This window comes from Gopherus evgoodei, chromosome 1 (assembly GCF_007399415.2).
Source record: "Gopherus evgoodei ecotype Sinaloan lineage chromosome 1, rGopEvg1_v1.p, whole genome shotgun sequence".
Classification (NCBI taxonomy): domain Eukaryota; kingdom Metazoa; phylum Chordata; order Testudines; family Testudinidae; genus Gopherus; species Gopherus evgoodei.
Window position 1 is genome coordinate 244358038 of NC_044322.1, and position 72089 is coordinate 244430126.

General features: G+C 42.8%; 1 protein-coding gene across 4 annotated transcripts; it reads right to left on the reverse strand.

Moving 5' to 3' along the window:
• Positions 1-4410: 4410 nt before the first annotated feature.
• PYROXD1 (pyridine nucleotide-disulphide oxidoreductase domain 1) lies at positions 4411-38764 on the reverse strand. 4 transcript variants are annotated; one of them, XM_030541627.1, is made up of 13 exons: positions 38667-38743; positions 32933-36054; positions 30677-30757; positions 28888-29007; positions 26171-26299; positions 24279-24352; positions 22375-22535; positions 21190-21290; positions 17318-17456; positions 12893-13005; positions 8021-8143; positions 7615-7752; positions 4411-6630 (listed from the first exon to the last, which is right to left on the reverse strand). In XM_030541627.1, the coding sequence occupies exons 4-13, from the start codon at positions 28957-28959 to the stop codon at positions 6382-6384; spliced, it is 1299 nt and encodes a 432-aa protein (XP_030397487.1). In that variant the 5' UTR covers positions 28960-29007; positions 30677-30757; positions 32933-36054; positions 38667-38743; the 3' UTR covers positions 4411-6381. The 4 variants fall into 4 exon arrangements, with proteins under 4 accessions (XP_030397487.1, XP_030397476.1, XP_030397467.1 ...); XM_030541616.1 differs by lacking the exon at positions 32933-36054 and having other exon boundaries at positions 17318-17399; positions 38667-38764; XM_030541607.1 differs by lacking the exon at positions 32933-36054 and having other exon boundaries at positions 38667-38764.
• Between the last annotated feature and the right edge of the window lie 33325 nt (positions 38765-72089).

Sequence of the window (72089 nt, forward strand, 5' to 3'; positions counted from 1 at the left end):
CTGTTTGTTTCCCCTTCATGAACCTCCCCCTCTTTATTGACTCCTTCCCTGTAAGCCACCCACCCTCCCCCTTCGATTACAGCTTGCCTATTGAAATAGTCACTATTGTTTAAAAAGCATTTAATTATAAAAAGAGGAAGAGAATTAACAAGGTATCCCGGGTGTGGTTTGGGAGGAGGATAGGAGGGAAGGAAAAGGCCATTAAGCACATATCAGTATAATGACAGCCTTTTGGTTGGACCATCCATGGGGGTGGAGTGGGCAGCTGCACAAAGCCTTCCCCCATGCGTTCTTACACATCTGGGTGAGGAAGATATGGAACAGGGTGAGTACTGAGGGTGGTTAAACATGGGCTGCAGCGGCACTGTGTGACCCCGCTGCTCTTCCTGAAGATCCACCAGACGTTGGAGGATGTCAGTTTGATCACACAGCAGCTCCAGCGTTGCACCCGCCACCGCTGATCTTCCTGCCTACACCTCTCATCTCGAGTGTGTCTCCTATCCTCACATTTACTGGCATCTTTCCTGTACTTGGCTACCACGTCCTTCCACTCCCTCAGATGAGCTCTTTCATTGCGGGTTACTTCCATGATTTCAGAGAACATTTCATCTCGCGTCCTCTTCTTCCTCCGCCTTATCTGAGCTAGCCTTTGGGATGGAGTAGGGAGGCTTGAAAAATGTGCAGCTGCATGAGGGAGGGAAAAGAGGGAGAGAAGTATTTAAAAAGATACATTTTACAGAACAATGGTTATACTCTTTCACAGTGAACAACACTATTCACCTTACATAGCACATGTGATTTCACTACAAGGTCGCGTTTGGAAACTTTTAATATTGAGTGCCTGCGGGCTCTGGTGTTACAGATCTCACAGACGCAGGTCCGGGCATCGCAATTCAGCTTGCATGCGGTCATGGTAAGCCACAGCTTCTCCAGCCTTCATATACACAGTGCCCTCTGATGCTTCTTTCCTGTTAACAAGCAGCAGCAGACCCCAACCCCTCCCCTCCCCACTCCCATTCTCTAGGATTGCTTTACCCCTCCCCCCACCACATGGCTGGTATCATGGAAGATCACTGCTAATCACCCCCCTTCCCCCCCCCCCCCACTGCGTGGCTGCTAGCTGGGAAGATTCCTGCTGGCCAAATGCTAAAAAGCTCAGTGCTATCCTTCCTCCTCTCCACCCGCTTTGCTACGTGCAAGGAAGGATTTATTTTAAGCAACAGCCCAGTAGGAAAATGGCCATCTCTGTCCCCTTAATTAAATTCCTTAATCTCAACCAAGTTACCATGAACGATATCACTCTGCTGAGGATAACAGAGTGAGATAAAGAACGGATGTTTCTTGAATGCCAGCAATCACCAGGACCATACGCAGCTATGCTTTGTCATGCAATGATACCCGATTACTTGCTACATGCATGGCGTGGTAAAGTGTCCTACCATGGTGGATGGAACAAGGCTGCCTTCCCCAGAAACCTTCTGCAAAGGCTTTTGGAGTATCTCCAGGAGCGCTTCATGGAGATGTCCCTGGAGGATTTCCGCTCCATCCTCAGACATGTTAACAAACTTTTGCAGTAACTTTACTGGCTGTGAATGCATCCCAAGCCCTCATGGCAAATCAATCATTAAAAAAGGCTTGCTTTTAAACCATGTTTTATATTTACAAAGGTACACTCACCAGAGGTCGCTTCCATGGCTTCACTGTCTGGGCTAGTGGCGGGAGGGTAATTCCGTCTGGGTCACAAAAAGCTCCTGGCTGTTGGGGCTAACGGAGTGCTGTGTGCTTGCTGCAAGGTTGTCCTCCTCTTCCTCATCCTCCTCATCTTCCCCCTCCGTTGAATCCTCAGCCATGGTTGAGATTATAACCCCCACCTCGGAATCCACAGACAAGGAGGGGGTAGTGGTGGCGCAGCCCCCTAAAATTGCATGCAGCTCAGCGTAGAAGCGGCATGTTTTCGGCCCTGACCCGGATCTTCCGTTTACTGCTTTGGTTTTCTGGTATGCGTGTCTGAGCTCCTTAACTTTCACTCTGCACTGCACTGAGTCCCTGGTGTGGCCTTTTCCCATCATAGCCTTAGAAATTTTTTCAAATATTTTTTCATCTTTTGGAACGGAGTTCTGTTAGCACTGAATCCTCTCCCCATATAGCGATAAGATCCAGTACCTCTCGTGCGGTCCATGCTGGTGCTCTTTTTCTATTCTCAGGAGACTGCATTGTTACCTGTGCTGATGAGCTCTGCGTGGTCACCTGTGCTGCTGAGAGCTCCACGCTGGCCAAACAGGAAATGAAATTCAAAAGTTCACAGGGCTTTTCCTGTATACCTGGCCAGTGCAGTAGAGTTCAGATTCCTGTCCAGAGCGGTCAGTGGTACACTGTGGGATACTGCCCAGAAGCCAATAACTTCGATTTGCGGCCACACTAACCCTAAACCGATGTTAATATCGATTTTAGCGTTACTCCTCTCGTTGGGGAGGAGTACAGAAATCGATTTAAAGAGCCCTTTAAATCGATATAAAGTGCATTGTAGTGTGGACGGGTACAGTGTTAAATCGATTTAACGCTGTTAAAATCAGTTTAACTGCGTAGTGTGGACCAGGCCTCAATAATACACTCTAACAACAGATCCTGACCTTAGAACCTGAAAGCTCCTATTTACCTCTAGCAGAGATTGGACTGGAGAGGCACCCAGATACTAGACCCAAGGAACCCTAGCACTCACAGCCCTCCCCTCACCAAGCCCAATTAGGAACCACTGTTGTTCCACCTTAAATTGCAAATATCTAAGCCATTGTAGCTAGAGTATTTGCAACCTTCCCCTTTTGGACAACCTTAGTTAAATGCCCCTGCCTTTAGCCATGTGTATGAGGAGTTGTTGGGTCCCATTTGGACTAAGTGCCTAGAATTTGAAGTGCCTTCAGTGCTTGTCACAGGTGTACACATGGTGTGCTACTTGGTACCTTAGAAGTTTGGTGTACCACAGCAGGAGCAGCTCTGGTACACCAAATAGATGTGCTATTTCTTATGTCAGATATCCCAACTTCCAGCTACTTTTTAAACATAGGAACTGTTAATTAGGAAATCTTTGGCATGGAGGGCTTTAAAAAAAAGCAGCAAAAAAATGGATATTTAGCTGTTAATGAGAAATTTTGCTGCATTTTTTATAAATTTATAAAATTAACATTTAGCAAAATCTTTTGGCCAACTTTATGGAAATCATGAAAGCTAGAAATGTGTGCAGGCTCCTCAGCAAAATCTCAAATGTTAAGCTCTCTTTTATTCTATGAAAGAAAACAGCTAATATTTTACATTTGGCTAGAGTTTTCTATGAGTGAGGTCAAACACGCACAATTCTACCAGTACCGTTTGGCTAAATTTTGCAAGTTTTACTATGGGACAATTCTTGATATCACTGCATTTTTCCAGGATAAGGTTGGCAGGACTGGGCCTGATCAGGGCTGTGATTGGACTGTGCTGGTATATCAGTCCCTCTTTCATGCTACAGCACTGTTCTCCACAAGCTTCCATTTGTAAGATTCTGTGGTGTGGTTGCTGAGTACGTTTGGGTCACTTTTTCAAAGCTAACTGTTGCACTGACGTTTGTTTGTAGAACGTGAAACAGTAGCTCAGAGGTGGGACCTGCCTCATTCATTTTAATGAATGCTAATCACATGCTTAATACTCAAAATGTTTACACTTCACTGATCATTCAGTGATAAGAGGAAAAATCATATTCTAAAGATCTGCACAATCTATTGGGAACAACGGCTTTTTTAGCCATACTACATGAGGGGGTGGAAGAGAGTACCACCACTTTCCTCCCCAAACGTGAAGAGCTCTAGCAGGTCTGAACTCCCAAAGAACCAAGCTCAAGAGACCTAGCAGGTCACACAAACCACAACCCGAGGAAGCTAACCCCGTGAAGCCCAGTAGAACCGATGGGCTTGGTATAGTCAACCCCCACAAAGGGTAACTATGTTCTGAACATCTGCAGTCTCCTGTTAATGGTACTTGTGTCGGTGGAGGTTAGAATATCACTACCTTCTCCTGCCACACATACTTTTACCCCTAGTCCTCATCCTTCAAACACAGAAGTCAGTGTTTTTTGTCAGACTTCTTAAAATAGTTTTTTTTTATTTTTAAAACAATTGCTGCACAGAAACAGTAGGCAGGTAACAGATCATACCAGAATGCTGGAGCATGTTTTGGGGCATTATATGATCGCTATGAAAAAAAAAAAAAGCTACTTTTCAATGTGTGGCTTTGATCACCTTAACTATCCTTTGCTCCCTTTACTGTACCTTCATATGGGTCTATATTAACAGTCCATACCACCGAAGAAAATCTTCAAATTATTTTTTTAAAAATTAAACTCACTTTTCTCTTCTCTTGTCTTCAATGGTACACCTCCCCTCCCCCAAAAGAAATTTTTTTTATAGCTGAATTTAATAAGCGAGTGACTTCACATGCTTAGATGTAAATTTAATAGGAGCAGACGTGATGCAAGATTCCACCTGCAGCTCTGGCAAATCACCTACATAAATATGCATTTGTCAAGTTTAAAAAAAAATAAGGTACCTACAATAAAGCTATATTTAGGCACCTATACGGTTGAAAACTTGAGCGAACTAACTCTTACATGCTGTATTTATCTAACGGCTTTTCCAGTTGGTTAAAATTACATTTATCTTCTGCTGATTTGGCTGGGGCTGGGGACACAGAGGGTGGTCACACCTGATGTTTGTAGGTTAGTGCTTCATGATAAATAACCTCTTCTATGAGGAGCTTGGATTAAGTTTCATCTCTCTCATACAGTCATGCTTCCCCTCCACACCCCTTTCTCTGAACAGCAGGTGTCAGTGATGGAGCATCTGTAATAATGCTGAACTTCCTTGTTTCAGTATTTCTGGCTCTGAGCCCTAGTATAGTTTTGGGAATAAATGTAAGTCTAATTTTCCCTTTAAGACCACTTTTTCCCCCAGAGATATCCACAGATAAAATAGTTTTGTACTGCATTAAAAACTACTTGTTTTGATTCATCTTTATTGTTTCTTGTAGTAATTTGTCTGTTAAGATTAAAGCTTAAAATTTCACACAGGATTAAGCACCCCTTAAATGAAAGCTTCCCTTTCAGTGAAATTAATTCACTCCATCTTATTTATGAACAGCAATGAATACTACATAATTAGGCTAAAAGGATTTTCTAGAAGAAGTTTTCATTGAAAATGGCCATCCTGATTCAGTGATGTGCACCATGCTGTTAATTTAAAAACAAATAGTGCTTTGGAAATTAATACTTTATATTAAAATCTCATTGCTGTAGCTTGTTATTTAGGAATTGCTTTAAAGTTCTTCGCTCCTTTGAGCACTTATTTTCCAGGATTAGCAGATACTGAAAGCTAGCTGTGCTTGTGTTTGAGTTGGTTTGCACCCTTATATCACCATTTATAACATGCCACTTGTATAACTTTCAAGATACTATGTGCTAGATTGTTAAATTTATTTTAGTGGCAGAAATAAAAACAATTTTGCAGCTCAAAATTAAATATTCCATTGGCAATTGCTACAGTACAAGTTTTAGGCTTTAATTCCTCCACAACCTCTCTCTGGAAACAAAGTGCAAATAAATCTGAGGAAAAAAAACAGTCTTAGCAAAAACAAACCCACTTTAAAAGTGTCTTTCTTAAATGACCATGTCAGTTACCTGGGAAGAAGCTGCACACACATTTGGACACAAGGGGCCACGATGAACTTAATTCCCTTTGGGAATGGGCCAATGAAAATCTGTATGATGCCCAAACTGACATGATGTGCCAGTTACCAAGCGTAAGGCTCCTCCAGGAGATTCTGTTAATGCAAGTCTTCCTGCAGGTGATACTGAAAATGCAGTGACCACTACTTCTTTCTTTAAATGCCTTTGTGCTCTACCTGCCCAAAGCTGCAATCAGGCACTTCTGGGACAAGCCAGCGCAGTACTCCCACCACACTGGATTTGCTAGGTTAAGAACGACAAGGAAGGAAAAGCCAGTTGTCAAACACTATATAATTCCAATTAGGTTGAAACAGTTGAATGTTTTCAAGTACTATATTACTAAAATGTGAAAAATTCCTGTTTTAAAAAAAACCTCTCAATCTGATTTACAGTAGACGTATATACACTTTGCCCTGATATGCTGAAGAATTTTTTTTTTTGTGCTGCTCCATTTCAGCACGTATCTCCCAACTGCCTCTTAGTGCCTGGCAGTACCAGCACAGTATCTTCACTCCAGAATTGTAATTACACCTGGTTACTTGATTTCTGTAAATTCTGAGTAAATTGTTATATAAACCACAGCACGGAAAGTCCAAACTCTAAATCAAATCATGGAGAGCAATGTTTTTGTTTCAGTCAAAATAATCCTCTATGTCAACATTTGGATTTAGGAGATCTTCCCCATATGCTGAAAGATCCATTTGATTTAAAATCAAGTTTTCAAAGGTTTCTTCTAAGTCTGTTTCACCGATCAATACAGCTCCCATCATTCGTCCGTTCTGCATCACCACTTTGACATATTCTTGCCCTTTGGTACACCTCAACATTAGTTCATGGTCTAAATCCAAACCCTGAGCATTGTACTTTCCCAAAAGCACCACCTAGAGACAGGGAGAAAAAGTAAGATATTACAAGAGGAACATAATGATTCAGAATCTTCTCTTTACTGCAAATGCTGTAAACTTCAAAAGGACTGATGTTAATGGAAAATTCTACTTTCAGATGTGTGCAGACAATTCTTGCTGGCTTACAGACAGCATGATCTAGAGCAGAGACCTGGGTTCTATTCCTCACTCTGCCACCACATCACTATATCACCTTGGAACAGTCTGCTATCACCTTGTGATTTAATATCCTTCTCCGTAAGAGCAATAAATTATTTATCTTTAAAAAGCACTTTGACATTTGACCACAGTGGGAACGCACTGTATATATTTGACAGTAGGATGATTTCCCAGATGTTACAAAACGGCTTATGAACCAGATGGCATAATAAGATATATTTAATTACCTGTAGAAAACTGAATTTGCATCTCTTTTAGATCTCAGATTAAACAAGTTTGGTGATCTAAATCTCATCTCCGTGGATATTTTTACACAACATAAAGACCATCATTTTGGCATAGAGGTCATAGTGACAATTTACTTTAAAAAGTTGTCATTGGAACATAACCCCAATGCTTGAAATTAATCAAGAGTAATCGTCCACTGAGATGCAAAGCATTTAACGAACCAGCCACCATGTTGAGTTTGCAGTGAATTTAACCATAGAATGCACCATAAGGATATAGCTAGGAATGTGTGTCAAAGATGTGAGGACAAGTTCGTTGACATAAGCTGACTTGTGTTTGTAGGCCCTCTATTCAACTCTAGTGTTTAGCCTTCATGGTTAGCATAAAAGAAAAAAAAGAATGAAACATTAACAGAATATTATATACAGTACACAATCAGTGTCTTTGTCAATATTAGCCAACAAAGAAATCATTTGTTTGAGTGGCATGATGGTTGGTTTGATCAAATCAACAGATGCCAATACCAATTAATCAGTGCTTTTAAACTAACTGTGTAAGAATTAGTTTACTTACCTTATAATTGAAAAATTTTGTAACATGAGCAAAGAGTTCAAAACTGAAGTCCATGTCAATAGATTCCCCTAAAAAATCTGCTACCATGCACTTTGCTGCATACCATCCCATCTGTCTAGCCTGGGTCCAAAGCCTCATCTAAAAAAATACAAGGTTAATAGACATGCTATGTGTAATGAACATATCAGTTCATATATCATATATATACTTAGTAGCCTCACCCATCTAGAGTTGAGGAGTGACTTGGTCTTCAGAAACAAACTATAGGTGCAATGATATCAGGTAGAATCATCACACTCTATTGAGATATACTGCATGAATAAACCTTGTTTATGTACATATATTAGATGTATAAAAATACTGTGCTATTTAGCCTTTGGATTAGAATGCATATAAATTTAATCACCTGCTGCCACACTGGACTAGGTTCCCACGATGCAGTGCAGATATCCCCTGCTGCATAGATATCTGCTACTGAAGAGTGCATATGTTTATCCACTTTCAGACCGCCATCTTCACCTAGTGCAAACTAAATATTTGTATGGATCAGTGCTGAAGAAAAAACAGCCTAGGAAAAGCCATTTAATTGGAACGCCCCAAGAGCTTTAAATTCATCCTGGTTAAGTGCCAATCTCATTTACACAGTATTTGTCTTAAAGCTGTCCATCATGCTACATGTCTCTGCCATATTCAGCAACTCCATTCAACCAAAACATGCGCAATTTTAAAATCACATTTACATCTCTTATCCAACAGGGCAGTTCTCTGGCTACCACTGGGCAATGCAGGCTAAGGTATTAGTAGGGCTGTCAAGCAATTAAAAAGATTAAACATGCTGTTAAACAATAGAATATCATTTTAAATATTTTTGAATGTTTACTACATTTTCAAATATATTTTATTAATTTCAATTACAACACAAAATACAAAGTGTACAGTGCTCACTTCATATTTATTTTTTATTTCAAATATTTGCACTGTAAAAAATAAATATATTTTTCAATTCACCTCATATAAGTACTGTAGTGCAATCTCTTTATCATGAAAGTTGAACTTACAGATGCAGAATTATGTAAAAAAAACTGCATTAAAAAAAAAAAACAATGTAAAACTTTAGAGCCTACAAGTCCACTCAGTCCTACACTTCTTGGTCTGCCAATTACTCAGACAAACAAGGTTGGTTACAATTTGAAGGAGATAATGCTGCCTGCTCCTTGTTTACAATGTCACCTGAAAGTGAGAACAGGCGTTCACATTTCACTGTTGTAGCTGACGTAGCAAGATATTTACGTACCAGATGTGCTAAAGATTCATATGTCCCTTCATGCTTCAAACACCATTTCCAGAGGACATGCTTCCATGGATTCTGCCTGATAATGATCCAAAGCAGTGCGGACTGAGGCATGTTCATTTTCCTCATCTGAGTCAGATGTCACCAGCAGAAGGCTGATTTTCTTTTTTGGTGGTTTGGGTTCTCTAGTTTCCACATCCAAGTGTTGCTCTTTTAAGAGGGAAGCAGAGCGAGCTGCTCTCGACCTTCCGCTAATTCCCTGGACCACTGTGGGACTGCGGGGTCCTCAAAAGCGCCCGCCCACAGCTCCTGCCCCCCAGACTCTGGCGGGGGGAAGCCCCTGACCGCCCCCAAGACTCTCCGCCCCTTATCAAATCCCTCGGCCCCGGCCTGGTCTGGCACCCTTAATACTCTGCTCAGAGCAGCATGTCCAGACCTTTACCGTGCTATAGGTGAACCCGCGCTACATCGGGATAGAGGTGTATATGCAGAATGCAGGTAAAACAGAGCAGGAGACATACAATTTTCCCCCCTCAAGGATTACAGTCACAAATTTAATTGATGCATTGTTTTTTTAACAAGCATCATCAGCATGGAATCAAGCAGCAGTATCTCCCCTCAATGTAAACAAACTTGTTTTTCTTAGGCCATGTCTACATCTAAAATTTTGCAGCGCTGGTAGTTACAGCTGTATTAGTACAGCTGTATAGGGCCAGCGCTGCAGAGTGGCCACACTTACAGCAACCAGCGCTGCAAGTGGTGTTAGATGTGGCCACACTGCAGCGCTGTTGGGCGGCTTCAAGGGGGGGTTCGGGGAACGGGAGAGCAAACCGGGAAAGGAGACCAGCTTCGCCGCGGTTTGCTCTCGCGTTCCCCGAACCCCTCTGCAAACCGCAGGGAAGGAGACCTGCTTGCTCGGGGTTCCGGGAACGAGAGAGCAAACCGGGAAAGGAGACCCGCTTCGCCGCGGTTTGCTCTCGCGTTCCCGAACCCCCTGCAAACCGCAGGGAAGGAGACCTGCTTGCTCGGGGAACGGGAGAGCAAACCGCGGCGAAGCTGGTCTCCTTTCCCGGTTTGCTCTCGCGTTCCCGGAGCCACCCAGCAAACCGCAGGGAAGGAGACCTGCTTGCTCGGGGCTCCGGGAACTAGAGAGCAAACCGGGAAAGGAGACCCGCTTTGCCGCGGTTTGCTCTCGCGTTCCCGGAGCCACCCAGCAAACCGCAGGGAAGGAGACCTGCTTGCTCGGGGAACGGGAGAGCAAACCGCGGCGAAGCTGGTCTCCTTTCCCGGTTTGCTCTCGCGTTCCCGAACCCCCCTGCAAACCGCAGGGAAGGAGACCTGCTTGCTCGGGGTTCCGGGAACGCGAGAGCAAGCTGGGGAAGGAGACCAGCTTGATTACCAGAGGCTTCCTCCTTCCACGGAGGTCAAGAAAAGCGCTGGTAAGTGTTTACATTGGATTACCAGCGCTGGATCACCAGCGCTGGATCCTCTACACCCGAGACAAAACGGGAGTACGGCCAGCGCTGCAAACAGGGAGTTGCAGCGCTGGTGATGCCCTGCAGATGTGTACACCTTCAAAGTTGCAGCGCTGTAACTCCCTCACCAGCGCTGCAACTTTCTGATGTAGACAAGCCCTTAGTGATTGGCAGAATAAGTAGGACTGACTGGACTTGTAGGTGCTAAAGTTTTACATTGTTTTGTTTCTGAATGCAGTTACGTAACGAAAAAAATCTGCATTTGTAAGTTATGCTTTCAGGATAAAGAGATTGTACTTCAGTACTTGTATAATGTGAATTGAAAGATACTATTTCTTTTACCATTTTTACAGTGCATATATCTGTAATAAAAAAATAATATAAAGTGAGTACTGTGCACTTTGTATTCTGTGTTGTAACTGAAATCAATATTGAAAATGTAGAAAAACATCCAAAAACATTTAATAAATGTTAATTGGCATTCTATTGTTATACATGCAATTAATTTTTAAATCACGATTATTTTGAGTTAATCACGTGAACTAACTGTGATTAATTGACAGCCCAAGTTATTAGCCAAATCTGTGACCTTTATCCATGCTTCTAGTATGACTACTTATAACTGTCAGGAGAAGAAACCATCACCACAAAGCAGCTTGTATAATTAAAACTGTCTTGTTAAAACGGAAAACTCATTTATTTTAATTGAAGAAAATAGGTTCCCGGAGGCATGCTACACTAAAGCAGCTTTTCTAACTATCTATGTATGTCCTCGTTAAACAGCTTTGGCTGAGCTAATAAAACACTTATCCATATTATATTCAAGAACTAAATTTAATTTCTCAATACCACTCAGTGTTATCATTCAAACATAAAAAGACATTCAAAATGGCAAAAATAAATTAGTTAAAAAATGCAGTGTGCTTTCTTCTTTTAGAGGCTGCTTAATCTTTTCCTACCCTGTACTTTAAATCAGCCTTCATTCCTGAATACAGCAATACTATTCTGCTGCAATCTCGTTTATTTACAGTAGCATCCCATTTGGAAATAATGGACTAAATTAATCCCTTCTGTAAATCTACCAACTAAATTAATTTAATCTGGCCCAATATCAAAAAGTGATGCTATTAGCTATGGCAGCTCCCTTTTTTACAGCTTCACCAAAATCAAACATGTTCAGCATGCTGCTTCCCACCTTTTCACACATCCTACAAAGAAGTGCTATCACACCACCCACCCTCAAAACTACTTCCGTGGTTCCCCATTCATTTCAGAATCCAGTTCAAATTGGTGACCATAGTTTTTAAAAGCCTTTTGTAGTCTTGTTCCAGCCTTCCTCATGCTCTTCTCTTTCTACTTCCCTGCCACCTCCTTTTGCTTGATCAGCAGCAGACATCTTGCCGCTTTTCCCAAAATCACCCAATGGCAGTTTCTCACAGAGAAAGGCTCTATATTATTTAGGAATTTATACCTATAGGTCAAAATCAACACCTCAAATTCAATCCAAAACAGGCAATCAGTACAGACCACAGATTTAATATGCTCTGTTTGAATATCTGTTTAATAAGCGGCTGGGCATATTCAATGTTAACTTAATTTTCCTAGTGGTTTTAAATTGTAGTCCCACAGAGAGCACATTAATATGTGCTGTTCATATTCACATAAAGACTAGTGGAACACAGTTTGAAATTGAGATCAGTGCTGTGTTTTACAAGTGATCTGCACATATTTTTCTTTTAAAGTGAGCTAACTCCAAAATCCAGATGTAGCATTGGTAAGGACAGTCATTGGTACTTCTACGATTCTAAACTTATTTTAACTTAAGATCACCTGAAGTGGAAGTCAGTCAGATTACACTCCCTTGTAACACATCAACATACATTAATTCCTTGGTGTTACAGAAAGCACAGAACCCCAAGGGAGCATAAAATGTTGTTTTTAGTACATGGTGAAGCTTTGCAAGGATTTTTTTTGTTTGTTTTTTTATTTATTGATATCCCATAGGGATGTAACAAAGTAGAATGAGTGACTTCACAAGCGAGTCAACATGTAACAGTCATTCACAATTTACATTTCAAACCTCAACACTGAACACTAAGTAAGAAACAAAGATGTTTTTGTAACATCAGCTGTATGTTTTGCTTAGTGACCTAAACTACGAAAAAACACCACTCTTAACATAGATATAAGTATGGGAAGCAGCATGATTTCATGGTGTCAACATGTAACTGTGAGCTAGGAATTCTCAGATTTTAATTCCAGCTTTGATATTGATTTGGTCCAATTGTAAGAGCCTATAACTCTACAGAAATTCATTTTTTAATATGTTAGGAATTTCTAGAGTACTCAATTTCATAGCTTTTACCTCATTTTAAATTTGTTTACAACATGCAAAATCCTTACCTTTCAACATTTTATCTTAGGAAATGTAACATAAAATAGCTACCAAAGTATATTTTCTTTTGTTTTAAAAAGAAGAAAGTCAGTACTTATATTTAATAATGACCCTTACATTATTACCATCAAGAAATGGCTTAACATTTGGCACAACTCCAGTTGCACTGACAATGAAATCACAGCCATATATCTTCCCATTGGTTAATTCCATATATACAGGCCACAGCTCTGAAAAAGTGAAAAATTTAACCTGAGAACACAACCAATGCACATTATTATTTTAATAAGATATGAAATACACAAGGAATAAGTTACTTGTGAACAACCTACCTCATTATTCGAGGCAAAAATAATTCTCACAATTTGCCCACCACTTTTCTTATTTTAATCACAGGCTTAGGAATCTAGACACCAAAGATCAAATCCTCATTCTGATATTAACTCCCTTTTGGATTTGCTCTGCCTCAGCTTCCCCATTTGTAAAATAGGAATACTACTACTACTCACCACTGCTCCCACCTCACTGGGGTATTCTGTGGATTATACCATGTTTGTAAAATACTATGAAGATATAAAGTCTTATATGAATGCTAAGTATTATTAAATCTATACATGTAATACCCAGAAAATGCTCTACTGAATTAATGCACTAACATTTTAAGATTATTACATTTTAAGAGACCAACAGGCATAGAGGAGCACATGGTTCAGACAGAGCCATCCCTTAGGGAGGATTTATTAAAGGGAATACTCTATATCTTAGTAAAAAGGAGAGGATAGAAGTTGATAAAGTACAGGTAGGAACTGAACAGAAACAGTCAAATGGAAAAGAATCCCATTTAAATACATCATATGAAGGCAGACAACTAAATACTGAAAAATGTTATAAGTGCTTGTATACAAATACTAGAGGTCTAAATACTAAGATGGGTGAACTTAGGTGCCTCATATTAAATAAGGATATTGATATAAAAGGCATCACAAAAACTTGGAAGAACAATGGTAATTCCAGGGTACAAAATATATAGGAACGACAGAGTAGATCGTGCTGGTGCATGAAGGGCACTAAATGTGAAAGAAAGCATAGAGTCAAATATAGTAAAAATCTTAAATGAAACAAAATGTATCATAGAATCTCTATGGATAGAAATTCCATGCTTGAATAATAAGAGTTTGGCACTAGGAATATACTACTGACCACCTGACCGGTATGGTGACGGTCACTGTGAAATGCTCAGGAAGATTAGAGGGGCTACGAGAAAAGAAAACCCAACAACAATGGAGGATTTCAACTCTCCCCAGGTTGACTGGGAACATGTCACCTCAGGACAGTGTACAGAGATAACATTTTTAGACACCATTAATGACTGCTTCTTGGAGCAGCTAGTCCTGAAATCCCCAAGGGGAGAGGCAGTACTTGACTCTGTCCTAAGTGGAGCACAGGATCTGGTCCAAACAGTGAATATAGCTGAACCACTTGATGTTAACAATCATCATGTAATTAAATTTCATATCCTTCTAGAGAAGAAAATACCAAAGAAATCCACCATGATAGCATTTAACTTCACAAAGGGGAACTACCCAAAACCAAGGAAGTTAATTTAATGGAAATTAGAAGGAACAGTCACAAGAGTGAAAGACCTGCAAGCTCCATTGAAACGATTAAAAAATACCTAACAAAGGCTCAGAATAAACATATATCCCAAATTTAAAAAAAAAACAACAAACAGTAAGGGGAAAAAATGCTACAATGGCTAAACAACAGAGTAAAAGAGATAGTTAGAGGCAAAAAGGCATCCTTTATAAATGGAAGTCAAATCCTACTGAGCAGTGGTTCCCAAATTTGTTCCTCTGCTTGTGCAAGGAAAGCCCCTGGTGGGCTGGGCAAGTTTGTGTACCTGCCGCATCTGCAGGTTTGGCCGATCGCAGCTCCCAGTGGCCATGACTCGCTGCTCCGGGCCAATGGGAACCGCTGGAAGTGGAGGCTCAGTCCATGCCACTTCCAGTAGCTCCCATTGGCCCGGAGCAGCGACTCCCGGCCACTGAGAGCCACGATCGGCTGAACCTGCAGATGCAGCAGGTACACAAACTGGCCTGGCCCGCCAGGGGCTTTCCCTGCACAAGCAGAGGAACAAGTTTGGGAACCACTGCTACTGAGGAAAATAGAAAGGAGCATAAACTCTGACATGTCAAGTGCACAAGTATAATTAGGCCCCAAAAAAGAATTTGAAGAGCAACATGCAAAGGACACAAAAATTAACAGAAATTTTTTTAAGTATATAAAAAAATCAGTGGGCTCACTAGACAATCAAGGAAAACAAGGCTATTGCGGAGAAACTAAATTAATTCTTTGTATTGGTCTTCACTGCAGAGGATATGAAGGAGAGTCCCACATCTGAGCCATTCTTTTTAGGTGACAAATCTGAGGAACTGTCCCAAATTGAGGTTTCAACAGAGGACATTTTGGAACAGATTGATAAATTAAAAAGTAAAAGTCAGGACTAGAGGAACTCAAACATGAAATTCCTGAACTACTGTCACCTATCTCTTAAATCAGCCTCTGTACCAGATAAGTGAAGGATAGTTAATGGAATGCCAGACAAATTGTTTGAACCTATAGCAATGAACAGAATTATCAGACACATAGATTGACATGATATGTTGGGGGAGAGTCAATATGGCTAAAGAAAAATCATACCTCATCAATCTATTAGAATTCTTTGAGGGTGTCAAGAAACATGGACATGGGTGATCTGGCTGATAGCTTTTGACCAAATCTGACACCAAAGACTGTTAAGCAAACTAAGCATTCATGGGATAAAAGAGAAGGTGCGCTCGTGTATCAGTAACTGGTTGAAAGATAGGAAACAAAGGAAGAAATTATCAGTTTTCATATTGGAAAGTGGTAAATAGCAAAGTCCCAAAAGGATCTGTATTGAAACCTGTGCTGTTCAACATAATCATAAATGATATAGAAAATGGGGTAAACAATGTGGTAGCAAAGTTTGCTGATGATACAAAATTACTAAAGATAATTAAGTCCAAAGCTGACTATGAAGAGTTACAAAGCAATCTCATAAAACTGGGGGACTGGGCAACAAAATGGCAGATGAAAGTCAATGTCGGTAGGTGCAAAGTAATGCACACTGGAAAACACAGTCCCAATTATATATACGAAATGATGGGATCTAAATTAGCAGTTAACACTCAAGAAAGAAATCTTGGAGGCATCATCTGAAAACATCCGCTCTATGTGCCCCAACAGTCAAAAAAGTTAACAGAATGTTAAGAACCATTAGGAAAGGGGTAGATAGTAAGGCAGCAAATATCATAATGCAACTATATAAATCTATGGTACGCCCACATACTGAATACTGCATACAGTTCTGGTCACCCCATCTCAAAAAAGATATATTACAATTAGAAAAGGTACAGAGAAGGGCAACAAAAATGATTAAAAGTATGAAACAGCTTCCACATAAAGATATATTAAAAAGACTGGGACTGTTCAGCTCAGAAAAGAGAAGACTAAGGGGGGATGAGAAGTCTATGAAATCATGAATAGTGTGGAGAGAGTGAAAAAGGAAGTGTTATTTACCCCTTTGCACAAGAAACAGGGGTCTCCCAATGAAATTAATAGGCAGCAGTTTTAAAAGAAATGTAAGGAAGTACTTCTTCACACATCAGACACCCTCAATCTGTGGTACTCGTTGCCAGGGGATGTTGTGAAGGCCAAAAGTATAGTTGGATTTAAAAAGAATTAGATAAATTCAAGGAGCATAGATCTATCAATAGCTATTAGCCAAAATGGTCAGGGAGGCAACCCCATGCTCTGGGTGTCCCTAAACCGCTGATTGCCAGAAGCTGGGACTGGATGTCAGGATGGATCATTCACTAACTGCTCTGTTCTGTTCTGTTCATTCCCTCTGAAGCATCTAACCACTGTCAGAAGACATGATGCTGGGCTAGATGGACCATTGGTTTGGTTTAGTATGAGCATTCTTACATTCTTATAAAATTCTAATAGGAATCATCTATACAGGATCAAAAGTTAAAGCTGGAACCAGAAGGTGGTCTTAGTCAATTCTCCTACCATCACAGGACTACCCCTTAACATATTCTCTCAGGCATTCAAATAAGGATAATGAAAGAACTGTATCTGCAAAAAGAACAGGAGTACTTGTGGCACCTTAGAGACTAAAATTTATTTGAGCATAAACTTTCGTGGGCTACAGCCCACTTCATTGGATGCAGGTAGTGGAAAATATAGTAGGAGGATATATATACACAGTGGGCTTAAGTCTGCGCATAACTATTTGCTGGTTTGGAGCCCATAGGTTAGATCCTCGGAGGGTAAAAGTTTTCATAGCTTCACTGACTTAATGGAGCTATGCTAGCTTACAGAAACAGATGATCTCTCCCCATCCATTTTATTTGCTTTGAAACAAATACTACAAATATATTGTACTTCTGCTGTGCTTGCATCCTCAAGGAGAGTTTCAAATTAGTATCTGCATATTGTTTCTTCTGTGATACTTACCTTCATCTAGGTGTGCATTCTGGTTATCTGAATTGTCTTTAGGAAAAGACAAAGAGGTCTTCTGCAGCTGCTTGAATTCTTGCTGAAAGTATATTTTCTTTATTTCACACAGTGTTTCAATGTGAACTTTGTGAGAAAACTAAATAAGAAAACTGATAGTTACAAGATATACAATTAGCAATAACAATTCTATCATACATGCTAGAAAACTCTCTCCTGAATTAAATATTAGTAAGATGAAAAAGAATGTCCCAAATGTTGAAATCTGACACATTAGTTGAGTCCTTTTTGTTACCACCCTTCAGTATCGGTACTTACCTGCTTTCTCATCACCTTCTTTGTCACAGAGTTTTAATCAAAACAATCTTAATGGCTAAAGACATGCTCAACTGACACTGAATTCTAGAGAAGAGTACAGATTTTTTAAAAATTGATAAATCTGAATTCAACTATCCTGTCTTTCAGGATTTCAATTTCACGATTTTTCACCATTTTGATTAAATGAACTGTGACTATCTCTTGTGATAATATACATAGATTTGGATTTGTTGAATTCCTTCCTTCTTTCTTATGTTTCATCCACCACATTTCAACTTATTCCAGTTCTGAGCTCAATCTATGACTAACATTTGGGATCAGTCATGTTAGTCATGCGGAGGTGCCATAGTTTTTCTGAATCATGTTATGATTCAATCTTTGTGCAGTTCTCATTCTTTGATACTGATTACAGCAAACCAAATGCCCACAGACTGCGCCAGTAGTATCACCCCTCTCCAATCTGTCAAGTCTCTGAAACTTCCTTCAATTGCTTTTGTAAGTTTAGTGCTTCCCTGCATGCTATGTTCTGATCACAATCTTCCTCATGCTCAGTACAAATTTCAACAACTTACATGTACATTTTGTTGACAACAGTGGTATCAAAGTGGAGGAAGTGTTGCCTTATACACCTCTACCTCGATATAATGCTGTCCTTGGGAGCCAAAAAATCTTAACGTGTTATAGGTGAAACTGTGTTATATTGAACTTGCTTTGATCCACTGGAGTGCGCAGCCCCGCCCCCCCCGGAGCACTGCTGTACCACGTTATATCCAAATTCGTGTTATATCAGGTGGCGTTATATCAAGGTAGCGGTGTATATCCAAAGTGTATATATTGGACTGAGGTTGAGATGGAAATAGGAGACAGACTTGCTGAAAGTTTCTGGGTTAGGATAAAAGAGTTAAAAAAACAAGGGGGATGTCATGGTAGGGGTCTACTACAGACCATCTAACCAGGAAGAAGACGGATGAGGTGTTTATTTTTTCTATAAACAACGAACAAAATCATCCAAAGCACAGGACTTGGTGGTGATGGCGGCTTTCAACTACTTAGACATCTGTTGGGAAAATAAAGACAGCAGGGTATGGATTAACCAACAACTTACTGGAATGTATTGGAAATTATTTTTTATTTCAGAAGATGGAGAAAGCTACTAGGGGAGAGGCTGTTCTAAATTTGATGTCTAACATTGAATGCCAGTGAAAATGAGGTAGGATCAGAGACTAAACAGGGAAAGAACAAATTAAAAATTACTTAGACTAGTTAGATGTCTTCAAGTCACGAACGTCTGATGAAATACATCCTAAAATACTCAAGGAGCTCACTGAGGAGATATCTGAGCCATTAGTGATTATCTTTGAAAAGTCACTGAAGGCGAATGAGATTCCAAAGGACTGGAAAAGGGCAAATATAGTGCCAATCTATAAAAAAGGGAATAAGCACAACCTAGGGAATTATAGATTAGTCAGCTAAACTTCAGTATCCGGAAAGATAACAGTGCAAATCACTAAGCAATCAATTTGCAAATATCTAGATGATAATAAGATGGTAATTAACAATCAGCATGGATTTGTCAAGAACAAATCATGCCAAACCAAGCTAGTAGCTTTCCTTGACAGGGTGGATAGGGAGAAACATTAGATGTGGTATATCTTGACTTAAGTAAGGCTTTTAAAACTGTCTCGCACAACCTTCTCATAAACAAACTAGGGAAATACAACCTACATGGCGCTACTATAAAGTGGGTTCATAACTGGTTGGAAAACCATTCCCAGAGCGTAGTTATCATTGGTTCATTTTGAAGGTGGAAGGGCATATCAAATGGAGTCCCACAGGGACCAGTTCTGAGTCCTGTTCTGTTTAATATCTTCATCAGTGATTTAGATAATGGCATAGAGAGTAAATTTATGACGTTTCTGGCCGATACCAAGCTGGAAGGGGTTGCAAGTCCTTTGGAGGATCGGTTTAAAAATCAAAAAGATCTGGACAAACTAGAGAAATGGTCTGAAGTAAACTGGATGAAATTCAATAAAGACAAATGCTAAGTACTCCACTTACGAAGGAACAATCAGTTGCACGCATACAAAATGGGAAATGACTATCTAAGAAGGACCTAGAAATGACTGTGGAAAGGGATCTGGGGATCATAGTGGATCACAAGCTAAATATGAATCAAAAGTGTAACACTTATTGAAAAAATAGCAAACATAATTCTGGTATGTATTAGCAAGAGTGTTGTAAGCAAGACAAGAAGTAATTCTTTCCCTCTTCTCCATACTGATTAGGCCTCAACTGGAATAGTGTGTCCAGTTCTAGGCACATTTCAGGAAAGATGTGGACAAACTAGGGAAATTCCAAAGAAGAGCAACAAAAATGACTAAAGGTCTAGAAAACAGACCGATGAAGGAAGATTGAAAAAACTGGGTCTGTTTAGTCTGGAGAAAAGACAACCGGGGATGTGGAGGGGGGGAGACACATGATAACAGTTGTCAAGTACATAAAAAGTTGTTATAAGAAGGAAGGAGAAAAATTGTTCTCATTAACCTCTGAGGACAGGAAAAGAAGCAATGGGCTTAAATTACAGCAAGGGCAGTTTAGGTTGGACATTAGGAAAAACTTCTTAACCGTCAGGGTGGTTGAAGACTGGAATAAATTGCCTAGGGAGGTTGTCGAATCTCCATAAATTGGAGATTTTTAAGAGTAAGTTGGACAAACACCTATCAGGGATGATCTAGATAATACTTAGACCTGCCTTGGGTGCAGGGGCTTGGACTACAAGATCTTTTGAGTTCACCTTCAGTGCTATGATTATTTTGAGAGGCATGCAACAACTTTGATATGCCCATTCCTTTCTTTCTAACTTTTTAGAATAGTTAAAAATTTAATTCAAAACTGAAATTTGAGGCTAAGATTTCTCACATAAAAATCTTTCAAATATATGTTATATACAAATAAATACTTTAGAGTGACCAAAAAGATCAAAAAATGAAAATCTGATAAAAACATAGAAATGCCCAGCTGATTTTAGTTTGTTTTTTTTTCAAACAAAAAATAGGTCCACACAACCAAACTTCCATGGTTTTAAAAATTTATTCATATTGTTTCATTAAAAAAGGAAACATGAATATCTGTAGTGATAAGTGACTGTTGTGCGCTGTACCTTTGGGTGAGTTTCATTATTCTCTCTCTCTGAGATTAAATTTTATTTGCAGCTGAAGTTAGAAAGTATGCAAATAGCTTTTGTTGCTCTTTATTAAAACTAAAATCAGGCCTAATCCCACAGAAATGTGGAAAAAAACATCTGAGCTTGTATGTGAAGATTAAGGAGCAAAAGCACAGCAGTAGATCCAATTCTCCTCACATCAGTGAAAGTCAGAAGTAACTCTACTGAAGTTACTGGATTTACAAATGAAAATCTGGTATATGAGGAGAATTAGTTCATGTACATTCTGGTTTTATTCCTAGAAACACTGTGTGGTACTGTACTGCTAGTGCATTCCCACACACTTAAACTAGCATCTAAACAAATATAGTTAGGATGATGTCAGCCTTACCTCTTTAGTTCCTTTAAGATGTAGGCCCTCATGCCAATCAGGGCCTAAGGCAGTGCCAAGTTTGTCAGCTGCTGCCACACTTCCTTCTTCCTTCTCACTTCCTGAAGTCAAATTCAACATATACATGATAAAAAGACCTTATGCACTATTATACAATCCTCACAACTCCAAAGGATTCTGAACTAAGAGAGTAGTGTGACCATGTGGTGGGATGGGGGGGATTACAATGTGCTGGAATCAAAACACTCCACTATTTCTAGAACACATCATACTTCAGGATTGTAATCTTGTTATTTTATATTCTTAACAGTATCTTTCACCCCTTAGCCACCACTCACATGCAACTAGAGATGGAGTGAAAAGTAACCATGGTGTGAAAGCACACAGCAACAGTACAACAGATTAAAGAAGTTGTTCCAGCCGACCTTCACTCACATGAATCAATGGGGCTACTCATGTGAATAGAGAACTGCAGGACCTCATTGTAACATGGAAAAAATAATAATATCTGAATTAAAACAGATGGGGGAATTTTAAAAAGCAACTAGCGCAGGGGTGAGCAAACTACGGCCCGTGGGCTGGATCTGGGGCTTTGGATCAGGCCCGTGGGATTGCCCTGCCCCGGCCCTGCTCTCAGAAGCAGATGGCACCACGTCACTGGGGTGGGGTTGGGGGGCAGGGAAAGGGCGCCGTGCATTGCCCTGCTTCCAGGTACTGCCCCCCCTTGGCCAGGAACGGGGAACCACGGCCAATGGGAGCTTTGCGGGAGGTACCTGGAGGCATGGCAAGGGCAGCATGTGGAGCCCTGTGGGCTCCCACCCAAGGGCTGCACAGGGATTAAGAGGGTAGAGTGCTTCCAGTTACCAATATTACTTGCTGCAACGATTATATAATATGCAACATCATCAAATAGAGACAGATACATGCATACATACCAGTATGTAAATTAAATAATCTTTAGAGAGCAATATTACACAAACATTTTAGCAGTATAATAATTAAAATCTTTCTAATGTTCGTTTTTTTAAAGAGTGAATGCTATTTTGAACAGTGAAGCTTTTTGAACATTGTTAATTCGGCTGATCTCAGGTTTACATATGATGTTGGATGTTAGTGTAAATTCAAGTGCCAACTAATATGCTAATATACTAAAGCAAAGATTGTATTTTACTGTTTGCACAGTACCTTCTGTCGTATATTTGGTTCTTTTACATGCAATTGCAGTCTCTAATTTCTCAGCTGTTAGCTTTGGAATAAGGAATTCAGCTGCTCCTGCATCAAAGAAAGTATTTCCAATGGCTTTGTCTTTGATGGCCCAAAGCACTTCACATCCTTCAATTTCATACCTGGAAAGCACATTTCAACAATGGATACTATTATGGGTTGCCACAGAGGAAATCTTTGTTTATGAGTCATCTAGATCAGCGGTTCTCCCCAACTTTAGCAACCCAAGGCCTGCCATTTTGATTTAAAAAATTTTGGGGAGCCCCCTACCCTGCCCGCTCCATCCCCTCTTCCTCTGTCGCTTGCTCTCCCCCACCCTCACTCACTTTCACCAGGCTGTGGCAGGGAGTTGGTAAACAGGAAGTGGGTGAGAGCTCCAGCTTGGGGTACAGGCTCTGGGGTGGGGCTGGTGATGAGGGATTTGGAGTGTGGGAGGGGACTCTGGGCTGGGGTAGGGGGTTAGGAATGCTGGAGGGGGGTGAAGGCTCCGTCTGGGGGTATGGGCTCTGGGCTGGGGCCAGGAATGAGGGTTTTGGGGTGCAGCAGAAGGCTCTGGGCTGGGGTCTCTGGGAGGGAGTTTGGGTACAGGAGGGACTCTGGGCTGGGGCAGGGGAGATGCAGGCTCCCAGCGATGCTTACCGTGGCTCCCAGGAAGCAGCCACCAGGTTCCTGTGGTCCCTAGGCTGATGCGCAGTGAGGTTCTGTGCGCTGCCCTCATGCCTGCAGATGCTGCCCCCACAGCTGCCATTGGTCACGGTTCCTGGCCAATGGGAGCTGTGGAGCCGGCACTCAGGCAGGGGCAGCGAATAGAGCCTCATTGGCCGCCCGTGTCTAGGGTCCAAAGGGACCTGGCAGCCGCTTCCGGGAGCTGCATCGAATCAGGGCAGGTGGGGAGCCTGCCTAGCAGGGATGGAGGGGAAGGAGTTGAGCAGCGGGTCCCATGGACCCCTTGGATTGGGGTCCGCAGACCCCCGTTTGAGAAACGCTGATCTAGATTAAAGGAGGGCAGGTGCTTTCATTCCTAAACCTGGACACAAAGTTAATGCTTCCCTGGTGAAAGAAGTTGTGTGCATCCTATTTTCATGCCCTTTAGTACTGGTTATGGAGATTACATGTTATCCTCCTTTTTCTGAGATAAATCTACATGTACATATCCAGTACAAAATGTCACTAATGGATCCAAGACCCTACAGCGTCATGACAAGATTCACACACACACACCCCACCACCACCACAACCCGCTCACATGCACTACAGTACCTAAAGAAAATCTTTGCCTGATGAGAGAAAAACCATAAGCAAGACTATCTTTGGCCCTCCAATTTGGTGATCCCTGCAGCATCCCCCATCACTTTAGCCTCAATTCAGAGTAGGGAGCAAGAGTCCCTCCAGCACATTATCCTCATTCCAACACCAATCCTGGTATTAAAAAGACTTCAGAAGAAGATGTAAGAACCACACAGTAGGCAGATCTGCTTCATACTCCCACCTTAGGTCTCATTCTAATCTCTAATAGAGAATAGTTTAAACCCTAAAGCACGAGCTTTAACGTCCCTTTCGATTATTTTTACATTACTTTAAATCTGGATGTTGTTATCCATGTAAATGTCCAATCCCTTTTTGAATCTTGCTGAATTATTGGCCTCAATGATTTTCTGTGATAATGAGTTCCACAGTCCAATTACATGTTGTGTGAAAGTATTTCCTTTTATCAATGCCCTTACTAAACATAAACAAATAATAATTAGAACTTTATTATAAAGCATTTTAAAGAAATCCTAAGATAACACACACTTGGATAACCCAGTTGTTCTAGTCTTTATTTACACACATTTCTCAATAACTTAAGAAAATAATTTACTTACACTAATTCGAGAGCAATGCCACCATTTCCCACAACTGCTATTCTTCTAGCTTTAGCCAAATGATTCTGAAAGGCCTATAGTTAAAATAAAGGACAGCTTACAGTATTTTAGTCACTCAAACTTGATCAATTTACATAATTTAATATTCCTCAAATTCTCAAATGTATAATTTTAATAATTATTATATTAATGATTGTGAATGATATACATCTAATTACGTTAAGGCATTTTACTGAAGTTAATTAAGACTCTATAGCTCTGTTATGATGCCACAACGTGCCTCTACTATATTGCTTTTATAGATTAAATAAACTGAGAAGAGGAAAGGTAAGTGATTTAGTTGAGACTAAATGGCAGAGTTTGTAATAGAATCCAGGAGTCTCTCCCTTGTCCTAACCACTAAAGCACATTTAAATACATTATAAAATTTGAGAACAAAAGCCAATATTGAAATCATGTTCTGTTTGTTTGAGTCCAATTTTATTTCACTCAATATCTTGTAAAAAGAGAAAATGGACCAGGATAAGGAGACTGATTTAACATTGATTTAACAGTAAGGTTCTTAGATTTGCCCACAGACTTTTTTGTTTGCTTGGAAAAGATTTTGAAAAAGAAAATTAAATCTCTGAGTTACATAACTTATGAGCTAGAGATGCTGCTATTCAGAAAACAAAGAATACCAGACAGTATTTTGCATCATATCATTATCACTTGGGACACTATATTTTAAACAAAAATCTGCATCCACTGGGACTGAATAGCTCATGGCACAGAAAGCCATTAAATTTTGAACTGTTGATTTTAATCTAGACCAGATCAGCAGTGACCAAGAGTCATGACAATCTGGTGATGGTTTGAGAATTTATGAAAAAATGACCTAGTCGTCTCCATCTCGTACCATAAGGATCAACGTACACGACTGACCACCCTTGTGGTTAGTCACAACAGAGAAATAAAAAACTGAGAGGCTATGAAAACAACTATCCTCTCTTGTACCTAGAGCAGGGGTAGGCAACCTATGGCACGCATGCCAAAGGCGGCACACGAGCTGATTTTCAGTAGCACTCACGCTGCCTGGGTCCTGGCCATCGGTCTGGGGAGGGCTCTGCATTTTAATTTCATTTTAAATGAAGCTTCTTAAACATTTTAAAAACCTTATTTACTTTACGTACAACAATAGTTTAGTTATATATTGTAGACTTATAGAAAGAGACCTTCTAAAAATATTAAAATGTGTTAGTGGCACATGAAACCTTAAATCAGAGTGAATAAATGAAGACTCAGCACACCACTTCTGAAAGTTTGCCGACCCCTGCTCTAGAGGTTGTCTTTCTGGGCTTGTCTTCATTAGCCTTCTTTAATTCAAGTTAATGGATAGCCAATTTCTTTACAAAAACAAATTTACAGCCTGGATCAAATATGTAGGGCATCCCCACAAGCCTTTACAAATTCACTGAGTACCTCAAGTTAACTGGCAAGCACTGAACTTGAGCTAAAAATATATGGTATAGACATACTTATACTGTAGTAAGCAAGAAAATATGGGGAAGCTTGCTGCCTATGCTGTATGTTTTCAATCTGGCACCTGTTACCAGCACAAAATAAACTACTATTTTGCTTATTCTGAAGGTTCTCATGATGGGAACCCACTCTATCCATTCATGAGTTATGTTTGAAAATAAAGATCTTATTTTTTAAAATGGCATTTCAGAGTTACTTCTTTGCCTCTAAAAATGTATAACAATGGTTTCTATTATTTATTTCTGGTATTAGGATAACATCTTGTTTATCTATTTCATTCCACAACAATTTTTACATAACACTGTGACTAACCACGTGTGTAGTTAGGATGCAAAATGCTAACATGTTAATGAACCATGAAAATATGTTACCTGAGCACTGTCAGTATCCCGGATTCCTAATACATATGGGTTTTCTTCAAAAATTAACTTAGGTTTTGCTCCTGCACATAAGCAAAGTTTTTCATATATACACTGTTTGCCATCTTCTGTGAAAATTTTCTGTTAAAAGATTAAAAAGGTAAACCATCTATATAGGTCAACTAAGAAAACCGAGGGTACACCCAAAAATCAGAGTATTTTGCTGGTTTCAAAACTGTAACTGGCTATGGGAAAAGTAAAAATAATTAAGCAAGACCTCTCTCTCTAATTAAAAATCTTAGTAGTTTATACTACGCTCATGACAGTGCTATGTGAGTTCCTATATCACTTAAATGGAAATTGCATATAGTAAACTCAATAAGATTACAAGACAAAATATAAAGCTTGCCTCTTGTTGGCACTCTGTATTTTGTTATGGTGTTGACGGAAGAGTTTGTTTTGTGCATTAGACTGTTTTTTACTAGCTTGTATGTCATGGCAAAACCTACACTCCTTTACTAGTCCAAATGCTATTTTTTACATTGAAGATTACTTCTGTATTTTGTAGAATGGAAGCCTGCGATTAATTTACATGCATGTACACAGAATTCTGTTCGGGGCGCCCGCGGTATAAATAGTTGCTTTTGGGGATTTGTGTGCAAAATCATGTTTTTTCCCCCAGGTCTTTCAAAGAATATAAAGTGCCATCAATGCAACTCTACATACTGCCACATCTGGTCAACCAAGTATCTGATCCAAAGTTCATTAAAGTCAATGGAAAGGCTACCACTGACTTCAATAGGCATTGGATCAGATTCTAAAAGAGCAACATTGTCAGGTTCTGGAGAAAGCCACATAAAGCTGCAGCACGGAACATTTAAAATGCAACATTTTGTAAGCTTATTTGCTGTTCTCCACCTCAGAGATGGTCACATTACAATGGTTCTGTCCATCTTGTAGAGAGCTTATAAAGGGCACTGGGATCCTTTGAGATGAAAGATGACGTACACATTCAATATGGCTGTGATTTTGGGGGGATTACCCAGATCAGTAAAAGGATCCGTCACCACTTGCCTTGTAATCTTGAGTGCCTAAATGCTAAACTATTTGGCTCAGAGCCGTGACACCAATAACCAGCCCACAAGCATAAAGGTCTTACCCTGGCTTTCATCTGCCTCATTACTCCTTGCAGGGTGACCCTATCAGCCCTTCCAATTTTCCCCAAATCCGCCTACCCCAAGTTCTTAAGTATCAGACTCTCAGACATTTTCCCTTTAGTTCATCACCCCTGAAGGTGCGAAAACAGCTCCCACTCTCCTATTATCAGTTCACTTTGGCACATACATGCCAAACAATTTGCATACCAGAGACCTGGTTGTTGTAAAAATAAATGAAAACTTTATTTAATAGAAAATTCATAGATTCAAAGATGAAACAGTAAGGAAAAGCAAACACATATAAGGTACACAAAAAATAAACATAAAGACAACTTCTGGCTTTGCACTTCCATATTAGAAAAACTCCTTTTTCTAATAAAAGTTACCTATTGCTTTTGAATAGTTTCTCACAGTGCTCCCTAGCCCAAGCTAAGGGAGATCCAGCATTCACAGATAGATCCCTGTCTTTGAGACTGTGCAAAGTCCAAGTGTCTGCTAATTAAGAACTCAGGAAGGATGGATTTGGGGAGACTCAAGATCAGAAGGGCTGTTGGGGTCACCCTACAAGGAGTAACTAGGTTGGCGGAAGCCAGAGTGAGACCTTTATGCCTGTGATCTGGCTACCGGTGTCAGGGTTCTGAGCTGCAGCAGCACAGTACTAAGGTCACCCAAAGGTCCAGGGCAGGAGTTACTGAACCCATTACTGGTCTGGGTGATCCCCAAAATGGTCACCCCTGGGGACATCTCTAAAACAAAACAAAACTAGCAACATATTAATAAAGCACACATACAATAGTTTTAATAATGTATTATACCTGAGGGCATACATCAGCCTAACAGATATAGAAAATGAGTATACTACCTTAACCTAAGTACAGTGAATTAATTACAGGTATACCAGTTACATATAATAAAAGCAAAAAACATGGAGGTGGCTCTGAATGTGGGTAAACGAATAATATTGAGGTAAAAAACAAAGCCTTCCAACTTTACTCTGTAAGTAAGACACTGAACAAGGATTAGAGAGACTGTGTGCACTATATTTTTGCTGGAGAATGAAGAAAAAAGTGTAGGGATTTATTTATTTTGTTCTCCTGAGAGTTAAAAGTGAGTATGTATTATAAATTTATAAAGTCAGTACTATTTTTGGTTTCTCTTTGGCAACAAAGCAAGTTACAGTTCACAGAGAGTGCCGATTAGTGATTTAAAATTTTTTCAGGAATCTTAATTCTATTATATCTGGTTTCATGATCAACCTCTTTGCTACTCTGCTCTAAAGATCCATGCAATATATTAGAGGAATCAGAAGTCTTGCTCTAACCATCCTAACCACTGAAATTTTCTAATGACTTATGACCTATGATTGTTTTTTTACCCCATTGCCTACATTTCTTCTAAAAGTGCACTACAAGTGAACTGTGACATTTCTCTTCTGTTCTAAATCGTGATAAATTAATTTTAATAACTAAATATTCTGTTTTAACAACATATTTCATTTGAAAAATGGATCCCTTCTTAACCCCATTCACTTTCAGGATCCATAGAAAATTAGGCAACACGAAGTTCTCTTACATGTTCCTGACTTTTCAACTGTTTCACTCCAGACTCTATAACTTTAATGTTGGGATACCGTTTTTCTAACATAGTGCTTGGTTGTTCTTCAACATCAAATTCCTCTAGTGTTTTGGAGACCTATAGTTTAAAAAATAAAGAAAGAGAGAGAGAGAGAAAGAGAAATCATTCACGTTTTAATTGTTTTACTTCTTTCATTAAGTTTTCAATGAAACCTATTCATTGGAAAATAGATATGTTCACTCCCAGTCTGTAAACTTAAAGCATCAAACCCACAGCAAATTCTTTCAACCAAGTTAGAAAGTTACTACTAAAATTAAGCATTTAGGTACATAACCTGTTAATAAATATTCCTAAGAAAGGCTCTCAGCAGTACGTTATCACTGCAAATGGAACTTGGACTTCTAAATCCCTATTTTGAGACATTTAAAATAAGACTAGATTAAGCACTTGAGACTATATTTGCCCCCGGAGGATTGACTAATCAATCAAATAGGTCTTTTCCATATCTAATTTCTATTATAAGTGGGGCTGGTAGAACCATCTATTATTAAGGCAGCCTTACGCTTTCCATTTTAAGACTGTTTCCAGTTGCTTGTAACTTTGCAAAACTAAATTCACTTGGGCTGCAATGTTCCATGCTGAGCCTTAGCCTAAATTTTTTTGGCAAATTTTAGCCACAACAGTTCAGTTATTTTTAAGAACAAGGCTAGAAAAAAATACAACATTTTGCCCACATTAAAAAATTCTGGTGACCTTTTCTTTGAACAGATCTATGACCCATATGCTGTGAGCAGGGACTTGACATTTGGCAGGGGGGTGGCCTTTATGTAAGGGACACGTATTTTGCTGTTTCTGTGAAAATATGCCAAAATTTGGCCAAGAGATAAAAGTGAATGAAAAATCTCAGTTCATACATTTATTCAAGAGAGACTTCTTAGAGATTCACAGCTAAAATCTCTGAAGATTCCATCTTTACTGAGCATGCTTGAGTCTTTCACAGCTCCTAGTGCAGACTGATCTAACAAACATGCCATCTCCACACATCAACTGAGCATGATCCATTTTCTCACAGCTCCTATCTGTGATCGCACTCTGCATAAACCATCTCCACAAGCAACTGAGTATGCTCCAGCCCAGGGCCAGGGGGTGAAGTCAGACTTTCCCTCTAATGACTGCTCCAAGCCGGCATGTGCAGTCTCTTCTGTTGGCGCCCAGATAGTGTGGAGGATGAAGCTGCCTGATTCAAATGCAATGGAGGCAAAAGCCAGACCAAGGGGTGGGAAAGTAGTAGATTGGAAAAGAAGTCTGGTGAGACTGGGACTTGAAGAACTCAGGGGAGAGAAACTGGGAATGGTTGGGCATAGATTGTTACAGGGAGCCAGGATGGGAGAAGAGGGGAATAGCTCAGTGGTTTGAGCATTGGCCTGCTAAATCCAGGAGTGTGTGTTCAATCCTTGAGGGGGGTCATTTAGGGATCTAGGGCAAAAATCTGTCTGGAGATTAGTCCTGCTTTGAGCAGGGGGTTGGACTATATGACCTTCTGAGCTCCCTTTCAACCCTGATATTCTATGAATGGAGACTGAAATTGGGAGCTTGAGGGAAGGAAGCTAGAACAGGTTGGACAAGCAGACTGGGAGCCAGGGAGAGAAGGGGAAAAGGGCAAGAGACTGAAACCATATGCATAAGCATTTGTGGAATCAGGCCCTAAATTATCTCTACTGAGTAAAATGCTTTAGTAACTTTTATAGACACCAACACAAAAACAAAAATTAAGTCTCTCTCTTACCTGTTTGAAATTTGTTATTGCTTTTATAACTGGAGAAGCTGTTACTAAGAGAATATCTTCTGATGGAAATTCTGTAGCCAGCTTGTAAAGAAAGAGAAAGCAGGATGAGTAAACATAGCTGTCAGTGGAATTTGACTTTAAATAAGACAATAGCAGTACTAAAAAAACAAAAGTTATCGTATTAAGGATTTTAGTCTTGTAAAACCCAGAGATGTAAGCAAATATTACCTTCATTTTACAGAAGGGTAAACTTGGCTTGGGTGATACAATGGAAGCGAACCTGACTCCCAGGTCCAAGGCTTTCTTTATTTACAGACATTTCCATAAGACTCACATCATGGCATGAATACCTAACCACAAGATGACCCTTCATACCATCACACAAGCCAAACTGGGAGGTGTAAAGTCACACCCATTGAGATCTGAAGAGCCTGTATGCCTGGAGTCCAATTATTAGTGGGCAGTGGTAACTCAGTTAAAATTGTATTAAAGATTTTTGACTATAGAAAGAACAATGAATACCTGGTATCTCTGAATGAGTTTTATGGAAAATGGATTATAATCTTTGGCTAATTATGGATTTTTTGATGTCTTGGTTATATAATTAAGCTGTTTAAAAATTCATGTTTTTGCTATTTTTGCCAGGGAGGGTCTAATTGGCTTCTGTAGTCCTCTAGCAGAAAGATACAACAACAGATTTGGTTCAAATTTGCACATATCGTTGTTTCCGTAACACAGGTTCCTAGAATACGATCTTTGGGTAAGTGAACGACAATTTTTTAAACAAAAGTACTTTAAAGTGGTAACAGCAAGTTGTGCGTTAATCTGAAGCCACTGATTTTTAATTTGATGACAAAAAAAACTGTGCCGCAGCAAGAATGTTGTCAGTTATAAAGAGAGGGAGAGGCATGTGGGCTTGCTTCATAAGGGAAAGTTCTCTTAGCTAGGAACAAGGAGCCCAGATGTTCTCACCTCTTCTAAGCGCAGTATAAATTCTCATGCAATTCACTACCTTTATTATTGACTAATGCCAGGGAGAGTTGAAAGGAATAATTTAAAATTGTTGGATGCGAAGTAATTTTATTTTAAAAATTACTACAATTCTTTAGTTTCAAGAAATAAGAAATGGTAGGCCAGATCTTAGTGTTTCTCTTGCTGTCAACTGAGGGGTGTGGCTCCCATTATTTAGTCACAGGTTCATTAAGGGCTCCATGAGAAAGACTAAGCAAAATAATCACTGTTATTAACCATGGCTATTTTAATATTGAAAAAAGGAAAAGAAAATATTAACCACCACAAATGACCAAATACAAATGATAAACCAGTTATTTCCATTACAACTTCTTCTGTATGTCTGAGGAGAGTTTTTGACAGGAATTACACTTTGAAGAGTGAACAGCCTCTGGTGGATACTTTGTCTTGTAAGATAAGACTCAAGCATATGGTTTCCTCAAATTATTGTGAATCTATTGTTTAGATACCGACGAATGTTTTATAATTTAGTCTCATGGGAGATGGACTTGTTAATAAACAAACAGTTTATAGTTCGCAAAACAGGCAATCCTAACCACATCCTACGAAATAAAAAAAATTAAATCAATTAGAAAAAGCCATTTAAGGAGCTGTCTTGAGACAGGCCAATTAACCAACATTTAGAATATTAAATTACACTATTTCTTTAGTCTTGCCTACACTACACAATTTTGTTGACAAAAGTCAGCTTTCATCGACAAAACACTGGAGGTATACATACTGAAATGCTCCTTCCACTGATGTAACTCCCCTGCTATGCTGACATAATAAAACCATCTCAACAAGTGACAGAGCTTTTTGCAACATAATTAGAACAACACAGCATCAGTGTAGACACCTTACTTGGTTATGTCACCCTAATTGCCTCCAGAAAGTGTCCCACAATGCCCATCATGACCATTCTGGTCAGCAGTTTGAACTCTGCTGCTCTGATATGCACCCATCCCCCATTTAAAGGCCTGGGAATTTTTGAAATTTCTCTTCCTGTTTGCTCTATGTGCACAGTTCACACAGCTGACGCAACAGATGCGCTCCCATGTGCAACACACGGGAGCTGTTGGATCTGCTGATATATGGGGAGACGAGGTTGTGCAGTCACAGCTTTGCACCAACTGAAGGAATTTCAATACCTACAGGCTAATTGCTATTGGCATGCAGGAAAAGGGGCACAAAAGGAATACGCAGCAGTGTCGTGCTAAAATCAAGGAGCTGAGACAGGCGTACCAGAAAGCAAGGGGGGCCAATCGTCGCTCTGGTGCAGTACCAAAGATATGCTGCTTCTATAAGCAACTGCACGACATCCTTGGCAGCGACCCCATCTTCACCACCAAGAGCCCCATGGATACTTCAGGGGCATGGAGGCAACGGCCATCAGACTCAACTCCAGTGAGGAAGTGGTGGACATGGAGATGGAGGTGGAGCTGGAAGATGATGTAGAGCACAAGACAGGGTCATCAAGTGGCACAGTGAGTCAGGATCTCTTTTCCAATCCGGAGGGGTATAACTAATCCCAGCACTCTGGCTTTGGCACGGAGGATGCAGGAGAGGAGAGCTCTGGTAAGTGCTCATTTTGCTTTCATACTGCATGGTGACAGGAGATTGAGCTCTCATGTACTTTGTTATATGTTGGAGGTGGGATAAGGGACAGAAATTAACAACAGAGTCTGTTCATCTATGTAGTGGGGCCACAGCAGAAAAATTTATTCATGTACATGGGTATGTCTCTGGAATCCTCCACAGTGATCTCTAGGAAACTTTCTTGTAGGTACTCTGCAATCCGCTGCCAAAGGTTCCTTGGTAGAGCTGCCTTGTTTCTACCCCCAGTGTATGAAAACTCTACCGCGCCACCCGGCAATTATTTTTGCAGGAACCAAAGTGGCACACAGACAAGCAGCATACAGAGCTGGTCTGAAACCACATGCAGGCAGGAGATGTTCCCTTGCATCCTGAATTACCCTGAGGAGTGAGATATCGGGTTTGATTGCCCTAGCTTGTGGAAAAGGGTACAAGTATTCAGAAAAGGCTCCCTAGCCACTAATAGTAATCCCTTCAAAAAATCACCCTTTGTACTTTCTTGCCCTTTCCTTTCCTCCTCTCCTGAACTCACCATAATTGGGATTCTTGGCCAACTGTGTGCTATCCAAGGGACTGTGAGAAAGAGGTGTGTGTAACTTTTGTGATTCACGTCTGTGAACGCACTCACAATATTATCTCTGTTCACTGTTCTTTTGCCTTCTGCACATGTGCCTTGAGAACACAATCCTCCACACTGGCAGAGAGCCTCCATCAAATAAAGGAGCAAACCCAGGAGGAATGAGGAGGAAATGTTTTGACAAGTGCTGCAGTCAATAGATGCAGCACATAGTGAAACAAGAGCATGGAGGGAGACAAATTAATGAAAGACTGAGGCTTGATAGCCAGGAAGGGACATGGGCAGGAGTGGATGATAAACCTCCTGGACCAGACAGAGATGTTGAAGTCCCTCATTAGCCTGCAATCAGAGCAAATCCACGCCAAACTCCCTCCAGCCACTACAGAACTCTGGTCCATCCCTCCCCCAACTCCCCCACTGCATTCATTGTGTGTTTCCAGTCCCTCACAGTAACCTGTGCACGCCATGCTTGAGAATGATTTTCCAATGAAAACTGGAATTACACCCAGCTATGAAAGTCCTAACCTCAAGAATGTTCATTTTCATGTTCCGTTTGTCCAAAACTTTGTGTTTTATCCCGTTATTAAACTTGAGTCTTTATTTGTGTCATACATACATCACTCAGTACTAACACTGAAACACAGTGGTTATAGGTAGGAATATTTGCTCCTTGCAATAAATCCTCAAGAAGCAAGCACTACAGGGGTAAGTAAACATTGTCTGGCTGAATGCATCACATACAGACAATACTGAGAATCACTGTCAAAAGCTTCTTCAAAACCTCCCTGATTTGAATAGCCTCCTGTTGCACTCTTCTAATTGCCATCTGTCTGTCTGCTCAAAATCAGCAGCCAGTTGATCAGCCTCAGTGGCCCACCCTGGGGAAACTTTTCCCCCTTCAATTAACAAATATTATGGAGACTACAGCAGGCCACAATGACTATCGGAATATTTTCCTCATTGAGGTCTACCTGGAAAAAAAAAGACAGCGACAGCCAAAGGCACATGCAATGGTCATTCGGCATCTGCTAAGCCTGTTGTTGAATTGCTCCTTGCTGCTGTCTAGGTTTCCTGTGTAAGTCTTCATGAGCTCCAGGAGCAAGGTGTGTGCCGGCTCTCCAAGGATCACTATGGGAATTTTCATATTCCCTCACTGGAATCTTCTGGTCTGGAAAGAAAATCCCAGCATGCAGCTTTCTATACAGTCCACTGTTCCAAAAGTGCATCATGCACTTTCCCTGACCACCCCGCATTGATGTCAGTGAAATGGCTCCCGTGATCCACCAGCACCTGCAAGATCATGGAGAAGTAGCCCTTTCGGTGGATGTACTCTGTCGCAAGATGGTTGGGAATATGCGTTCTATCTATCATCCTATCGCAGTTACGGAATACCATTGCCTCAAAGTCATCAATTATTTCCTGGACATTACTAACAGTCACAGTCCTTTGTAGCAGGAGGTGGTTAATGGCCCTGCACACTTGCATCACCGCAGCCCCCATGGTGGACTTTCCAACTCCAAACTGATTCACAACTGATTGGAAGCAGTCTGGAGTTGCCAGCTTCCACACAGCAATCGCCACTTGCTTTTCCACAGTCAGAGCAGCTCTCATTCTGGTGTTCTTAAGCTGCAGTGCTGGAGCGAGCTCCACACACAGTTCCAGAAAGGTGACTTTGCGCATCCAAAAGTTCTGCAGCCACTGCTCGTCATCCCATACATGCATTACAATGCAATCTCGCCACTCAGTGCTTGTTGCCCGATCCCAGTATCAATGGTCCACTGTGGAAAGCTGATCTGTGAATGCCAGCAGCAATCTTGAATTATTTATTTCCACCGCAGACAGCAGGGCAGGCATCACTAGTTCACTCTCTGTTTCACAGCTCATGAAATACTGCAAGACCAGCCACACTGTGTTCATCAGACTCATCACCGGAATGGTCAGAAGCTCAGGATCCATGCTGTTAGGCACAGTTGCCAAGTGCACAGTTTACAAGGGCTGTTAAAAAATGGCATAAAATGGAAGTAGGAAGCCCAAGGAATGATGGGATGGAAAGAACTGCATCCCAGGATGGTAAGCACATCCCCATGATGCAATCTAATCCTTTGGCAAAGTCGTAGTTAACCTTGTCTCATGAATTCATGCTGAAGTTTTGGGACATCCCAGAGGACCGGAAAAGGGCAAATATAGTACCTACCTATAAAAAGGGGAACAAGGACAACTCAGAGAATTATAGACCACACAGCCTAACTTGGGTACTCAAAGTTAATGAAGCAAATAATCAAAAAATCAGTTTGAAAGCAACTAGAAGATAATAAGAACATAAAAATGGCTATACTGGATCAGACCAGTATCCTGTCTTCTGACAGTGGTCACTGCCAGGTGCTTCAGAGGGAATGAACTGAACATGGCAATTAGCGAGTGTCATCCTGTCTCCTGTCACCCTGTCCCAGCTCTGGCAGTCAGAGACTTAGGGTCACCCAGAGAATGAATGAATTCCACAGATTGTGTGTTGTATACAAAAGTACTTCCTTGTGTTTGTTTTAAATCTGCTGCTTATTAATTTCATTGGGTGTCACCTTGATTTTGTTATATGAAGAGTTAACACTTCCTTTTTCACTTTCTCCATTATTTTAGACTTCTATCTTATCTCCCTTCATCACCTCTTCTCTAAGCTGAACAGTGCCAATCTTTCTGCTCTCTTCCTATACGAAACTGTTCCATACCCCTAACAATTTTCATTGTCCTTCTCTGAACTTTTTCTAATTCTAATATATCTCTTTGAGATGGGGAGATCAGAACTGCACACAGTATTGAAGGTGTGGATGTACCATGGATTTATACAGTGACATATGATATTGCTTTTTTTGACTGCTGCTGCAAAATGAGCAGATGTTTACAGAGAGGTAACAGTCAACCTGGATTTGTCAATAACAAATCATGTCAAACCAACATACTATCCTTCTTTGAGATGGTAACAAGCCTTGCAGATGGGATAAAGCTGTAGATATTATATAGCTCAACTTTAGTAAGGGTTTTGATACTGTCTCACATTATGTTCTGATAAACAAACTAGGGAAATATAGCCTTGATAAGCCTGTAATAAGATGGGTGCACAACTGTTGGAATATCATATTCAAAAAGCAGTTATCTATCATTCAGAGTCAAGCTGGAGGGGCATATAGAGTGGGGTCCTGCAGGCCCCTGTCCTGGATCCTGCACTATTCAATATATTCATAAATGATTTGGATAATAACCTAGAGGGTACACTTATAAAGTCTGTGTACAATACCAAGCTGGGAGGGGTTGCAAGTGCTTTTGAGGACAGGATTAGAATTTAAAATAATTTTGACAAACTGAAAAAATGGTCTGAAATACATAGGATGAAATTCAGTAAGAACAAATTCAAAGTACTACATTTAGATAGAAATAATTGCACAAGTACAAACTAGGAAATGACTGCTAAGGAGTACTGCAGAAAAGGATTTGGGGGCTACAGTGGATCATAAAATTAATGAGTCAACTATGGAACACTGTAGCAAAAAAGCAAACATTTTGGAACACAATGGGGGGCAGTATGAACAGCTGTGTGGGTTCACAGGTGAGGGGGGCTGTGTGCACAGCTGTGAAGGGGTGCACAGGTAAGGATGGTCTGTGTGCCTGACTGAAGGGGATGCACAGATGGGCAGTGTGGACACACAGCTGTACAGGATGCCCAGATGGGCTGTGCACTGATGAGGGGGACTGTGCCACACAGGTTGGGTGGGAGGGAGGATATGCACAACAGTGGGGGTTGCACAGTGCAGGGGGACTGTGTGCACAGCTGTGGGGTCTGTGCACTGGTGATGGAAGCTGTGTGCACAGCTGAGGGGAGTGCACAGAGGAAGAGGTGTGTACAGGGGAGAGGGGCCGTGCGGGCACGGCCGTGAAGGGACGGACAGGGGAGAGGGGCCGTGCGGGCACGGCCGTGAAGGGACGGACAGGGGAGAGGGGCCGTGAAGGGGTGTACAGGGGAGAGGGGACGTGCGGGCACGGCCGTGAAGGGGTGTACAGGGGAGAGGGGCTGTGCGGGCACGGCCGTGAAGGGGTGGACAGGGGAGAGGGGCTGTGTGTGGGCACGGCCGTGAAGGGGTGGACAGGGGAGAGGGGCTGTGTGTGGGCACGGCCGTGAAGGGGTGGACAGGGGAGAGGGGCTGTGTGTGGGCACGGCCGTGAAGGGGTGGACAGGGGAGAGGGGCTGTGTGTGGGCACGGGGCGTGAAGGGGTGGACAGGGGAGAGGGGCTGTGTGTGGGCACGGCCGTGAAGGGGTGGACAGGGGAGAGGGGCCGTGCGGGCAGGGCCGTGAAGGGGTGTACAGGGGAGAGGGGCCGTGCGGGCACGGCCGTGAAGGGGTGGACAGGGGAGAGGGGCCGTGTGGGCACGGCCGTGAAGGGGTGTACAGGGGAGAGGGGCTGTGGGCGCACGGCCGTGAAGGGGTGTACAGGGGAGAGGGGCCGCGCGGGCACGGCCGTGAAGGGGTGGACAGGGGAGAGGGGCCGTGCGGGCACGGCCGTGAAGGGGTGGACAGGGGAGAGGGGCTGTGGGCACGGCCGAGGGGTGGACTGGTGGACCCGACAGCTCAGGGAGCTGCAGTTACAGTGCAAACCGGGGAGCAGGTGTTTAGACCCCAACAGGCTCTCCCGGCCCGCCCCGCGCTCCCCGCAGGGGACGAGACGGGGTGGCGCGCGCGCCCCACTCAGTGGGCGGTTGGGGGCCGGCGGGAAGTGGTGGTTGTCGCGCGCGCGTGGGGCGGGAGGAGCGGTACCTACCCGCTCGGCGCAGGTGACTCCTGCAATCCCCCCTCCCACCACCACAAACCGGCTCCACGCAGGGAGGGGAACCGCCATCTCGACGCCCGGACCCGGCAACAGCAGAGGGTGGGAGGAGCCCTGGCTACGGTGCGCGGCGGAGCTCAAATCTCCGCCCTTCGCGTTTGCGGCGCCTCCTGCCCAATAGCTCCGCACACGTGACGCTAATGGCAACCTGGCCGCGGAGCCGCTGCTGGGGCAGGGTCAGGCCTTGAGCGAGGGCCGGGCATGGAGGGTGAAGTCTGCTGAATCCTGCCCCCGGCAGCCGTCAGAGGCGAGCTCCCGTTATTTGCATTTGGGGGCAGGGTCACAGGGTGACCAGAGAGCAAATGTGAAAAATCCTGATGGGGGAATAGGAGCCAATATAAGAAAAAGACCCAAAAATCAGGACTGTGGCCATAAAATCAGGACATCTAGTCACAGTAGTGTCATCCCTGGGAGTTAAAAAATACCAAGTCACCCACCCCACCCCCAAATCCGGAGATGTAGAAGCTTTCCAGTGTATCTAAATTTGGGGGCTTTGCCTTCTGGTTTTCAACCCATTAAAGCTCGGTGTCCTCCAGAGCCTTGAGCACGAGAAAGAAAAAAAGCTGAGAGATGTAAGCACTTACAGCACCCCAGGGTTATTAAAGAAAGAAAAGGGGCCTCTGAGGAAAATACCAACTACCAAGAGACTAGTGATCAAACAACAGAAATAGCAACTGGCTGGGTTGTCTGTAACTCGCCTGACAAAGTAGCTTGCCCCTCTTGTATCTCAGATTGAATGAAAAGCACAGCTCAAAAAGCTGGCACACAGCACCCCTGCTGCCCATACTGGGGAAAATCATGTGTCTGTTATTGACATTTTGGTCTCTGCAGGAAACTGATACCCTCCTAATTGTGTTTGTCATCTTGATACTACTGGACTCAGCATCCCTGTCAGTCAGCAAAATCCAGCCAAGCTATATAACAATTGTGCTATCTGTAGAAGAGACACTGAATAAAGCATGTTTGCCCCATTTTGTCAACAGAGCTTTAAAGGGCCCTGTAATAAATAAAGTTGACGATGAATAATAAATATACATTTAGTTCCTGTCTACACCTTAATACCTCATCAAAAAATTGATCATCTGATCTGGGCTCAGTCCAGGAATAAGGCTGCTGCAGCATGTCTGAGGGCTGAGTCACTACAGGCTCTGCTGGAGGGATAAATCAGAGTATCTGAGTGACCAACCCTGATCTTGCTGTGGGTTTGCCTCACCTAGTGCTACTAAATATACAATTTCGTACATTATGTACTTCTAAGAAGAAATGGCCATAAATAGTCAGAGAGTGATCTTGTGTTCAAGAGAACTTATTTTGTGTTAGGCTAGTACCTTCAAAATTGTAATACATGAGGTCTTTGTTCTAAGGAAACTCTTGCTTGATTATTTAAAACTGGAGGCAGACATCCTGTTTATATCTCTCTTAGATACGGTGCTTAGGGCTGTGAAAAATGTTGTGCTCTGAGCGCTATACATAGGTTGACTTAACCCCCACTTAACCCCCAATGCAGATAGGTTGATAGAAGAATAATTCCATCAATCTAGCTACTGCCTCTCAGAAAGGTGGATTAACTAAATTGACAAAAAAACCTCTTGCATCGATATAGGAAGCGTCTACCCTAATGTAGCAAATATGCAGCACATTAGCTGTGCTGTAACGCTTGTAGTGTAAATACGCAGTAGGATTTGTTTTCAGTAGAAAATTTGCTTGTGTTGGAACATGACTTTGAAGTGTCATGTTAATGAACATGACATTAAATATGACTTTGTACTCAGTGTAGATGGGGCAAGTCATGACACTGTGCCAGCTGATCATGACTAGTCCTACTGTAACTATAGGTTTAATTATAAACAACTGATCGGATACAGTCTGTCCCTGTCTACACCAACAGCAGGTTTTGTTTAACATCACGTTAGTTGACATGACTCTTTAAGGCTGGTCTACACTATGAGTTTAGGTCGAATTTAGCAGCGTTAAATCGAATTAAACCTGCACCCATCCACACAACAAAGCCATTTACTTCGACATAAAGGGCTCTTAAAATTGATTTCTGTACTCCTCCCCGACGAGGGGAGTAGCACTGAAATTGACATTGCAGATTTGAATTAGGGTTAGTGTGGACTCAATTCGACAGTATTGGCCTCGGGAGTTATCCCACAGTGCACCATTGTGACTGCTCTGGACAGCAATTTGAACTCGGATGCACTGGCCAGGTAGACAGGAAAAGCCCTGCGAATTTTGAATTTTATTTCCTGTTTGCCCAGCGTGGAGAACTCATCAGCACAGGTAACCATGCAGTCCGAGAGTCGAAAAACAGCTCCAGCATGGACCATACAGGAGGTACTGGATCTGATTGCTGTATGGGGAGAGGATTCCGTGCTAGCAGAGCTACGTTCCAAATGACAAAATGACAAAACATTTGAAAAAATCTCCAAGGGCATGATGGAGAGAGGCCACAATTGAGAAAGTTGAGCTCAGACAAGCATACCAGAAAGCCAAAGAAGCAAATGGATGCTCCAGGGCAGAGCTGCAGACATGCCACTTCTACGCTGAGCTGCATGCTATTCTGAGAAGGGCGCCACCACTACCCCACCCCTGAGCGTGGATTCCAAGGAGCAGGTAATCTCAGCCATACCTGAGAATTTTGCAGATGGAGAAGATGAGGAGGAGGAGGAGGAGGAGGAGGAGCCTGCGGAGAGCACACAGCACACATTCTCCCCAACAGCCAAGATCTTTTCCTCAGCCTGACTGAAATAGCCTCCCAACCCTCCCAAGGCAGTATCCTGGACCCTGAAACCAGAGAAGGGACCTCTGGTGAGTGTACCTTTGTAAATATAAAACATGGTTTAAAAGCAACCATTTTTTAATGATTAATTTGCCATGAGGCCTTGGGATGCATTCGCGGCCAGTACAGCTACTGGAAAAATCTGTTAACGTGTCTGGGGATGTTGTGGAAATCCTCCTGGGACATCTCCATGAAGCTCTCCTGGAGGTACTCCAAAAGCCTTTGCAGAAGGTTTCTGGGAGAGGCAGCCTTATTCTGTCCTCCATGGTAGGACACTTTACCATGCCATGCTAGTAGCAAGTAATCTGGTATCATTGCATGACAAAGCCTGGCAGCATATGGTCCTGGTGTTTGCTGGCATTCAAGCAACATCCGTTCTTTATCTCACCGTGTTATCCTCAGGAGAGTGATATTATTCATGGTAACCTGGTTGAAATATGGGAATTTAATTAAGGGGTCATTTAGAGGTGGCCATTCCTGCTGGGCAGTTTGCCTGTGGCTGAAAAGAAATCCTCCCCACAGTTAGCCAAGCGGGGGGGGGGGGGGGGGGACAGGGGGGAGCATTGGCTCTGAGCTGTTTGCGTTTGGCTAGCAGGGATCTTCCACATGGTCCCAGAGAATTGGATGGGTGGGGCTGGGGTTAGCTTGGTTTCTGCTGCTGCATGTTAACACGAAAACTGCAGCATTCAACAGGCTTTGCTTGGTATAGAAAAGGAGGGCGATGCTTTTATGAAAGTTGCAGAAGCCGAAAGACAATGGCTTACCATGGCTGCATGCAAGCCGAGTTCTGTTGCCCGGCCCTGCATCTATGATCTCTAACACCAAAGCCACAGGCATGCAATATTAAGATGCAAAATGCGACCTTGTACCAAAATCAAATGTGCTATGTAATGTGAATAGTGTTGTTCACCGTGAAAGAGTATACTCATTGTTCTGTAAAATGTATCTTTTTTAATACCTCTCTCCTTTTTTTCCCTCCAGCAGCTGCAAATTTTTCAAGTTTCCTTCCTCCATCCCGTAGACTATCTCAAATTAGGCAGCAAAAAAAAACACACGCGAGATGAAATGTTCACTGAGATCATGCAGTCGACCTGCAGTGGAAGAGCTCAAGTGGAAGGACACAGTATCACAGTACAGGAAAGCGGCTAATGAACATGAGGACAGAAGGGATGAACGTGAGGACAGGAGGGATGAACATGAGGACAAGATGAATGCTCGAGATGAGAGGTGGCGGCAGGAAGATCAGAGGGGGCAGGATGCAATGCTGGGGCTACTGCGGGATCAAACGGACATGCTCCGGAGTCTGGTGGAGCTTTAGGAACAGCAGTAGGATCACAGAGTGCCACTGCAGCCCCTATTTAATTGCCCTCCCCGTCCCCAAGTTCCATAGCCTCCTCACCCAGATGCCCAAGAACGCAGGGAGGGAGACTCCGTGCACCCTGTCACTCCACCCCAGTAGACAGCCCAAGCAACAGAAAGCTGTCTTTCAACAAGTTTTGAAGTGGCCTTTTCTGTCCCTCCTCCCCTCCTCCCACACCCCACCCAGGCTACCTTGTCAGTTCTCTCCCTATTTTTATAATCAATTAATAAAGAATACATGGTTTTTAAATTATAGTGACTTTATTTCCTTTGCAAGCAAGCTGTGATTGAAGGGGGAAGGGTGGGTGGCTTACAAGGAATGAATCAATCAAAGGAGTGGGTTTTCATCAAGGAGAAACAAATAGAACTGTTGCACCATAGCCTGGCCAGTCATGAAACTGGTTTCAAAGCTTCTCTGATACGCAGTGCTTCCTGGTGTGCTCTTCTAATCACCCTGGTGTCTGGCTGCAAGTCATCAGCGGCCAGGTGATTTGCCTCAACCTCCCACCCCGCCATAAATGTCTCCCCCTTACTCTCACAGAGATTGTGAAGCACACAGCAAGCAACAATAACAATAAGAATATTGGTTTGGTTGAGGTCAGAATGAGTCAGTAAAGTGCGCCATCGACCCTTTAAACATCCAAATGCACGTTCTACCACCGTTCTGCACTTGCTCAGCCTATAGTTGAACAGCTCCTGACTACTGTCCAGGCTGCCTGTGTATGGCTTCATGAGCCATGGCATTAAGGAGTAGGCTGGGTCCCCAAGGATAACTATAGGCATGTCAACATCCCCAAAAGTTATTTTCTGGTCTGGGAAGTAAATCCCTTCCTGCAGCCATTTAAACAGGCTAGTGTTCCTGTGACGCAAGCTTCATGAACCCTTCCCGGCCATCCCACATTGATGTTGGTGAAATGTCCCTTGTGATCCACCAGTGCTTGCAGCACCATTGAAAAGTACCCCTTGTGGTTTATGTACTGGCTGCCCTGGTGCTCCAGTGCCAAGATAGGGATATGGGTTCCATCTATCGCCCCACCACAACTATGGAATCCCATTGCAACTGTCATAAACAGATAAGTAAGAGTTAATAGAACAGAAGTACTTCATATCTCTTTTGCCTGTAAAGGGTTAACAAGATCAATGATCCTGGCTGTCTCCTGACCAGAGGACCAATCAGGGGACAGGATACTTTCAAATCTTGAGGGAGGGAAGTTTTTGTGTGTGCTGTTAGATTTTGGTGGTTGTTCTCTCTGGATTCTGAGAGTGACCAGACGTGCAACAGGTTTCTCTCCAATCTCCCTGATACAGGTTCTTATAGATTCAAAATAGTAAGTACTAGGTGATAAGGCGAGTTAGGCTTATGTTTGTTTTCTTCATTTGCAAATGTGTATTTGGCTGGGAGGAGTTCAAATGTGTATTTGGCTGGAAGGAGTTCAAATTTGTATTTTGCTGAAAGGATTTTAATTTGTACTTGAATACTTAGGCTGGGAGGGTATTCCCAGTGTCTATAGCTGAAAGACCCTGTAACATATTCCATCTTAAATTTACAAAGATAATTATTACTGTTTTTTCTTTCTTTTATTAAAAGCTTTTACTTGTTTAAGAACCTGATCGTTTTTTTATTCTGGTGAGACCCCAGGGAACTGGCTCTGGATCCACCAGGGAATTGGTGGGGAGAAAGGAGGGAAGGGGGAGAGAAAGGTTAATTTTCTCTCTGTGTTAGGATTACTTTCTCTCTCAGGGAGAGTCTGGGAGGGGGAGAGAGAGGGAGACTCATAGTCTCATAGACTCATAGACTCTAGGACTGGAAGGGACCTCGAGAGGTCATCGAGTCCAGTCCCCTGCCCTCATGGCAGGACCATGGAGGGGAGAAGGTGAATTTTCCTCTCTGTTTTAAGATTCAAGGAGTTTGAATCACAGTAATCTTCCAGGGTAACCCAGGGAGGGGAAGCCTGGGAGAGGCAACGGTGAGGGAAAGGGTTTACTTTCCTTGTGTTAAGATCCAGAGGGACTGGGTCTTGGGGGTCTCTGGGTGAGATTTGGGGGGGACCAGAGTGTACCAGGCACTGGAATTCCTGGTTGGTGGCAGCGCTACAAGTACTAAGATGGTAATTGAGCTTAGAGGAATTCATGCTGGTACCCCATCTTTTGGACACTAAGGTTCAGAGTCGGGGTTTATACCATGACAGCAACAAAGCCATCTGCTATGACATGCGCATTTCCCAGAGTAACTACCTTTGGTAGCAGCAGCTCAGTGATTGCTTTGGCTACTTGTATCACAGCAGCCCCCACAGTAGATTTGCCCACTCCAAATTGATTCCCGCCTGACCGCTGTCTGGCGTTGCAAGCTTCCACAGGGCTATCGCCACTCACTTGTGAACTGTGAGGGCTGCTGTCATCTTCTGGCGCTTCGGTACAGAGGAAAGCAAGTCACAAAGTTCCATGAAAGTGCCTTTATGCATGTGAAAGTTTCTCAGCCACTGGGAATCGTCCCACACCTGCAACACTATGCGGTCTCACCAGTCTGTGCTTGTTTCCCGGGCCCAGAATCTGCGTTCTATGGCATGAACCTGCCTCATTAACAACATGATGTCCAAAGTGCCTGGGCCCGCGGTTTGAGAGAATTCTGTGTCCATGTGTTCATCACTCTCATCGCTGCATTGCTGTCGCCTCCTTCTCGCCTAGTTTTCCAGGTTCTGGTTCAGCATAAACTGCACAATAATGCACGAGGTGTTTACAATGTTCTTGACTGCTGCGGGCTCCATGCTTCCGTGGTATGGCATCTGCACTGAAAAAAGGCGTGTAACGGTTGTCTGCTGTTGCTCTGATGGAGGAGGGGGGAGTGACTGATGACATGACTTACAAGGAATTAAAATCCACAAAGGCAAAGGCTTTGCATCAAGGAGAAACACAAACAGCTGTCACACAGAATGGCCCCCTTAAGGATTGAACTCAAAAACCTGGATTTGGCAGGCTGTTGATTTCACAGAGAGAGGGGGAGCAAATGAATACAAAACAAATCTGGTCAATTTCTTGTTTTGATCCACTCCATCTATCTTTTACATTTTAGGCTGGCAGCAGACCGTGCAGTATGACTTCTCACCAGAAGATGCTACATTATGACTGCTAGCCCTCAACATCTCCTGGATGCTCGGCAGAAAATGGGAAATGATCTGGCTGAGTCACTCCCATCTCTGTATGATGACGATGGCTTTCAGTCCTAATGCACCATCTGCTGCCAAAAGGCAATGAGCTGCTGCTGTGTAGCAATGCAGTCCCACATCTGCCAGCACGCAGGAGACTTATGGTGATGGTCAGCTGTGCAGGCTCCATGCTTGCCGTGGTATGGCGTCTGTACAGGAAAAAAGGAGTGAAACGGTTGTCTGCCATTGCTTTCATGGAGGGAGGGAGGGGGCCTGATGCTATGTACCGAGAACCACATGCAACAATGTTTTTTGCCCCATCAGGCATTGGAATCTCAACCTAGAATTCCAATGGGCGGGGGAGACTGTGGGAACTATGGGAGAGCTATGGGAGAGCTATCCACAGTGCAACACTCCGGAAGTAGACACTAGCTTCGACACTATGGACGCACACCGCCAAATTAATGTGCTTAGTGTGTCTGCATGCACTCGATTTTATACAATCTGTTGCCAAAAATCGAATTCTGTAAAATCGAAGTAGTTCTGTAGTGTAGACATACCCTTAGATTAGTCATGTTCTCACACAAGCCCTTCCTTAGGATCTGTCTACGCTAGGAAAAATGCTGTTGGTTTGTTTTTTAAAATCAAGTTAGCTAATACAAGTTAACTAATATTATTTGATACCCCACTTAGAACCTACTGTAAATACAGTTTAACACCTTTAAAATCATGTTAGGTGTTGTACCCATCTGAGATTACATGTCGGGCAAATGGTTCCACTACATCACATTGCAGGTTTAGACTTTACATTTGTAATGTGCTTTGGGATCTTAGCAGATACAATGTGTTATATGAATGTTTGATATAAAATACTTATTACTATTCTTTAGTGACTAGGCCAGCAGGCTCTGGCAGTTACTTGGTTTTTCCTAGACTAGAATAAAAAGTATATTACTAGAACATGAATGTGTTTTAACAAGTTTGAAAAGTTTAGTATAGACAAGGCACATTGCCTTTAATGTGATTAGACGGTTGAGTTAAAGCCTACAGGGAAGCCTCGGTTTTAATTCAACCAGCTCAATATGTATTAAAAAATACACTGCCTTGTCTACAGACTTTTCAAATGTGTTAGTTCATGCATAGGCGCCAACTCCATGGGTGCTCCAGCTACCGGCACCATGCCAAACAGCATCTCCCCCTCCCTCCCAGTGCCTCCCTACTGCCACAGATCAACTGTTCCACAACATGCAGGAGATGCTGGGGGGCAGGGGAGAGCAGCAAGGGCCAATTGCGCTCATGGGAGAGAGCAGAACGGGGGCAGAAAAAGGTGGGGGCACGGATGGGGACTTGGGGGAAGGGTTGAAATGGAGGTGGGGAGGTGGAGCATCCCCCAGCCCATTAGAAAGGTGGTATTTCTGAGTTCATGTGATAACTAACATGTTCTAAAATCTACCTTTAAATCCTATTCTAGACTAGACTCCTTCCCAAACAATGTCCTGTGAGAAATACCAATGACATGCATTTCATCATGCAGATGCTGAAAATATCTAGTAACTGATGCATTTTCAGACATCCCTAATGATATCAGGAAATCAGTCTTGGTCTTGGAAGCAGTGACTGCCTGCTGATTGTTAGTAATAAATTTTTTTTGTTTTGACTTTGTCTTTTTTAAGAAGTAACATTTTTTTCCAGTGCTGAAGGTAATTTTGCAATCCAGACAATTGCTGTCCATTTTGGTCATAAACTGAATGCTGTCTTCCATACGCAGTCTGTCCTACAGTAATTACCTGAATAAATGACCTAACCTAAATAATGCAATAAATTGAATAGGCTTGTGTCATCAGATATAAATACACTCTCCATATTTTTATCATGGGCATATGACAGCAAGATAAAAATAAATTTTCTTTTCTCTTTTAACTTGATGTGTTTGCTCCTGCATGTTAACTGTTTCATTACTGTCACCATTTACAAAATTGGTTGAATAAAGACTTTACTAAATATTTTGGACCAAAATAAGATCTGGTGAAAATGGGTTCAACACCATGGGCATCAATGGAGTTGCACACACTCACACAATATCTGAATCTGGCACCTAATTGACAGCAACTACAAAAGATAAATGTAGTTCTATGAACATATTTCCATATTAATAATGTTTTTACAATTATACAATTATTTAAAGAATGTCATGAGTTCAGCTTCAGTCTCAGCATTGATTGTAAACAAACAGAAATTCACTGTGCCACCCCACCCACGCACATGGAATGGAGAGGGTGGTGCCAGAAGAGCAAACTGCATCCAGTAAAGAGGTGCAGCAGCAGATGAATTCACCACATGTCCCGGGGAGCTCTGGAAGGCACTCTGCCTCACAGTACTCCCTGAGGTAGATTGTCAGTGCACCACCTTCAGCGAAGGGCTTTGCCTAACAGCAGGGATGAAGGTAGAAATAGGGACTTACCGGTACGGGGCTGGGTTGGGGATGGCTCTGGTCCCCAGAAGGAGTGGGGCCTCGGGTGGAAGGGGCGGGGATGGGGGGCTCAGAGCCAGCCCTGGACCGCCCTGTACCGGTAAGTGCCCTCTTTCTCCCCCGCCAGGGTAGTAGTGGCAGCTGGGGGCTCCAGCAACAGTTTAAAGGTCCCAGAGCTTGACCTCTGCTACTGCCCTGGGCCCTTTAAACTGTTGCCAGAGTCCCCGGTTGCTGCTGCTACCCCAGGGCTCTGGCAGCAGGGCTCTGGGGGCTATTTAAAGGGCCTGGGACTCCCCTGCCTTACCACCCCAGGCCCTTTAAATAGCCGCTGCAGCCCCACTGCCACTACCCCAGGGCTCCAGCAGTAGGGTTCTGGCAGCAATTTAAAGGGCTCCAGCTGCTTTTCTGGGAGCCCCAGGCCCTTTAAATTGCCGCATGGGGAAGCCGGGCCAACCCAGTATGGTGCACCGGGTCTTGCTGGTATGCAGTACCAGGGCTTACCGGCTTACTTTCACCTCTGCCTAACAGACATGATCTAACCATAAGAGTGAAATGTAACAGCCCTATTCAGAGAGGGTCAAATCCTGGCTCTAGTGAACAGATTAATTGGGAGGTGAACTGGGGAGATCTACAAGGGAAATGAAGAGGTTTTGTGTCCTTAGTTTTCAGGAGGGAATGACTAGCAGATACATATAGTCACAGATGTTCCACTAGCCCTGCTCCAACCCTGCACCATCTACTGAAACACCTCTACAGTGAACCTCTGGAGAACACAGCTACATGATACAAGGTAGTCCACATCCCTTGCATGGGGTTCTGGAATCTTGGATCCCTTCCCCATATTTGCTGTAGTAGTATCAAGGCTTTTCATCTGGGTCAGGGCCCCCATGGCTGTGGAGGAGACAGCAACACGGAGCAACTGTCACTCTGAAGCCTAGAATGTCTGTTGATTCAGTGTGAAGTGATAGACACACCTACAAGTATGGTTGAGAGCTCTTTTTGTCTAGAATATCACCAAGTTCAATCATCATTGCGATTTATGGTCTGTTGTGGTCCAATTTTTAAGTTCTCAGCCATTTTCAGCTTTTTTTGCACTTTACAACAGGGTTCGGCAATCCCTTGCCTGCGCCGCGTCCCGCAGCCCCCATTGGCCTGGGATGGCGAACCATGGCTAGTGGGAGCCGGGATCGGCTGAACCTGCAGATGCAGCAGATAAACAAACTCGCCTGGCCTGCCAGGGTGCTTACCCTGGCGAGCTGCGTGCCAGAGGTTGCAGCCCCCTGCTTTACAAATTAGCCCTGTGTGACATCACAGGCTTTTAGCTAATAAGGAATTAATCTCCAGCTCATGACAATAAAACTGCTATAGCATCATACACTATCATTAGCTTTTCTTTCTCTTCCTTTCCTCAGGTAGGTAGACATATTGTTCAGGGAGTGAAAGCAGTGATAAAAAGGGATCTTCCACCCATTGTGGAGTGATAAAGAAGAGGAACAGAAATTTTTTTTGTATTGAGGACCCTTTGGAAGTGGGCTGGAGAAGTGATAAGGACATTAAAACAGCATAAAATGTTACATATGCTGAGGTTCCAAGAAGAAATTCCTTGTCAGTTAATACTTAGATCATCTAAAGGACAGAGGATGTAATATTATCAAGATGGCTAATGTGAATGACTTTTAAAAATATGAATTTGCTTCTGGCTATTTATTAGTCTGCCTGGAATTTAAAATAGACTAGTTTGCTGTACTGTAATTTCAGTGCTCTGTTAAAACTCTTTAAATGTTTTAGCTTGTTTTGATATGTCCTGAAACATCATAACCAGTGATTGGTGCATTTGGTTCTTTGTTTTCAAGAAGATTACCCCTCTGATTTTTTTTGCTAGGAAATATCTGTGTGATGGATATTATAATTTTGCTTGACACATTGGACTTGCAAAGAAATTAACAGAGAGATAATTAAACACCAGCCAAACGAATGTTTCATGTTGTCATAATCATTTTATTAGCTGCAAGTAAAGCAATTAGCAAACAAGATTCCATGACTGATGAATGAAAACAACTTGTCCAGATTCTGATCTCATTTACATAGATGTAAATATAAATTTCTTTCAAGAAAACAATGGAGTTACTCTTGATTTGCCCTAGTGATGTTGTAATTCATCCTTTAACCTCAATTTTATTTTATTTTAAGTAAGAAGACTGAAAAATTTAAGCCTCAATTCTGTTATCCTTACCCATGTTAAACAGTATCTGTCTCTCTGAGTATAAAAGTGGCAAAATCTGTTCATTAAAAGTGGCAAAATCTGTTCATCAGTCATTTAGGGATTGTTTGTGCCATTTAGGCACAACTCTGCTTTGGGGGTGGTACAAAGCTTCACTGCCTTAGAGGAAGCACCTCTAAGAGACATTTCAGCAGAGGGAGCCATCATTTCTCCTGCAACTTCCCTGCTGAGCAGGAGAAGCCTGTGTGACAGCAGTCATCTTGGCTGATACACCAGGGATTGAAAGAGGGACATCCCAGGGCTAAAACTGTGAGACTCTATAGCTTGAACTAAAAAGCCAAGGCTCTCTAGGTGGAGTTGTAACAGAGCAATATCTTCTGCAGCTTGAGCACAGAAGGGGACTTGTAAGTAACATACACTCACTAGTAATTTAGACATGCACATTGCTACTACCCCTTTATGAGGTGCAACATGCTCCCTTCACCTGGGTGGCTGGTAGCTCTGTTGGTTTGCATCTGGGGGTGAAGTCATGACTTTGCCTACTCACTATCCCATTGTCATGCACCTCTGGGACAGCTGTGAGAGCAGGAGAAACTCCTTACACCCTATAATGTTCACTTGTCTAAACGTCAGGCAAAATCTAGCCATTAGTATTTTTAATCATCCTTCACAGGCCAATCCTTCTGGATGCTTAGGTATTTTTGCTGCTCACCGAGTTGTCGACATCTACCCAGAACCAAATGCAGAGCTCTTGTATCAATAGGTGGGGGAACTTGATGGGGGTGGTGGTGAAAGGGAGACAGAGCATCAAGGGAGGGAGACACTTGCCAAGGTAGCTCTTGCCCTTCGGAGTCTCAGGCACCCATTGGCCAAGTGGGGGAGAGAGGTGCTGAGTGGCCAGCATTCTCCAGCTCCCAGAATTTAACCTGGTCTGGGTACTATGTAGCGCCTCTTTTGACTCCATTCCCCACCCTGCAGCACTCTCTGTCTCCCTCACTCAAAGAGAACTGAGTCCTGGGGGGCAGGCTGAGGAGAGTTTACCCCATGTTATGGGTTCTATGGAAAGGAACCTTGTAACACTGATGCTAGTTATGGGTTATATGGCAAGGAGCCCTATAACTCCCACACTAGAACCAATTAAATGCCTGGCATAGGAGAGTGTGGGTGATGGGTGAGTAGAGTCCCTCCCCCGTGTTAAAGTTTAATCAAAGTTGTGGCCTGTAGCTTAATTCCATGCGTCTGTCCTCATTTTGCTGCTGTGTTTACATCAAGTTGAATCGGGCAATCTAAGCTATTTTTCCATTCTTGGAGTTGGATGTAATACTCACCTGTCATTCTCATTCCATGATTTGTGTGGTTAAGCTTTCCTTTCATCTGAAACATTCTGAAGTAGAGATGACATCATTTATCATTGCACAGAGAAGCACTCTGACAGTTCTATTTTCATCAGACTCATCATCAGACCACAGTGGTGTCACTTCATGTTAATTGTGCGTGTCCATGACAGTCCAAATTAGTTCTGCTGGTAAAATTTACAGTATTGTGCCTTCTGACATTGTTCTGTTTGCCAGCCATTGTCTTCTATTTGTCACTCTTTCTATACATGGATGGAGTGTGATTGCTGTGTAGCAGCAAGGCCTCAACCATGTCAAGCAAGGGGCCATCTGAGCAAATTGACTGGCTTGTAATTCAGCCTGGGGAAGTGATTTGCTTTCAGGAAACAACATTTTTATTTTTTTTCATTTTATATAGCTTTGGTTTCTTTGTGAGTTTCCCCCCCTCATCGTCATCTAGATGTAAGTGGCATTCCTCCTGATGGCTTCCTATTGAACTGGGCACTTAGAAGTCATGCTTTCAGAACAAATAGTCTGTCTGAACTAGTTTCCTAAAATTCTGTTCTCTTTAAAGCATCTAGAAATACTTTAGTTTGAAGATAGATAAATTATAAACAATTGAACAAGTCCTCCTTGTGGGCCCAATCCTGCTTATTGGAAGTGGAGAGCATGCCGCATTTCACCTTTGGAGATAAAGTTGATTTTTTAAGAAAATGTTTTGTTTAATTGTATTGCTCCTGAGAAGTGCTAAATTGAATGTCATGGAAACTAAATATGCCTATTCACAGAACAGGTAAGGCATGGGTAGCAGCAGCACATGCTTCATCACACTAACCTGCCAATGTGCCTTACCTCTGACCTAGAATAACCGCTTCTTCAGTGTTCATGACCATTTAGTAGAGCTATGCAAGAATCAGAATTTCCAATAGTTCAACATTCGTTTTTGCCCCAATTTGTGAAGAAAAGTTGAAATAGCAAAACATTTTCATGTAGCAAAAAGTCCTGAAAAATTTCAATTTGGAGGTGTCAAAATGATTTGTTTCAACATTTTCCATTGAAACAAAACATTCCAACATTCCCTACATTAAAACATTTCATTTGGATGTGTTGAACCAAATAAAAAATTTTAATTTCCAGTCAGTTAGATATTAAGCTGTATGTTCCTAAAGTACCTCAGTGCCACATGGGAGTTGTTGTTCATATGTCTCATTCCCTCATTCTTCCCTATAAGCCAGGCTTCCTGGCAGAATTACATTTTTGATGATGCACGACTGACTGTTTTACTTCGATGATGCACCATGTGGCTTGGTCAGAAGGGAGGCTGTAATGCATCATGTGAGATGTAGGCAGGCCAAGGAGCCTAGTTCATAGGAAGGAATACAGCCATGAAGGCACCTGAACTACAACTTCCCATGAGGCACTGCATCACCTTAGGCAGATGCAGCTTAATGTCAGACTGACTGCAAATTAAAAAAAAATATTTGGCTCAACACACCAGAGTGAAATGTTTTGATTAGATTTTCCTAATGGAAAATTTAAGTAAATATATATATATATATATATATATATATATATAAAAATCAGTAAAATCAAAACTATGTAGAAAATGTCAGTTTTTCAGAAACTGCATTTTCCATAAAGACGTCATATTGGCAGAAAATTCCCAACCAGCTCTACTGTTGGCTTCTCTGCTGAGATCATGAACAAAGATACCAGTTATTCATCTACCTTTGGACTGAGATCCTTAATTCGTTTTATAATGACTGACTCGCTAATGATCTGGAGGAGGAACTAAATTCTATAGTATCTGATTTTGCAGATGATGCTAAATTGGGAGGAGGTGCAAACATCATATTTCTACAAGTCATATTCCACAGCTAACTTTCCTAATGACACTGTCTGACCCCATGTGAGTATGATCAGCCAGCTTTGGGGCATGACCATATCCATAAAATGGACAGTCTGTAAACTGTTCATCAGAGATTTGAACCTACATGTATAACTACCCCTCAGTTATATATAAAATCAAGATTTACCTTTACATTTATTGGTTTGGTTTTCTTCTAGAAGTATCTCATTAAGGGAGATATGGTAAGAAAAAGTTTCTTCAGACATTTATGTTATGTTAACTGCATATTTTTTACTAGTTATCATTTAAAAAGCAACCAACCTTTTGATTCTCTCTCTCCAAGCCTGTCACATTGCCAGTGGCTCTGACAATAATAAGTTTTGATGGTTTAAACAAATAACATTTGGTCACATCTATTGCTTAATAGTTTCCTTAATGTTGTCTTGTCATGGAGCTAAATTCATCTGTTGACAAATGAAACCATCAGAGTAGAGACAGAAATTTCCTTTGTAACCTCCTCCATTTTACTATCATTTTCCCAAAGCCTCACGATGAACAATTGTAGTGTGCAATACAGATATTGATATTTGTCAATGTGGATTTGTTTCCTTTTCTGGTTTTCACAGATGACTTGTTATTGCCGTTACAGTATGTACAGGATATCTATTTTTAAATATTGTATGTTCTTAAATCTATTATATTAAATTACATGACTCAATATATGTATAACTCAATACTATTTGACATATATACTGTAGCTATCTAGCTAGATATTCAGCTGTGCTTTTTATGTGAATTAAGTACATTTTTAATTAATGCAGTAAAAATAAAAATAATAGTTCACACTTGTATATTGCAGCAGCTTCCTTATGAGGAGTTCAAAATGCTTTATAAACATTGGTGGATTTTACTCACAATGCCCCCATAAAATAGGGAAGTATTTTATTCCCATTTTACAGATGGGTAAACTGTGGCACCGAATGGTTCCATGATTTGCTCTTGTAGAAATGGGACTAGAACCAGCTCCTATTAGTTAGGCTTTAGGCCAGGGCCTAGTAAAGAGACAACACTCAGGGTATGTAAAAGCAGCAAAGAGTCCTGTGGCACCTTATAGATTAACAGACGTATTGGAGCATGAGCTTTCGTGAATACACACTTCATTGGATGCTTTTACAGATCCAGACTAACGTGACTATCCCTCTGATGCTTAACACTTAGGGTATGACTGCGCTAAAATGGAAGCCCAGGATTAGTGGGACTTGAGTATGAGAACCCAGGAATTGAATATCTACACTGTCAACTCATGGTTAAGAATTTTTTAATTCAGGCATGAGCCCTGGGATTCTGGTGGCCACACTGTAGTATACAGACCTGAGTCCAACCACCAATATCCCAGACTTCCTAGCACTGTCCTAAAATGTGGCCACTCTAGCCCTTTATTCATAGTGTGGGAAACCTTGACATTACACTTTACAGGATGTTATTCTGGGTAATACCAGGTAGCCCCTTATGCCTTTGCTTATGAAAATGCACCCTGATATCAGAGGCCCTGGTAAAGGAAGATTTAATTGCACTCTTAGCAGGGGAAGAATGGTGATTGAATGTATGTTTGGCAGATTTAAATCCCATTGGAGGGGTCTACACGCCTGTTTGTGTCCTCAGTGCTGTGTTCATTACTGTGTCTTTCTGTCCTCTTCACAATCTTTGTGAAGCCAAGGTGAGCCATTGCTCTCTGAATGGACCTGAGTTAGTGAGGGGCCACTGAACAGAACAGGGCCACCTCAGACAGAAAGTGTACCTACCACAGCTGAAGTTGGAAGCACAAGGGCAACAGAAATCAGGAGTACTTTGTGCTCCTATGTTATGGATTTGTACATGGCCGCCCAGAGAATTCAGGGGGCCCTTCCATAAAAAAAATTGCAATACTATACAATACTATATTTTCGTGGGAGCCCTGCCGGGCCCATGGCAAATTTCCCCACTTGCTCCCCGCCCCCACGGGCAGCCTTGGGAAAAATAAACCTTCCGCATCTCGGCACAAACCCAGTTTTGAGAAAACTTCTTTACAAGGTATCACTGGTTCTCGGCATCAGCTAGTGCTAAAAGGCACTAAAGCTCATTAAAAGGGTTGGATAAATATTTTTCATCAAAACTTTTTTTGGATCGAAAACTAGGGATTTTTAAAAAGCAGAAATAAATCACGGACAATGTCTGCTTTCCTTCAAAATTTGTTGTTTTTTTTTTAATTGAAAAGCTGAAATTCGCCTGCCAAAACCTGAATATGGTTTGGGATTTCAGAAGTGTGTGTCCAAATATTTGCTGCTTGCTGTGTTTGATTGTTTAAAGAAACAATAAAAAAATTCTGCTTAAAAAAATCCAAAACTTTTGAACTACCTCAGCTTGTGACCAAACGCTTGAGCCCATCCAGTCAGAGATTTTTCCAGGTTTCTGATACTCTGCTGGCTTTCTTGACTCATATCTGTCTCCATAACTTTGGGTTCATTTAAGTTAGAACATAAGAACAGCCATACTGGGTCAAACCAAAGATCCATCCAGCCCAGTATCCTGTCTACCAACAATGGCCAATGCCAAGTGCCCCAGAGGGAGTGAACCTAACAGGTAATGATCAAGTCATCTCTCTCCTGCTGTCCATCTCCACCCTCTGACAAACAGAGGCTAGGGACAGCATTCCTTACCTATCCTGGCTAACAACTGTTAATGGACTTAACCTCCATGCATTTATCTGTTTCCTAGAGACTGGCTCCATGGGGTCCCTCACAAACTGAAGACGGTTACTGTGGGTTTATCTTTAGCATAGCTTATGTACATACTCCACGAACTGAGCATTTGAGCTTGTTCCAGAATCTGGGATGAGCCTATGTTGTGAAAACTGAAATGCTCAAAATAGCACACGCATGTGAATGGACACAGGGTGCTAAAATTAAATTAACCCAGGGGTTCTCAAACTGGGAGTCTGGACCCCTCAGGGGTCACGAGATTATTACTGGGGGTTGCGAGCTGTCAACCTCCACCTCAAACCCTGCTTTGTCTCCAGCATTTATAATAGTGTTAAATATATAAAAAGGTGTTTTTAATTTATAATGGAGGGGGTCGCGCTCAGAGGTTTGCTATGTGAAAGGGGTCACCAGTACAAAAGTTTGAGAACCACTGAATTAACCCCTCTGAAGCCTCAGGGAATGCAGGGGAGGGGGGCCTCTCTTGGTAGGGTTGGGAAGGAGGTAGGTGGTGTAGGATATTGCTCTTCTCATGTGATCCCTCCCCCAGTGGCTAATTTTAAATGAAGCTATCCTCCCCTGACATGAATCTCCCTATGGCACTGAAATTAAATATAGACTATAATTTGGCATTTGAGAAGTGAAAGGGATGGTAGCCCTAATGGAAAAGCTAACAGCTTGGCTCTTCTGCAAGCCTCAAACTGCTGAATGAGCTTTAAGGTAGGGAAGGCTGTGCCTCCCAAACAGCCTGGCCCTGCCCCCATCCAACCCCCACCCACTTCCTGTCCCCCGACTGCTCGCCCCCCTCAGAATCCCCAACCCTTTCTGCTCCTTGTCCCCTCACTTTTCCCCAGAAACCCCCCCAACCACCACCCCAGGACCCCACCTCTGCTCCCTGTCCCCTGGCTACCCCGAACCCTATCCACCCCCCGCTGAGTCCTGACAGACCCCCAGAAAGCCCATGATCCAACCCCCCGTTCCCTGTCCCCTGACTACCCCCCCAACCTCTGCCCTCTCCCTGTCCTCTGACTGTCCCTTATCCAATGCCCCTGACCCCAGCCCCTTACCCCCGGGTCCCCCTCACCCAGATCCTCAGCGCATCCAGGAGCGCCCCTCCACAGCTGCAGCGTGGCTCCGGTGAGGCCTGAGCTCCTCCCCACTCAGAGCCGTGTGGTAAGATGGCAGGGCTGTGAGCTCCAGGCTGAGCGGAGGGAGCTCAGGCCCCGCTGGAGCTCACAGCCCCGGCCCCTTACCACATGACTCTGAGTGGGGAGGAGCTCAGGCCTTGCCAGAGTCATGCTGCAGATGTCCAGGGGTGCTCCTGGATGCGCTGAGGCTCCGAGTGAGGGGAGGAGGCGAGGTCGGGCTGGGACCGGGGAGGGAGCCTCAGCCATTCTCGTGGGGGCCCCTGCGGAGCCCTGGGCCTGGGGCAAATTGCCCCACTTGCCCCCCACCCCTCTGGGTGGCTCTGGATTTGTATGTGCCAGTGGAAGAGGGAAAATAGCACCTTTATGAATGTACTTGTGAGGGAGGGTGTTGATTGCTTGGGGGAGGTTGATTGCCTGCATAATAATTTGAAAGACCTGACTGCTTATGAAATGAGGAGGGCAGGAAAACAGTACGGATTGCTGTTAATAATTGATGTATGGATTGATGTATATAGTTGTGCTGAGACAATGGGTTTTGTGTTCAACCTCTCAGTTGTCCCTGATCATGAGTGTACCTTTATTATTTGAAATATATATTACATGATGTATTGCAGTGATGGCAATAAAATTTCTTTATAAAATAAAACCCTTTATTTTTACACATGTATTGGAAAAGTACAATATTACACCTTTGCCTGGCAGGCCAGCTGCCATTAGAACACCAAAACACCAGCAACACAAAAAGCTTTAGAAGTAAGCAGGAACAAATTGCATAAAGAAGTGCAAACAGTTAAACTATGTACAAGGCACCCACCACAGTACTGTGTGTCCCCTATCCCGCCATTCTCTTTTCCTTTCCTTCCACATTTGCCATCACTTGGTGCCCAGGAAGGGGGCTGGAGGCATCCAAAGGGAAAGAGATTCAGCACTAAGGACTGCATGGGATACATTCGGCCTGTCCTGCTGCATATAGGGCCTGGATGGCATGGGCCATCCAGCTACAGAGTTTTCCAAGCTTCTCCTGAAATGCAAACCAGGCTACCATGGAAAGGACGCAGCCCATGATGCTAGCACAACAGCAGCCTACATTCTTGCCTCCATTAGAGCCAGCAGCTGCTGAAACAGTTCTCTCTGTTGTGCTTTATCTTCCTCTCTTAACAACTGTTCTTGTTCCAGGAACTGCGAAGTGATTGCCTACTCCTGCACCTCTACCCTGTCCTCAAGCTGTGAAGATAGCCTGATCCTTTCCACTTGCCTCTCAGCATGTCTTTCCTCTTGTCACAAGTCTGTTTGCCTTTGTTGCTCAACCTGCATGTTGGCCCTGTTCAGAACTTCAACCATAAGTTCATCACAGGAACACTTCCTCTTGGAATGGTCCATGAAGGTACAGTGAGCCAAGCTTCTATAGTGTGGGCGAACTGTGGAAGTATTGCAGCCTGTAGAGGTCGAGGTGCCTGGAATAGGACATGACCCAGAGGGTTATTGTCTTGAATAGCTTGGTACAGGAGTACAGAAAATTCATTTTGCATTTTCAAGGATAGAAAATGTTACTTTTTAAAACTGAACATCAATACATTGGCTTCAGAGCACAGAATCAATGTGTACAAGCTGTGTTAATCTCAGTGAAAGAACTGCTGAGATCATCATCATCATCATCATGTTTCCTTTATGCCTCTTTTTTTTTAATGGAGTTTGAGGAGAAGTTGGTGGCCACAGCATGCTATATTAGTCTTTGCTGTCATTTCAGACATTGCACATTTTGGAGGACATAACAGTTCTCCAATTGGCAAAGAGAGATGTAATTCCAAACTGCTGATGGAAAGTATGCCACCAAAGTATTTAAACACATAGTGACTGAATAGCACATCTATAAATGAAGTGGAATGGTGAGCTACCAAGATAGCCCTGAAAATATACACTTCCCTGAAATGTGACTACCTGTCTGGAGTTCCTGCTACAGGAAAAGTTTGCAGCTATTGGCACCTGGGATTGGATCAGAATTCATGAGGGAATCAACAGAATTCTGTGTTAGTATCAGCTTGGCCTAGTGCATCCCCATGGTTTCCAATACCATCTGTTAGGACTGCATGCAAACACACAGAACTCCATTGCCATCCCCTTCTCCTCATGATTTATAGAATCCCACGTACTGCTACAGACTAGGGACTGAATGGCTAGGCAGCAGTTCTGCAGAAAAGGACCTGGGGTTACAGTGGATGAAAAGCTGGATATGAGTCAACAGTATGTCCTTGTTGCCAAGAAGGCTAATGGCATTTTGGGCTGTATAAGTACGGACGTTGCCAGCAGATCGAGGGACATGATCATTCCCCTCTATTTGACATTGGTGAGGCCTCATCTGGAGTACTGTGTCCAGTTTTGGGCCCCACACTACAAGAAGTATGTGGAAAAATTGGAAAGAGTCCAGCGGAGGGCAACAAAAATGATTATAGGGCTGGAGCACATGATTTATGAGGAGAGGCTGAGGGAACTGGGATTGTTTAGTCTGCAGAAGAGAAGAATGAGGGGGAATTTGATAGCTGCTTTCAACTACCTGAAAGGAGGGCTCCCAATAGGATGGATCTCAGTGGTAGCAGATGACGGAACAAGGAGTAATAGTCTCAAGTTGCAGTGGGGAGGTTTAGGTTGGATATTAGGAAAAACTTTTTCACTAAGAGGTTGGTGAAGCACTGGAATGGGTTACCTAGGAAGGTGGTGGAATCTCCTTCCGTAGAGGTTTTTAAGGTCAGGCTTGACAAAGCCTTGGCTGGGATGATTTAGTTGGGAATTTGTCCTGCTTTGAGCAGGGGGTTGCACTATATGACCTCCTGAGGTCTCTTCCAACCCTGATATTCTATGATTCTATGGCAAATTTCTGGACTGAATTCAAACTCCCAGTCATATTTGGGACTAATGATTGGGTCACCCATGGAACACATGGACTACATTTAACAGAAATGGACTACATTTGAAATGGACTATACTTGAACCTTCTCCTGCCCCCACAAGTACATTTCAGTCTTTTCAGACAGCTTGTTACACCGTAGGGTTGGTACTGAGTGGTGCATGTACAGGGAAGGTAATATAAGGTTCTTCTTTTAACAAATAGGAATGTACTAGCCAAAATGTGTGCCTTCCCAGTAAAGCTTCTGTTTTAGATGGAACTCAGTGTTGCAAGGAATAAGAATAACCACAGAAACAGCTACTTAGGAGACTAAATACAATCCAGGAAGGAGCATAATTGTTGGTTTACATGTGCATGTCACCAACATTTTTCTAAAATGTTCGCAGTGTATAACGTTGGCCCAGTAAGGCAAAGGGTTTTAAAAACTGGAGACTTGTTGTGGTAAATATATTGAGTTCTTCAGAACAGTGGGGAAGAGAAAAGTGATATTTGGATGGTTGGTTAACAATGATTTATAGGCAATACACAGTGGTGTGGTTTAAAGCTTTTAGTGACGTGTTTGGACCGGCCATCTAACTTGTGGCTTCATTTGTCTGAGTAATGCAACTTCTTCCACAAAAGTGCAAATAATAGCTGTATACAATGAAACACTGTACATTTCATATAAACCACATATCTTAAAGAAAAACTCTTTTAGAAATGTTTTAGACAATTAAAAAAAACACGAGTCCAACAACGCAGGGTTCAGATGGCAAGGAAGTTTACAACTAATAACATTTTAGGAATCCCTACACATGACCTAAAATAGCTTTTCTGTATATTAAAATGAGATTGTTTTAAGATCCAGTATCTTGGGAGTTTCTAGGGCTAGAAGCAAAGGGTGTCCTGCTGGAAAGCTGAGTGTGTTCTCTTTCTCATGGTGTAAAGTTTCCATTTCTAACTCTGTAAGGTTACAAGGCACTAGACCTGAAGGGCTAGATTCCATTGTCCTTATTCAAATTGACTAGTATCTTATTATGTAAGTAGTCCCACAGATTTCAACAGGAGCAAAAATGGCAAAACCTGGTCCCTAAACCTTTCACTTGACCAGGATTGAATATTGCTTGTCTTGAGCCTTTGTCAAATGTAATTCTAGAGGAAAAAAAGGAAACTGGCAGGGGTTCATGCAGTTTATTTGTTTTAAGTAACTGTTGGAAGCTGACCTCTTCAGTTCAGGTCATCAGAACGTGCTCCAGTGGAGACTGATCATTAGGCAAGGTGCAGGCGAAGGAGACAAAGGTGCTTGTAAAATGCAGTTTATCACGATTCAGTAACAATCATCATAGTGTACTACATTTTAGTTTGTGAGAATATGATGTGGTTGTTTCCTCTGAATCCACATCAGTGAAAAGCCAGTAAGGGGTACTCAAAGAAAGCTGCTTTGATCCCTGGGACCCAACCACTAACTGCACTACCACTCATCTTCACCCACTTTTTAATTTCTGATGCAAGATTAGAATTATGAATCATTTGTAGAGAGACTGACTGAGCTGCAATGGTTTGTTATTAGTCCCTTCGCATGATTCATTTGAATATAGGCTCTGTCAGTTGAATTCAATAGTGATACATGGTCTCAACTTGATCTCAAGCTTTTGGACAATTGTTAAAACTTTTTCAAAAGCATCAGGCTATCAGAAGTGGTTTCTCTTCCATAGTGTAATTCTTCTGAAAAGGTCAGCATGACTCTACCTTCTGGGCAGAATATGTAAAATTCTACAAATATGTTAATCAAGTATAAAATCAAAATTTGCTTTGGCAGGATGACAGCGTTCTTAACAATATCTTTTTACTGCGATCTGAAAAATGCAGCCTTATGAAAGAAAACAAGGACATTATCTTCCAAGTTCTTGATTTAAATTACCATGTTTCAAGTAATGTCCGTCTTAGTGTGTTTGTTTTTAACATTTTTTTGAAGAATATTTTCAGTACATATCAAATCATGGTGACTTTACTAATTTGGGGTCGAGTGGGGAGGCGGGAGGGAGGATTGGGTTAGACCCTTAGCTTATGTAAATCAGCATTGATCCATTGACTTCAATGGTGCTACATCAGTTTACATCATCTGAAGATCTAGTCCATTAATAATCTATAACTTTTCTTTACTGTCCTACTGGATTCTATTTAAGAACTAAATCAATCCTCATTTGGGGACAGATTCTGACAGCATTACTTACCCCGAGTAACAGTTTACTTTACAAGTAGTCCCATTTAACCATGAGGTTATTCAGAATGAGTAAGGCTATCAGAATCTGGCCCTTGACCTTTTTCTTGCTCATACACAATGATGAATAACTCTTTCCCCCACAGGAAATTTTTAGTAAATAAGTTTAACATTTGAGATAAAAGGCAAGACTTTACTACCTGATATTAATGCTCCACTGATACATTCAACAAACAATACATTCTCCCAATGTGCATTTATATGTCCATGGGAGTGTGGAGAAGGAAAGGTGAATCTATGGCCTTGTGCAAAGCCCACTAAGTCAATAGAAAGACTAAAGTTGACTTCACTAATGCATATATTACAGAGACAAAACCTTTTGAGGAGGAAATAATCAAACTTTGGATAGTGATATCTGACATTATCCAAACATTTTCCTGCTGGGAGAACAAAAATAACTGACTTACAAATATCACTGGCTAAGATAAGATAAGATTCTTTATAAAAGTGTGTTATGTTAAAAAAGTTAATATACCCAGATCTTGCTTATAATAGATAAAACCAGCTCTGAAAATGTGAAAATATGGCAGATATCTATATTAATGTTATGAATTTTTATTTTACAATTGTGCAACAGACTCCTGTTTAAAGTTCTATATTTCTAGGTCCTCTAAAATCTACATGCTAAGACAGATTCCTTTGCAATTGGATGTTGTGACAGATTTATGTTACCAGTTTGCCTGAGGCGTCAGGTGATTAGGCTGAGGCCGCAGGATCGTTAGCGGAGGAGATGAAGGAGCACACCAAGTGACTGAGTTTTAAAGCTCTATTAATAAAATAATAAAATAACAGCAGAGAGTGGTGGGGATTTCCCATGTCACTCAAAGGAAGAAAGAAAGTGTTAGTGTCCCAAGCCTTAACCCACTTTCATACTCACACACACATTATATGGGGCTGACCAAGCCTGGGTGTAACGTACGAAGAAGAGGGGAAGAGGTGGACGGGAGTTCTGTCCTGTGCACAGGTCATCCAGGGTCCGCTGTTGATCTCCAACTTGCTTCAGCTCTTAGGAGAGTTTTAAGTTCTGGGTTTTTTGGGGGGTGTTTTGTTTAGGGATCTTTGTTCCCCGTGCTTTTTGTACCAATTCAAACTGGCTCTCTGTGGTCTCCTCAGCATTCCCAAAACTCATCGACTTCAGGGACATGAAATGGTTGTTTTTCCCCTCACTGGCCTTCACTGTCTCCCTATTTTTCTGGGGTTGGGTAAGATCCAGGCACAGCTGCAGACTTCTTGGCTATACGGAGTCTGTTCGAGCCCAGTGACCCTGGACTGGAGCCGGCGTCTTATCTTCGAGCTGAGCTGAGTCGTCGCGTTAACCCTTTCTCTTCTCCCTTCCTCCTCCTTCGGCCTCTTGCAACCTGCAAAGGAATTTTCCACTCCACACGTACATCTTTAACCCTTTAACTTTTCCCAAAATGCCTTGTGATGCTTGCAACAGCATTAGAAAACATGCAATGCTGATCTGGCTCCCCAGGGGACCCCCTGGGGGAGGGGGGCATTGGGATGTGACAATGTGCCCTAAGAGGGTAGGATTAGTGACCCAAATCTTTGACCTGAGGGGTTACAGAGATATAACCCACAACAACATAGTCATTTTTCAACAAGATTCTAGGTGGGTATATTTTGCACAGAACTAGAGATCAAACTATTGACGCGATGCACCTTGAAATGGTCTCAATCTGTAGAGCTTTAATCAAGGTAGTTCACGGTATTCACTAAGTTTACAGGGAACCCAAATTGTGAATGGTATTTAAGAACAGATGTGCAGTCTGGAAGGAATACAGTGTGCATGCACCAATAAAGAAAAAAACCCTGAGAGAGTTTCTATGCAGCCACTTTATCCTTGCCTGTGTAGTTTGAGGGAATGTCATTGCCCTGATGAACACCCTGCTACTGATGTTTCTAGTCCAAACCTTTGTTGAACTGTACAATAAAGATTTAATAACTCACGATGACGCTGGCTACAATTGCCTCTGTTATAGTGTGTTTTTGTTTTATGGGAAGTTCATTGTGAACACAGCAGAATAGTCAGAAGCTGGTCTAACAAAAATGTTTATTATGTTGGGTGATGAGTTGGAGACAGAGGACTTTGTGCACGGGGGAAATGAGGATGGGGGAACAAGAAGAGGGGTTGCGTCTGTGGAGAGGTGGGCATGAGGACAGGTGGTAGGTGAGCTTTGGATTGATTGTTTGAGAAAATCTTTATTTTATTGGCCCTGGAGGAAGAGGGGATGGACAACTGACTTTGGAACCTTCTGAATCTGATAGCGCCATGGCCCACTGTGAATATATGCTGTGTACATATCGAGGCATTGCTTGAAGAGGATAGAGGGAAGGTGGGGTGGGCAACCTTTCCCCCCTGCCCTTAACCATTTTAGATGGAATCTTGATGAGTGAATGGGTTGTAAAAGAAGGTGAAGAACTTGTACACTTCAGCAACTGTGGGGTTTGAAGAATAAACGTACGTATGTTAATGGAGTATATTGGGACACTGCTGACAGAGGACAGAGTTAAGATTGCATTTTCTGGTTTTCAGAAGCTTGAGTTTTGCTCAACTCATTGTTCTGTAAGGAAACAACATACCACTAAGCAATTTTTTTTGCCATTGACTATAAATAGATATATGTAGACTTGTCGGATATTGCAGTGCAGCTAGCTCTATGGAACCCTATGGGTTAGTTCCAGCTGCGGGTCTCCCTAGTAACTGGGAACTCAGCATAGATTAATTCAATTGCTTGCTGCTCAAATGGACAATAAAATTAATCCACTGCTGAAAGTCTTCCTCTGACCCACCTGGAGAGATGCATAAATTAGATCTGCAAAGTTCAGGAGCCCTGCTCGAAACTTCACTGGGGTCTTCAAGTAAAAGTTATTGAAAAAGGCACTTTTAAATGGATAAAACACAGGCTATGACCTGAGGGAGACATGCAGTGGACTGGAGATCAGACTGGCAGAGAGGTAGAGGTTACAGTTGCACTCTTAAAGCCAGTTGCACTCTTATCTTTCACAGGCCCCCATGCTGGGGTGTGCTTGGGTCAAGTGAGAGCTTAAAATGGCAAGAAAAGGCTAAGGCCTTGTCTACGCTACAAAGTTTTGTCAGCAAAAGCTGCCTTTTGCCGACAGAACAGGGGAGATGTCCCCACTACAAGGCTACTTTTGGTGGCAAAACTGCTGTTTTGCCGACAAAATAAAACCACCTCAACGAGAGGCATAAAGACTTTTGCCACAAAATTAAAGCGACACAGCATCAGTGTAGACACTGCTGTTTATTTTGTTGACAGAACTGGCTTCCACCAGTATCCCACAATGCCTGTTGTGACCACTCTGCTCATTGTTTTGATCTCGGTTGCCCTGCAGGCACATGCTTCTACCCTTTCAAAGCTCTGGGAAGTATCTGACAGCTGACCGTGATGCTCCTGTTTGGGGAACAAAGAGCAAATCATTAACATGAACTGCTCCTGTTCTGCTCTGTACTAGGAACACAGCAACAGGCAGGCTGCTGCTGGGGTGGGGGGGAGAGAGGGTAAGGGGGGGAAGAAAGACTGTTGTGATGTTTTTTGACATTCCTCAGCACAGAGAGCTCACAGAGCTGCTCAGGATGCTGCTCCTGGCAGCTAAGGAGGCTATGGAAGAACTCGGAGGGACTCACAGAACCATAGGCAGACAGACATAGCAGGCTGCTTCGGGAGAGACTGTTGTTGTCATAAACAGATAGCTAAGGGTTAACGTTCTTTTACTTGTACAGGGGTAACACCAGTAACCTGAAACACCTGACCAGAGGACCAATCAGGAAACAAGACTTTTTCAAATCTGGGTGGAGGGAAGTTTTGGGTGTGAATTCTTTGTTCTTTGTCTTGTGTCTGACTCTCTCGGCTCTGAGAGTGATTTTTCTGTCTCCTGCCTTTCTAATCTTCTGTTTCCAAGTTGTAAGTACAAAGATAGTAAGACAATAGGTTTATATTGTTTTTTTTGTATTTACATGTGTGTAGTTGCTGGAGTGTTTTGAATTGTATTCTTTTTGGATAAGGCTGTTGATTCACTTTTTTTTCTTAAGCAATTGACCCTGTATATTTTCACCTTATACAGAGACTATTTTTAATGTATTTTTCTTTCTTTTTATAAAGCTTTCTTTTTAAGACCTGTTGGAGTTTTTCTTTAGTGGGGACTCCAGGGAATTGAGTCTGCAGCTCACCAGGGAATTGGTGGGAGGAAGAAGTCAGGGGGAAAATCTCTTTGTGTTAGATTTACTAAGCCTGACTTTGCATACCCTCTGGGTAAGAGGGAAGAGAGATTAGCTCTCTCGGTACTTGTGTTTCCAGGACTGGAAGCAGGGAATCTCCTAGGGTCGTCCAGGAAGGGGAGCCTGGGAGGAAGTAACCAGGAAACAAGGGGAGGGGGTTATTTCCCTTTGTTGTAAGACTCTGAGACATCTGAGTCTGGGGGTCCCCCAGGGAAGGGTTTGGGGAGACCACAGTGAGCTAGGCATTGTATAAATCCCTGGCTGGTGGCAGCGTTATCAGGTCCAAGCTGGTAACTAAGCTTGGAGGTTTTCATGCTAACACCCATATTTTGGACGCTAAGGTCCAGATCTGGGAAAAAAGTTATGACATGGTGGCACAGCAGTGTGGATAGGTAGAAGAATCCAGAAGCCAGTAGAAATATTATTTTCTTTTTCTCTGCTAGGGCTTTTAAGCAGAGAGAAACAGTTTGGTTTTAAAAGGAACCAGAGAGAATTTTTTTTCTGCTCTCTCTTGCAGTTTTTGGCTTGCATATTAAGCAAGGATCCATTAAGGAACTATTAAGGGTCTTTTGTGAGACAATAACACTCCGATTGTGAGTCAAGTACCCAGCACAATACACATGCAAATAAAGTGGTTTTTCTGGTTTACTTTACATTTAAAAGATTAGCTAGAGGAAGAAAGGGAAAAAGACACTGTTACTAGGCAGACCCCAGGAGACAACAGAGCCAGCAGTTCAGACACTAAACACCGGAGGGCACCCCAACACAAGAAAACAGGAACCATGACTTCTAAGGCAAAAATGGAGGCCAAAGAACAAATCAAAGAAGCAGACCACAGGCAACAACTGGAAAAAAGAGAAAAAGAGGTGGAGCTGAAAGAAAAGGAAGAAAACATCAAATGGGCAGCCTACAAAAGAGAACAAGCAGCCAAAGAGGCAGCCCACAAAAGAAAACTAGAAGAAGAAGAGGTGGCCCACAGAAGGAAACAAGAAGAAGAAGTGGCAGCCTACAGAAGACAGATAGAACTCCAGAGGAAAACCCACCGACAGGCCATGGAATTAGAAAAGGCAAAGCAAAACACAGCCAATCCTAACAACCCTGCGCCAATGATTGTTCCACAACACAGGAAATTTCCCACCTACAAGGCAGGTGATGACACCGAGGCCTTCTTGAAAAATTTTGAAAGAGTCTGTCTTGGGTACAGCATCTCTGAAGACCAGTTCATGGTAGAATTGAGGCCACAGCTCAGTGGACCTTTAGCAGAGGTGGCAGCTGAAATGCCTAAGGAGAAAATGAACGATTATAAACTGTTTCAAACCAAGGCCAGATTAAGAATGGGGATAACCCCGGATCATGCCCGTCGGAAACCAGATATGTTATTTCCCAAACAAGCCTACTATGTTGGGAAAAATTATGAGGCCTGAATATCAGGAAACAATGTTAAATCCTTAGACGAACTGCACCTCCTCATATAAATGGAGCAGTTCTTGGATGGTGTTCCTGAGGACATAATACGGTACATACAAGATGGAAAACCTAAAAATCTCACCGAGGCAGGGGAGATTGGAGCCAGATGGATGGAAGTGGCAGAAAGCAAGGAAGCTACTGTCAAGGGGAACGAATACCCCAAAGGGCACACCGACAATAAACCCTACAACCGAGGGCAACCAAAGACCACACCTACAACCCAAGTAAAGCCACAGACACCCTATTCTTCCACCTCACCAGTCTCCAGTAACCCACCTCAACCCAGTGACCAGTCAGATGGAAGATGCTTTAAGTGTAATGAACTGGGACATATCAAGGCCAACTGCCCAAAGAATGCCAACCGAGTGCAGTTCATTACACCACCATCACACCAAAGATCCCCAGGCCCAGATGCCTCTCAAATACCCTTGAGCGAAGAGAAAATTTGAGAGTGGGCGGAAAGAAGGTTACTGCGTGGAGAGACACGGGGGCACAAGTGTCAGCTACCCACCAATCCTTCGTAGACCCCAAATTCATCAACCCAAAGGCCCAAGTGACAATTTATCCCTTCATGTCACAAGCTGTAGACTTGCCTACAGCTGAACTGCCTGTCCAGTACAAAGGCTGGTCAGGAATGTGGACTTTTGCAGTCTATGACAATTATTCCATCCCCATGCTACTGGGGGAAGACTTGGCCAACCAGGTGAAGCGGGCCAAGAGAGTGGGAATGGTTACACGCAGCCAAACCAGGCAAGCTTCCAGACCCATTCCTGTTCCTGAGCCGTCCACAGACGCCTCGTCTGTGTTACCAGACACCCAGACAGAGGTAGTGGACCCGGATTCCATGCCAACCACTGAAACAGCCACAGCACCTCCAGTCCCAGGCCCGGAACTGGAACAGCAACCAGCATCAGCAATTGCAACCACATCTTCAAACTCAACACCAGAGGGCGCCAGCGAGCCAGAACTGGGAGAAGCAACAGACAGCCATACCCAAAAGGCTCAGCCAGAGCCTGAAATACCCTCAGGTCCGGTCTTGTGAGGTATGCCAAAAAGTGGGAAAGCCCAAGACCAGGTCAAGGCCCCTCTCCAGCCACTCCCCATAATTGAGGTCCCATTTCAGCAAGTAGCTGTGGATATTCTGGGTCTTTTCCCAAAGAAGACAGCCCAGAGGAAAGCAGTACATACTGACTTTCGTGGACTTTGCTACCCAATGGCCGGAAGCAGTAGCTCTAGGCAACACCAGGGCTAACGCTGTGTGTCAGGCCCTAACAGACATTTTTGCCAGGGTAGGTTGGCCCTCCGACATCCTTACAGATTCAGGATCTAATTTCCTGGCAGGGAGCGTGCAAAAACTGTGGGAAACTCTTGGGATGAACCACTTGGTTGCCACCCCATACCACCATCAAACCAATGGGCTGCTGAAAAGGTTTAATGGAACTTTGGGGGCCATGATACGTAAATTCATCAACGAACACTCCAATCATTGGGACCTAGTGTTGCAGCAGTTGCTGTTTGCCTACAGGGCTGTACCACATCCCAGTTTAGGGTTTTCACCATTTGAACTTGTGTATGGCCACAAGGTTAAGGGGCCATTACAGTTGGTGAAGTAGCAATGGGAGGGGTTTACGCCTTCTCCAGGAACTAACATTCTGGACTTTGTAAGCAACCTATAAAGCACCCTCCGACACTCTTTAGCCCTTGCTAAAGAAAACCTAAAGGATGCTCAGGAAGAGCAAAAGGCCTGGTATGACAAACATACCAGAGAACGTTCCTTCAAGGTAGGAGACCAGGTTATGGTCTTGAAGGCGCAACAGGCCCATAAGATGGAAGCAGCATGGGAAGGGCCATTCACGGTCCAAGAGCGCCTGGGAACTGTGAACTACCTCATAGCATTTCCCAATTCCTCACTAAAGCCCAGAGTGTACCATGTTAATTCTCTCAAGCCTTTCTATTCCAGAGACTTACAGGTTTGTCAGTTTACAGTCCAGGGAGATGATGCTGAGTGGCCTGAAGGTGTCTACTATGACGGGAAAAAAGACGGTGGCGTGGAAGAGGTGAACCTTTCAACCACCCTGGAACGTCTGCAGCGACGACAAATCAAGGAGCTGTGCACTAGCTTTGCCCCATTGTTCTCAGCCACCCCAGGACGGACTGAACGGGCATACCACTCCATTGACACAGGTAATGCTCACCCAATTAGAACCCCACCGTACCGGGTGTCTCCTCATGCCCAAGCTGCTATAAAATGGGAGATCCAGAACATGCTACAGATGGGTATAATCCGCTCATCTACCAGTGCATGGGCATCTCCAGTGGTTCTGGTACCCAAACCAGATGGGGAAATACGCTTTTGCGTGGACTACCGTAAGCTAAATGCAGTAACTCATCCGGACAACTATCCAATGCCATGCACCGATGAGCTATTGGAGAAGTTGGGACGTGCCCAGTTCATCTCTACAATAGACTTAACCAAGGGGTACTGGCAAGTACCGCTAGATGAACCTGTCAAGGAAAGGTCAGCATTCATCACCCATGCGGGGGTGTATGAATTTAATGTCCTTCCTTTCGGACTGCGAAATGCACCCGCCACCTTCCAGAGACTGGTAGATGGTCTACTAGCAGGAGTGGGCGAATATGCAGTTGCCTACCTTAATATGTTATGACAGCTGTGCTGAGCAGAGCTGGGGGCTGACGCAGTGGCGTAGCCAGGTGGAGGGAACAGGGAGAGTGATCGAAAAAAAGGCACCACCCGCTGCAGCGTTTTTACTCATCTGGCAGCGCTCCGGGTCTTCGGTGGCAGGCCCTTCACTGGCTCTGGGTGAAATGCCACCGAAGACCCATGGAGCGAGTGAAGATCGTGCTGCTGAAGACCCAGAGCTGAGTAAACCAGAAACCCCGTTCCCTTCGCGGATTCTCTGATTGCAGCCTCTGTGTATGTCCGGCGTTTGTAGGAAAATCTCTTAGGACGGTTCGTTGCAGCTTGAGTCATCCTCTTGCACTGTCTCTGTTTGCATTGTCTCTGTTTGCTGTTTCCAGCTCAGATATCTGCAGCTATTTCTCCAGGCAATGGGTCGGCTTCTCAACTGAACAGCTGTCCCTCCGCTGCTTTTTTTTAGAGTCCCTTTGCTCTCTGACAATTTTTCCCTTCCTGTCTCTGCCCCTGAAGGTGCTGGGCGGACGTTTTGCCCGTTCTATTTGCTTTACTTTTGCTACAGCTCACTTCCTCCTCATTTCTTAAGCCCGTTTCTCTTTGCTCAAAGCTGGTTTCCATCACGTTTCGTTCGTGCTTTACTTCTCTTGTGATTTTCTAACAATTGCTTAGGTAACTTAGAGACACTTTTTTCTTCATGTTTCACTGCACTGTTCTTCTGCTAACTTTTTCCCTCATGCTTCTGTCTTTCGTCTGTCTGCCTCCTCCTGTTCCTGCCATCTCTGTCCCTTCTC

What these genes read in the sequence shown, in the direction of transcription:
- PYROXD1 (XM_030541607.1), bottom strand. Translation starts at nt 38,744, where the DNA reads ATGGCGGTTCCCCTCCCTGCGTGGAGCCGGTTTGTGGTGGTGGGAGGG. An exon ending in GAGTCACCTGCGCCGAGCGG is followed by an intron (nt 30,758 to 38,666) that starts GTAGGTACCGCT and finishes TTTCTTTACAAG; the next exon opens with CTGGCTACAGAATTTCCATC. An exon ending in CATTTCTTGATGGTAATAAT is followed by an intron (nt 8,144 to 12,892) that starts GTAAGGGTCATT and finishes ACAAATATTTAG; the next exon opens with TTTGCACTAGGTGAAGATGG.